Genomic DNA, 72089 nt, shown 5'->3' with positions numbered 1-72089 from the left:
AAAAGTAACATTTATACAGAAACAATAATCGAGGCAATAGAAAATGATTGTACTACAAATCCCAGCTTTACTTATTAACTGTAAAGATTTGCTTTCCAAAATTGATCTCTTTGGTCAAGGGAACTTTTTTTTGGACTTACAAATAGAGCATTACTTATCATTTTCAAAAAAGAAATACGTTATTTTCTTATTGGTAGCAAGATGTCAAAAATTATGTTTAAGAAATCATGGTCTAAGATAAAAAATGAGATTTCATATTAAAGACACATGGGCTATATAAAGGCAGTATCTATGAACAGAATCAAATATGGAGATGCAGTATACTATGCATTCTCTTCCTATTTGCGGAAGGTAGATAATAAATTGAAAGGGAACTTTTAATTTATATATTCTTGATAAACCTTTAATATTCATGACATGTTATTTTCTGATCACTGAGTACAAAAATTCTGACTTCTTATTGTTTCTCAAACTATAACAATGGCAAGAGTTAATGGCAAGATTTAATCTCACGCTGACACTAGAATTTGGTAAATCATAATACAACATAGCAACATACCTTCCAGATTTAAAATGGTGTCATTTAAATTGTTTTCCCGCGTCTTCAAATACTTAATATTGTCCTCATGCTTTTGAGTTTTAGATGTTTCTTTTTCAAAGGAACCTGCGATTTCTGCAATATTGAACATGACAGAGCATTTAATTACAACAGATAAAACCACAAACACATGTTAGATGAATCTGATAATTGTCATAACCTTGGAAGCATTACCTTCTAGGCTCAAGATCGTGCTCCTGTTCCCAGGTTCTCCCTGCTCGGACTTCAATCGAGAAATGGCTGCTTGAAGATACTTCTGCTCTTGTTCCTCAGATTTTTCTCGCTCTGGTTTCTGCTCCTGTTCCTCGGGTTCTTCCTACCTAGACTCCTGACCCTTATACTCAGGTTTTGGTCACATGCAGGCAGACACACACAATCCCTACAAATATTATGCAGGCAGAGACACACACAATCCCTACAAATATTATGCATGTCAGACGACCACCTAAAAAAACCACAACGAATTAGAAACAGGACACACTTCATTACTGAGCATAATGCGTTGAAAAGGTAAAATGGCAGTGAAAAGAAAAAAAAAGGTAGTTGTGCTTTAAAGTTAAAGGCCGGAAAAAAGGAAATATTACACAAAAACATGTCGCTAGTGAAATTTCAATCAAATGTGATATCACCTAAAACTTGTCAATACGACATGGCACATCACATTGTAGCCTATAATGTAGAAAATAATTTTTTGATTTACACACTAGCATACAAGACACGTTACCAACCTAATACATGAGCATAACCATGATGATGTGTCCTAATACCAATTTACGTGCCTCATAATTCAACACGCGTGACAACCCTAAATTTCCATTTACATACGCAAAGGTCAATTCAACTGTTTTTATTAAAAAGTAGAGCAAGACCTCTCTAACTGTGTGCATATAATTAATGAAATGTTCATTAACTCAAATCTTCCAAAAAATGAGGTTCAAAAAGTTCATAAGTACCCGCTAAAATTACCATATCTTACTTTTTACCTTCCCTTGGAATATAAGGATTCATTCTAGTATAAGCCCTCTCCCGATTTCAAAACGCATACATAACCATAGGATATTATTACCAATCAAATCTACCCAAGTTTCTGAATATAAAAACCAAAAAACAAAATTGTATAAACCCACACTCACTGTTCAACTCAAGAAAATACCGAAATCAAGGAATCAACAGCTAAAATGATATGGGTTGATATGTATACTCATAAAATCAAGAAAAGATCGAAATTACAAAGAAAGATTAAAGCTTCATAGCAAAAACACATAAAGAATCAAATCTACCGAGTTTCTGAATTTGACAAACAAGAAATCAGCAAAATTATAAAAACAAATCACAATTTTACCAAGAAAGATCAAAACTTTATAGCCTAAAACAATTTTTATATACAAGAAAATTTGTAATTCATGAACAAAAAACACATAAACAATCGAAATAAAAAGGGTTTATACCTGCTGGTCAATAGAGTATTCCGGTTCCGACAAGTCAATTTCGGACAACAGAACACGAGTGAGAAACCCAGGACTAGGAGAGTGTGTCCAGATACAAATTGTTGCAAATGAATGATATTTAAATGAACGGGTTTCTAACTCGGGAGTCTGGTGCATTTTTAAGGTGCTCTAATCATAAATATTAATGGACACCGTATTTATAATAACTCCACCAATAAATAAAATTTAAGTATTAATATTTTAATATTAATACTTCTTTTTTAGACTCCCATTTGCCCATTATTTAAGCCCATTTGGGACTAGGTAAATTGTTTTATATTTTAGACTTCTTTTTTTCTATTTTGTACGTTCAGTATTAATATTTTTTTTACAAATATAAATTTTTAAAAAACTTTTGCACAATTTTGCAACCAAATATCAGGTTTTTATTTGGATTTTTTAATCCGAATTTTTTTGGGGTTTTATCCGAAATTTTGAATTTCGTGTCGCACTACATTTTAAGAAAAAAAGATATCCTTTTAAGGCCATTTGGGTCGTGGTAAATTATTTTATATTTTAGACTTCTTTTTATCTATTTTGTACATTAATTATAATTTATTTTACAAATATAATTTTCTTAAAAAAAATGCACAATTTTGCAACCAAATATCAGGATTTTATTTGGGGGGTTTTATCTGGATTTTTATCCGGATTTTTTGAGTTTCGCGCATGGTCGAATTTCAAGAAAAAAGTCCTTTTAAGGCCCGCAATTCGGCAATCGGATCAAGTTTTTTTCAGATCGGACCATATCAAATTTCAGGCTTTGAATTTTTTTGAACATATCTGCATTCATAAAGATTTTTTTGCAAATTGAAGTGAAATTTAAAGTTATGTAGTTTTTTATTATTATCTTAAAAACCGTGCGATGCATGAATTATTTTTAATATTATATAAAAAAATTGAATTTAATTTTTTTTATTTTAATTTTTTCCTTATCATGAATCATAGGGTGAGCGTGGTGCGGGCGGTGCGATTTTTTTCTCAAACCGCAAATCAAAGTTTGATCAAATTTTCAAACCGCACCCGCACCGCGTACCCTCAAAAACCGCATAAACCATACCACAAAAATGCGGTGCGGTGTTGTGCGATTCACTGCGGTTTATACTTTACAAGTTCGAAAAATTTAAATAAATACAAAACTTAAATTTAATTAAATTTCTGAATAATATAACAAATTCACCAATATTCTTTAATAATACAAATTAGAAATTATACACTGTAAAGTTTAACACATAAGTTTGGCTCGGCAATTAAATGAGTTCACTATTAAATAGTCGGCTTTGTACCTCGTGTCTCATTGTTTATGAAGAAACGCAAAGAGGATGATTACTACGCAACAATTGGTCTTGTAGGAACAAGATGATCACTAATGAAGCACTATTAGTATGTTAAATGAAATCAGACTTGATAAAGGGAATCATGAAATATAAGTATATATATATAACATATTAAATATTGCGGTGCGGTGCGGTTTGAACCTGGTATTCCCAAACAATCTAAACAAGAATTATAGAAGGGGGATTGAATGAAATTCTGGCTCCTTTTCAGATTTCAAGAACTGTTCTTCTACAAATAAATAACTGTGTTTAATTTTATAATAATGCGGAATGAAAGTAAAATAGAAATCAAATCACAAAGCAATTAAATACAGGTATCTAAAAATTTTCTGGTGAATTGAACTTTTCCACCAGATATATATATTAAGTAGAGAACTCTGTGTTTCAAAATGAACACAACTGCTTACAAGTTGAAGAACAAGAACTGAGAAATTCTTTACAGATTTTGCCTTATCTATTTCTCAGGTAATTGCTTACTTTCTTGGATACAATTCAACTTGTTACACTTGGTTTATATATCACCAAGTTACATGATAAAAAGACAAGATAATAGGACAAATCATATCTAGTCTAAATTTATGCTACTACACTTCTCTTTTCAGGATCCTTAAATATCATCTGTTTAGCATGGAAATAGAATTACTACTTTTTTTCTCTAAATCCTTCAAACAGGCTGCCACATTCCATTTGCATACAACCAACGCATGTGACTGTCAAGTCACTATCAACTGCTCTTTTAATTTGAACATCCGTTGAAGCTTCATTGAATCATCCGTTGAAACCGAGGTTGATCATCCGTTGATACTTTGGCTGATCATCCGTTGAAACTATGTAGATCATTCGTTGAAGTTTTATCTGAGCATCCGTTAAAGCTTTGTGAATTATCCGTTGAGACTATCTTCTTGACAGTTAACTCTATTTCATTTATACAAGATTACAAGGCATCAACTATTTACAATTAACCAACCTATCTTGTATATCAATCTAGTAGTCAAAATGACTTAAATGTTCCTCAAGGATCTAGTTCACTAAGCTATTTAAGTATGCAGAAATGTGCTGCTAATCTTATTGTACATAAGCTACTCTTTCAACGGATGTCGAAATGATCATTCGTTGAGAGCTACAAAATCACTTAATTAAAATCTACTTAGTGTTTTGTTTGAGTTAACATCAAGTACACAACATATTCCTAAAAATCTCCCCCAATTTATGTCTACTGGAATTGTAGCCATAAATTAAGAGAAATTTGATGATAACAAAATACTCTATGAATACATGATGAAATAAAGTAGATAAAATTTACAAGTGCTGCAATTTATTGAAAATCTTCACAAAGAGAAATTTGTAGAAAGTCTTACAGATCATTTTCAAGGTGCTCCTCTAGACTGAGCAAATTAAGATCATTTCCTTGATTGCCTTGATTTATTTCCCAGCTTCACATTATTTTCCTCAATTTGATTTTAGAGTTATCTGTAAACTTCATATTTATCCTCATTTGTCTGATCCAGCTTTTCTTGCATCTCCATAACAGTTTCATTGCTTGCAATCTTTAGCTGATCTTCCAATCTGAAGAATCTTCAAATGTTCTTTTCATCCTTGAACTCCATAATCCAGTATGGCCTCAAATGCACCCTATATCCAGTGAAGGGAATAGTCAATACTCTTGGGATTGCATTTGGTCCTCTCCAGCTATTTCTTATCTCCTCAATCTTGTTTAGTACCATTTTTTTTGGCAACTATGTTGAATCCAAAATTTTCTTGATTGAGGAGAAAATGGTCACCAAAGATGAATAGCCTTCATTGAGAATTCTGTGAAGTGGCCAAGTTATTTCTATACCACCCTTAAACTTGAAGACTGATCTCTCTGGAAGGTACTTGTAGGCATCAATAGATCTGACTTCTTCTAGCTCATCCAGATAGAGATTTATGTCTGAAAATTATTTGATGTCACATATGAAGAGTTGATCTCCCTTGTTGACAGTAGGTTTGGGTCTAGCCAGTTGCTTGGACTGAAGCTTGACAGGCTTGACTGTTTTTACTACTATTTCCTTTGTTTCCTTTGTTTGGAAAAGATGGGGAATATTTAGATCAGGAAGAGGCAAGTTGTCCCAATATAGAGGCTCATCCTTTGGAACAACAGGATCACCATAAAAGGTGATGTTAGGATCAACCTTGAACTCAGCCTCCTTCACAGTTGGTATGACTGATTGGCTTGTGGTTGTAGATTGGGTTGACATGTAATCTTCCTTGTCTTCATCAAAATCTATCTTCCTCTTTGCATGGATCTTGTATCTAAACTTTCTCTCTATCTACTTTGGTTCTTCTTTCTTTCCTTCATCCAAATTTCCAGTTGTCACAGCAGGCAATGTAACTTCTGTGGTTGCAGGCTTTTTGGCTAGGTTCTTGGCTTCTAAAGCAGCTTGCTTTTGTTGTTGTTTAAGCCTCACATTGTCTTCTTTCTTAGCTTCTACAAACTGTGGATGTCCAACTACCACACAGATTAGTTTACCATTCCTGTAGATCTTAGCAATTCAATTCTTTGACACTGTATCTCTGGGATCTTTGGATAAGGTAATAGACCTTGCAAGCATCTTCTTTTCATCTGGCCTAGGGGTTTCATAAGATAGGTCTAGTGAATTTTTGTCTGAATTCTTTTAAATAATTTCTTTTTGGTTGAAATATCACATTGGCCTTTGGAGACTTGATTGATGTGGGTTGACCCATTTCCATGTTCCCTAGGCTCATTTCATTAGCTGAAATATGTCTCAATTGAGAGAAGTGAGAAAATACCTTGTCTTTCTTCTCAATTGGACCAAACTTCTTTATAATTTCTTCATCAATTTTCTTCCATTTTGCATCCAGCCATTGCTCTACTGCTACAACATCAAGCTTTTTAGATTTCTCATTTGATTCCAACTTAGCAGCTGCTATCTTGATTAGATCAATGTTGTCCAAGACTGGTGGCTTAGGGAAAGCAATTGCTGGCACAATTACTTTACTGACTTGAATGTTTAGCACTTTCTCCCCCTCACTTGTTGACTCTCCTTGGCTAACTGGAACAATTGAGTCTTTCTCCCCCTTTTTGTTAGCATCAAGCTGAGTAGAGGAAAAGGTCTGTGCAACCACTAGCTTCTGAAGTAACCGAGTTTGTTGGGCTTGATGTAGATGGATTTGAGTAATTGAGGTTTCCAGAGTTTTGAGTCTTTTGTCCAAGGAATCCACCTTGTTGGCTAGATCAGAATTTTTCCTTAGTTGTCTGTTGATGTCTAACATGGTGGTGCTAGGAAACTTAGCATCCAATCTCTCAGTAACATCCTTCTTGACTTGATCACTTTCAGTCTTCAGTTCAGTGACATCCTGATTTTGTTTGAGAGATTGAATTTGATGGAGTTGAAGAGAGTGCAGATGTGCTTGTAGAAGGCTCTTGGTGTTGGCATCTGTAGTAGTTTGGAGGGATGTCTGAGTTTTATGAATAATTTGAGAAAGAGTGGATTTAAAATGATGCTCATCACATGTTTTGAAAAACACCCAAGATGGCATGCTTGATCTTGAGCTAGGGCCTGCTTATCCCCCTATGTCCATGAACACTCCTTCATCATCATCTTCACCCCCAAATAGATCCTCAGAACCACCAGTTTGATAATCAACATCATCACCAATTGTGGGTGGCATGGCTGTGATGGCATCTTTGGCCCTTTGCATGAAAGCAGTAGTGTGTACCAAATTGAGCATTCTTTCAGCAGCCACATTGTCCTGTTCAGCCAAAACTTGATAAGCTGAAACAGAGTGAGTAAATGCCTCGGCTTCATAAGAAACAGAATCTAAGACAACTTGATATTCTTGCTGAAATAGCTGTTTCTTTTCAGCCTCATTGACATCCATTAACTCACTTATAATGGGCTATTCCCATTCTTCTGTACCTACTTTTCTCTCATGATCTCTCTGTTCTTGCATCAAGGGCTCCCCTTGGCTTCCCACCCTCACAACCTCACCTTCACCTACTAAGGCGGGACTCCACTCACTCACTTTTTCCAAGCTGGAAGAAATAGCTTGCATATAGTTTTACTCATTTCCTCTCCTTTTTCTTGAGAGCAACTCAGTCTCTCACTCTGTTCACTCCCTTCCCTCAATCCTAAGAGTGACTGTACAACCACTAGATCATCTGCACTTGTAACATTTGTTGAGATTTGAAGTTGTGCATTGATGTTTAATGGATGAGAAACATCCGTCGAAGTAGTAGTTGAAAGTGTCAACGGATGACTACTATTAAGCACATCCGTCGAGATACAATCACTTGTCAACTAGAGAACAATATCCATTGAGATAGTAAAAATAAAAGAGTTTGGAGTAGAGACTACTGTAGAATCTGTGGTGATTGATTTGAGATTTTGCACAAATATTTCAGTAGACTCAGAAAGAAATGGCAAGTGAGCCAACAAATCATCTAAAAGATGATGCTCACTTGCTTGGATTTTTGGCTCCTCCATGAGAGTTAGAGATGGAGAATCAGGAATTGATGTATGAATCATATCAACATCCAGAGAATGTGTGGGTGAGTTTGGTGTGATAGGTGCTTCTATTATTAAAGATTTTGGTTGTGACTACACATTTATTGAAGCCACATCAACCTGACTTTGAGAAGGTGCATGTACAGAGTGTTAGATTTTAATCGCAGCGGAGGCATGGTAAAACACTTTTACACATATAAAATCCAAATAAAAGCATATAAATCGTGATTAAAACATATGAATCGATTACTAACCTTTAATAGCGATCCAAAAGCAATGATCGGAGATCCTTAGCAGCTGCTCCTCAAACGTGAAGCACTCCACCGGTATCCACCAAGAAAACGACGTTAAGGAGGAGGAGGAGGTGGAGAGAATTAGGTTTTCTAAAAACTTTTGGGTGGTCTAAAAATAGGGTTTATAATAGTATATTTATAGGCAAAATTTTCAGCTGAAATTTTCCCATAAAATATTATTATTATTAACCCTTTATTATTCACATTAATAATTAAAACCCCTTTTAATTATTAATCCTTTTTCTAAACACTTTAGAAATAATTCTCTCTCTTAATTTAATTTCCAAAAATTAAATTCTTAATTAATAATATTAAGAACTTTTCTTAATTGATTTATAATCAATTAAATCTCATTTAATCAATTATTAAATTGCCAATTAATTATTTATTTCATAAATAAATAATTATTAGCCATTATTAATTAATTCCTCCACCATTAAATCATTCTCTTTTTATGGTGTGACCCTGTAGGTTCAATATTAAGCCGGTAGTAGAAATAAATAATAATAAAACTATTTTATCATTATTTATATAAATTCTCTAATTTATTAAATATGATTAATTAATTAATCATATTTATTCTACATCGTGAGGGATACTTCTCAGCATATCGCGACTATCCGGATAATATGAATTCACTGCTTAGAATATCAAGAACCTATTCAGTGAATAGTTACCGTACAATAAACTCCTTTTATCCTATAATGTCCTGATTAAATACAAGGCATGGATCTCGTGTCAAGCCTATCTAATTTAATCACTTGCTTTCCATTTACTATGCTTAGTTCTATGTAAATTAGAAACTCCTTTCTAATTTCATTCACTATGGCCAGAGATTCCTGAACTAGCATAAGTGGATCAGCCTTGAACATTCTCTTCCTTCACTGGAAGGGGTATATCCTTTATTGATCATACACTATCTTCGTGTACAAATTCCTATACCCAGTAGAGCCCTAATAATTGTCCCTGGAGACTAAGAACTAAACCAAAGTATAGTTCAGTGTACACAAGATGACTATGATGACCTCAAGTCTAAGGATACTTGTACAACTATCACTATGTGAACAACTGCTGACACGTGAGTGAACTTCATCAGTTGTTCAGCTGTGCGAGTCATGTTCAGTGAACTTATTCTATAATAAGCACCTACATACTAGCTATAGTGTCACCACATAAATGTCTATGAGAACAGACATCCTTCATAATGAAGCAAGCATAGTATGTACCGATCTTTGCGGATTATTAATTACCAGTTAGTAATCCTATGATCAGGAACTATTTAAGTTTAGAGTTATCATCTTTTAGGTCTCACTATTATGATCTCATCATAATCCATAAAAAGCTTAACTCTAAACTATGGTATATCTTATTTAAACACTTAAATAGATAGAGCCCGTAATAAAAACAAAACAAGTCTTTTATTAATATCAATGAAATCAAAACAGATAAAAGTTATTCCTAAATCCTAATACATGATTGGACTTAGGACATATTTCTTTCAATCTCCCACTTGTACTAAAGCCAATCACTCTGGTATCTAATACCCATCTAGTCTTTATGACGATCAAAGTGACTTTCATAAAGTAGCTTTGTGAGTGGGTCTGCTATGTTGTTATGTGTGTCAACTCTATTTCAATACAACACAAGAAATGTTATCGTGCTCCCACTAACCCTTTTATAGACACATGGTTCATCTACGTTTTTCATAAAACCAAACTCTTTGATTGTCTCATCAAAATGGATGTTCCATCTACGAGAAGCTTGCTTTAAACCACATATGGTTCGCAGCAGCTTACACACTAGGTTTTCATTTCTCTTGGAAAGAAAACCATCTGGCTATTTGCCAGATCTCATAGTCGTAGTAAGCAGCATTCGCAAGCAAAATCCGAACTGATTATAACAGGGCTACAGGTAAAAGGTTTCATCAAAGTCAATTCATTGCCTTTGTTTGAATTCTTTTGCCACAAGCCTGGCCTTAAAGGTCTCCACCTGGCCATCTGCTCTAATCATTCTTTTGTATCCCGTATACATAGATTTCTTTCCGGATTTCATGACACCATGCCATTTCTCTGAGTCAACACTACTCATAGCCTCATTATAGGTCACAGGGTCGTCATCATCAATGATCGACAACTCATTGTCATTCTCAATGACAAGGTCATATTACCTCTCAGGTTGGCGAGACACTCTCCCTGACCTACGAATGGGTTGTTCCACAGAAGGTTGTTCAGTCAGAACAGGTGTTTCCACTTGATCCGTAGTAGTTTATGCTTCTTGAACTTCATCAAGTTCAATTTTGCTCCCACTGTTTCCTTCAAGGATAAACTCCTTTTCCAAGAAGGTAGCATGTCTGGAGACAAACACCCGATGATCGGTGTAAAAGTAATACCCTAAAGTCTCTTTAGGATATCCCACAAAACTACATTTTACGGATCGATATTCCAGCTTATCTGGGTCAACTTACTTGACATAAGCTGGACATCCCCAAATCATAACGTGTTTAAGACTCGGTTTCCTTTCTTTCCATATCTCATACGGAGTTTGAGGAACAGATTTGGATGGCACCTTTTTTAGTAAATATGCTGAGGTTTCCAATGCATAACCCCGTAGGAATACTGGAAGATTTGCATAGCTCATCATGGACCGAACTATGTCTAACAAAGTTCGATTTCTCCTTTCAGATACCAATCTGGAGGCGTCCACTGGGAGACTATACCATTTACTTTGAGATAATCCAGAAACTCTCCATTCAAGTATTCACCACCTCGATCTAATCGAAGAATTATAATATTATGTTTGGTTTATTTCTCCACTTCATACTTATACTCTTTGAACTTTTCAAAGGCTTCAGACTTGTGTTTCATCAAACACATATCCGAGTCTAGATCTATTATCCATGAAAGTCATGAAGTATGAAAATCCACCCATGGCTTGCGTAGACATTGGTCCACATACATCTGTGTGTACCATTCCTAGCAAATTTGCAGCCCTTTCTCCATGTCTACTAAATGGAGACTACAGTGCCACAATAAAGTGAGATTTTCATCATCCCTTTTCTTTTATTAGTTTGTTCAATCTGAAGTAAATTATGTCACATTCATACAGACCATTATTTAAAGTACCACGTCCATAAAGAATATTATCTCTAAGAATAGAACATTCATTATTCTCAATAATAAATGAAAATCCAGCCAAGTCTAACATGGGAATAGAAATAATATTCCTCACAATCGAGGGAACAAAATAACAATTATTTAAAACAATAGTCTTGCCCGTAGGCATATGTAAATGAAATGATTCTACATCTTTAGCAGCAACTCTTGCTCCATTTCCCATCAGTAGAATCACCTCCTCTTCCTCAAGAGTCCTACTTCTCCTTAGTCCCTGCAACAAATTGCAGATATGAGAACCACAGGCGGTATCTAATACCCAAGTAAAAATTTGATTTAATGACATATTCACTTTTATCATGAACATACCTGAATCAGAAGCGGTAGTCTCACTACCCTTCTTCTTCTTCAATTCTGCAAGGTAAACCTTGCAGTTCCTCTTCCAGTGCCCCACCTTGTTACAGTGAAAGCAAACAACTTTGCTCTTGGGGTCTTCAGCTTTTGGTGGAACCGGCATTTTCTCACCTACTTTCTTCTTCTTGGAAGGGTTCCTCTTCCTTTTCTTAGGATTGGAACCTTCACCAATTAGAAGAACAGAACTCTTCTTAGGGGGAAAATTCGATTCTGCAGTCTTCAACATGTTGTGGAGTTCAGGCAGGCTGACATCCAACTTATTCATGTGAAAGTTCACAACAAACTGCGAGAACGAACTCAGAAGCGATTGCAAGACCAGGTCTTGACACAGCTCCCCATCCATGGCAAAACCAAGTTGTCCAAGACGTTCAATCAAATTGATCATCTTAAGTACATGGTCATTCACAGATGATCCATCAGACATCCTACAACTGAACAGCTCCTTCGATATCTCATATCGAACTGTCCTCCCTGCCACATCATACAACTCTTGTAGATGCATGAGGATAGTGTGAGCATCCATATGCTCATGTTACTTCTGTAGCTCAATGTTCATGGAAGCTAGCATGATGCATTGAGCAACATTCGCATCATCTACCCACTTACGATACACAATATTTTCATCATTATGTGCATCGCTAGCAGGTTCAGTAGGCTTAGGTGAGTCAATCACGTATTCCAGCTTCTCAATCCTGAGAACAATTCTCAAGTTTCGAAGCCAGTCAGCATAATTAGGACCAGTCAACTTGTGAGCATCCAGTATGCTCCTGAGTGATAGTGCAGAAGACATAATGTATATTGTAAATCTGTAAATGATAAACACATAACAACACTTAGCAAATATTCGATTTCATTTTAAAAACACTATATAAATCGGGTTTTTATTCATAAGTGGCTCCCACTAGTTTATCTAATTTATTCAACCCCCTACGTGAAAAATTAAGCATTCATAATGCTAGTGGGAATAGGGATCCTATATTCCATCACACAACCTCGGCTGTGGCACGAACCGCCATGTAATGTTCAATAGGCAGACAACTCTTGTCAATTACATCTTATGTTATTCCCTAATCAAACTTTAGCCTCTTGAATAATTGAGTCACGGCTGTGGCACGACAAACTCAATATTCTAAGTCAAGTCTAACCCAACATTCCGTACATTTGAATCAGTCTCCAACGGCCCACGGCTGTGGCACATACCGACCTTTAGATTCTTATTCAATGTACACATCTCTATGTAATAGACAAGTATTTCTTATTTCGAAATCAAAGCCCTCGGCTGTAGCACGAACCGACAATGATTCAAAAATAAGAACTACTTTTCTATCATGTTGGAAGGCTATGACCGACACAAACCCGTTGTATCATTGGCCAATTTCTACTTGATATTATTTAATTTTAGAGGGATTATATTACGTTACAATCATAATCATATTATAAAGAGATTCTTCCTTTTAAATTAAATATTTCAAATCAATAATCAATAATCAGATGATTCCCAGATCGGGTGGAGCATTGTCAAGAGGCGTCACTTAATAACCCTTTCTTACAGATAGAAATCTGTTGTTGACAGAATCATCATTTCTCTCATATCGAAAATTCATATTCAATTACGTGTTTCATAAACACAAGAATCTCATGATTGTATTCATAATATTATTATTAAGGTTATGAAATAATTTTACTATACTAGGTTGTCTAACAAACGCCTTATGTTCATTTAAGTTCACCTAAATCTATCATCGCATGATAAACTAAGCATATATCACATATATCAACATGAATAAACATCAAGGTAGGCATGTTACATCATCTAGCATATTGGTCTAAGCATTATACATCTCTATGTATCACATGAAGCATTTAAAAGTAGTTAAAACAGTCAAAAACAGTTTTAAAACACTTTCGGAATATAATCAGTTCAAAACTCAGAAAGAAATGGCAAGTGAGCCAACAAATCATCTAAAAGATGATGCTCACTTGCTTGGATTTTTGGCTCCTCCATGAGAGTTAGAGATGGAGAATCAGGAATTGATGTATGAATCATATCAACATCCAGAGAATGTGTGGGTGAGTTTGGTGTGATAGGTGCTTCTATTATTAAAGATTTTGGTTGTGACTACACATTTATTGAAGCCACATCAACCTGACTTTGAGAAGGTGCATGTACAGAGTGTTGGATTTTAATCGCAGCGGAGGCATGGTAAAACACTTTTACACATATAAAATCCAAATAAAAGCATATAAATCGTGATTAAAACATATGAATCGATTACTAACTTTTAATAGCGATCCAAAAGCAACGATCGGGGATCCTTAGCAGCTGCTCCTCAAACGTGAAGCACTCCACCGGTATCCACCAAGAAAACGACGTTAAGGAGGAGGAGGAGGTGGAGAGAATTAGGTTTTCTAAAAACTTTTGGGTGGTCTAAAAATAGGATTTATAATAGTATATTTATAGGCAAAATTTTCAGCTGAAATTTTCCCATAAAATATATTTATTATTAACCCTTTATTATTCACATTAATAATTAAAATACCTTTTAATTATTAATCATTTTTCTAAACACTTTAGAAATAATTTTCTCTCTTAATTTAATTTTCAAAAATTAAATTCTTAATTAATAATATTAAGAACTTTTCTTAATTGATTTATAATCAATTAAATCTCATTTAATCAATTATTAAATTGCCAATTAATTATTTATTTCATAAATAAATAATTATTAGCCATTATTAATTAATTCCTCCACCATTAAATCATTCTCTTTTTATGGTGTGACCCTGTAGGTTCAATATTAAGCCGGTAGTAGAAATAAATAATAATAAAACTATTTTATCATTATTTATATAAATTCTCTAATTTATTAAATATGATTAATTAATTAATCATATTTATTCTACATCGTGAGGGATACTTCTCAGCATATCGCGACTATCCGGATAATATGAATTCACTGCTTAGAATATCAAGAACCTATTCAGTGAATAGTTACCGTACAATAAACTCTTTTTACCCTATAATGTCCTGATTAAATACAAGGCATGGATCTCGTGTCAAGCCTATCTAATTTAATCACTTGCTTTCCATTTACTATGCTTAGTTCTATGCAAATTAGAAACTCCTTTCTAATTTCATTCACTCTGGCCAGAGATTCCCGAACTAGCATAAGTGGATCAGCCTTGAACATTCTCTTCCTTCACTGGAAGGGGTATATCCTTTATTGATCATACACTATCTTCGTGTACAAATTCCTATACCCAGTAGAGCCCTAATAATTGTCCCTGGAGACTAAGAACTAAACCAAAGCATAGTTCAGTGTACACAAGATGACTATGATGACCTCAAGTCTAAGGATACTTGTACAACTATCACTATGTGAACAACTGCTGACACGTGAGTGAACTCCATCAGTTGTTCAGCCGTGCGAGTCATGTTCAGTGAACTTATTCTATAATAAGCACCTACATACTAGCTATAGTGTCACCACACAAATGTCTATGAGAACAGACATCCTTCATAATGAAGCAAGCATAGTATGTACCGATCTTTGTGGATTATTAATTACCAGTTAGTAATCCTATGATCAGGAACTATTTAAGTTTAGAGTTATCATCTTTTAGGTCTCACTATTATGATCTCATCATAATCCATAAAAAGCTTTACTCTAAACTATGGTATATCTTATTTAAACACTTAAATAGATAGAGCCCGTAATAAAAACAAAACAAGTCTTTTATTAATATCAATGAAATCAAAACAGATAAAAGTTATTCCTAAATCCTAATACATGATTGTACTTAGGACATATTCCTTTCACAGAGTCTTTGACTGTAGTAGGCACAGTGTGTGCATCCTGTGTATCCCTAATGGTTTTGGATTTCTTCTTTTTAGCATAAGTTTGGGGTGAGCTTGTGTCCCTTACCCTTTTGGCATGTGCTCTTGGCTGAGAGCTTTGTTCAATAGTTACATCCTTTCGGGAGGATGCAACTTGCAATTAGCTAATATCCTTATTAAGCACTGCAGTTCATTGGGAAACTGCAGTGTGACTAGGCTGGGATTCACTCACTTCTCCAACCTTATTTTTAGGGCTTCTTTGATGTTCACCTGTCCCTCACCAGCCTCACTTCCCTTCACACTCCCCTCTTGGATTTGTGTGGATTTTACAACTAGCTTCTATTTAGAGAAACTAGAGGGGGCTTTCTTTGATTTGGGTTTGGAAACCTTTGGTTTTGTGGCTTGGGTAGGCATCTATTTGGTCACATTCACAGATGCCATTTCCACAGTTGATGGCAAAGAAGTAGGTGGTTGAGAAGTAGTAGTAGAGATAGAGACATTTACCTCACTTACCTGAGGCAATTCCATGATTGGCACGTAAACCAGGGGAACCTCACTGTGATGGTTTGCCCTATTCAAGTCAGCAATAACCCTTCTTTCTTGAACCCAACAATCAAGCTTGTTGGTTGGGTTCTCAATAATGAGATCTTCAGAAACAAAGTTAGCCAGTAATATAAAGAATCTAACATAATATATGTTTTTAGATCTTAGGCAATTGAAACATGCATGAATTATAAAACTGTTTATGTAATAGTTTGTACCTTTGAGAGAAAAGGTAATGGTTTTGTCACTTGTTGTAAACATGAGTGGTCCATATCTCTTCAACCACTTCACAATAGATAATAGGAGACTCTAGCATAGCATACTTTAGTTTGCAACTTCGAATGGAATCCATCACTTTACGATAATCATCAGAAGCAACAATCTCCTTGTTTACTAATGCAAAGAAGTTGTTCTTTTCATACACAAACCCAGATTGGGACATGATCCTGACTATTGGTGCCATTGCTAAGAATGAGAATAGTTTGCAGAGAGAGAAAAAGAATTTTCTTTGGAGAAGAAATAGTTAGGGAAATTGCTTGAGAAAGATAAAAGTAAAGAATAGAAATGTACTTAGCTTATATACTTTCTCATAAATAAACTGTCACAAATTAAAAAGTGAAATAAAGTAACCAATCAAATTAGCCCAAAATAGCCGTTTAAAAATAAAGAAAACTGTCAAAATTCTAAGATTATCTGTTGAAATATACATACAGGATGTAAGTAAATTCGATGAATAATGCTCAAAATCAACGGCTAAGATTGAGTGCAATTCGACAGATAATGTTAAAGGTACCTAGAGTAAGAGTTGACACTTCGACGGATGTTATAATCCAACTGATATTCATTTTCAACGGATAATGAACATTCGTCGAGATACAAATTCTGACTTAGTCAAAATTTTATCTTAAAAAAGAAATGTTAACTTTTACTCTGGCTGCATTACAAATTGCTTAGACATCAAAATAGATTAAGAGTAATTAAGCATACCTAACTCACTTACCAACCTAGTGAAGGTGGATTCATCAAGTGGCTTGGTAAAGATGTGTGCAAGTTGTTTTTCACTTGGAACAAAATGAAGTTCCACAGTACCATTCATAACATGCTCTCTAATGAAGTGGTACTTGATATCAATGTGCTTGGTCCTTGAATCTTGTACTGGATTCTCAGTGATGGCAATAAAACTTATGTCATCACAGAAAATAGGAATCTTATTCACCTGTAGACCAGAATCCAACAGTTGATTTTTTATCCATAAAATCTGTGCACAGCAACTACCAGCAGCAATGTATTCAGCTTCAGCTGTAGAAGTAGAAACTGAATTTTGCTTTTCACTGAACCAAGATACTAGCTTGTTTCCTAGAAATTGACAGGTTCATGTTGTATTTTTTCTATCAATTTTACAATATGTATAATCTGCTTCTGAATAACCAGTTAGATCAAAAATAGAATCTCTAGGATACCAAATGCCAAGTTTTTGTGTTCCTTTGAGATATCTGAAAATTCTCTTAATAGCTATTAAATGAGATTCTCTAGGAACAGCCTGAAATCTAGCACAAAGATAAGTATCAAATATTATATCTAGCCTACTAGCTGTTAAATACAAAAGTGAACCAACCATGCCTCTATAGTCTGAAATATCCACAGACCTTTCAGTAGTGTTTAATTCAAGTTTAGTTGCAGTGGCCATGCGAGTTTTTGCAGATGTGCAATCCATTAGATCAAACTTCTTTAAAAGATCATAAATGTATTTGGTTTGACTAATGAATATTTCATCACTAACTTGCTTAACTTGTAAACCAAGAAAGTAAGTTAGTTCTCCCATCATGCTCATTTCATATTTACTTTACATCAATTTGGCAAACTTTTTGTAAAAAATTTCATCTGTGGAGCCAAATATAATGTCATCTACATAAATTTAAACAAATATACTAGAGCCATTAATATTTCTAAAGAATAAGGTTTTGTCAACAGTACCTCTAGTGAAGTGATTTTCTAAGAGAAACTTTGACAAAGTATCATACCAGGCTCTAGGTGCTTGCTTCAATCCATAAAGTACTTTCAAAATATAGTAGACATATTATGGAAAATTTGGATCTTCAAAACCAGGAGGCTGACTGACATACACTTCCTCCTCCAAATCTCCATTCAGAAAGGCACTTGTGACATCCATTTGAGACACCTTAAAATTGGCATGAGCTGCATAGGCTAAGAAAATTCTGATGGCTTCAAGTCTTACAACTGGGGAAAAAGTTTCATCAAAATCTATTCCTTCTTGTTGACAGTAGCCCTTAGCAACCAATCTAGCTTTGTTCCTGACAACTATGTCATTTTCATCCATCTTGTTTCTGAATACCCACTTGGTGTCAATAGGATTCTTTCCTTTAGGCTTGGGTACCAGCTTCCATACTTTATTCCTTTCAAATTGGTTTAGCTCCTCCTGCATAGCTAAAATCCATCCAGTGGATGATGCACTTGGTCTTTCGACGAATGTTGAATTATGTGCTTCATTAGTTGTATATTTTTCTGTATTTTCCTTAGACATTGGTTCTTGATCACTTTCATCATCACTGTCTTCATAAACCATCTCAACATTGTCAAATTTGAGGCTTTCATGGAAATCTCCATCTCGCAGTCCTTCAATCTTTTATCATCAAACACAACATGTACAGATTCCATAACAATGTTGGTTCTGAGATTGTAGACTCTATATTCTTTTCCTACTGCATATCCAATAAAAATGCCTTCATCTGCTTTGGCATCAAACATCTCATGCTGATCAGTTTGATTCCTTAAGATGTAGCATTTATAGCCAAAGACATGAAGAAAGTTTAGTGTTGGTTTCCTATTCTTGAATAATTGGTAGGGTGTCATGCATTTTTCTTGATTAATCAAAGAAATATTCTGAGTATAGCATGCAGTATTTACAACCTCTGCCCAAAAATATGTTGGTAACTTGACTCTTCGAGCATTGTTTTAGCAGCTTCAATAAGAGATCTATTTTTTCTTTCCACTACTCCATTTTATTGTGGGGTCCTTGCTGCAGAAAACTCATGCATGATCCCATTCTTTTCACAAAATAGTCTCATCACAGAATTCTTGAACTCAGTTTCATTGTCACTCCTGATTCTTCTTACTTTGAAATCGTGATGATTAATGATTTATCTTATGTGATTGATGATGATTTCACTAGCTTCATCTTTGGACTTGAGAAAATATGTCCAAGAGAACTTTGAGAAATCATCCACAATTACTGGACAATACCTTTTATTTGAGATTGACAATATGTTAACTTGTCCAAATACATGCATGTGCAGTAATTGTAGGGGTTCTTCAATTGTTGAATCAAGTTTCTTTCTGAATGATGCCTTGATCTGCTTTCCTTTCGGACAGGCATCACACAGTCCATCTTTTGATAATTCCACTTGAGGAATACCTCTCACCAAGTCTTTCCTGACCAGCTCAATGAGGTCTTGATGTTAAGGTGGGACAGTTTCTTGTGCCATAGCCAACTTTCATCTTGACTTGCCTTGCTAAATAGGCAAGTGACAGTTTTTGCATTTGATGAGTTGAAATCGGCTAAGTACACATTCCCTTTTCTCACTCCAGTGAGAACCACTTTGTTGCTTCTTTTGTTGGTCACAACATAGGCTTCAGAATTGAAAGTTACTGAGTTGCCCTTATCACAGAGCTGGCTGATACTCAACAAATTGTGCTTGAGTCCATCCACTAGGGCAACTTCCTCAATGATGACATTGTCCTTTGAAATCAAGCCATATCCCACAGTATAACCCTTGCTGTCATCTCCAAAAGCAATACTTGGGTCACCTCTCTCCTTGAACTCAGTGAGCAGGGCAGAATCTCCAGTCATATGCCTTGAGCACTCACTATCCAAATACCAAAGATTCTTTATGTTTCCCTGCACACAACAAAATCAAATCAAGTTGATTTTGGTACCCAAGTTTCCTTGGGTCCTATTTTGTTAGCCTTTTTCTTAGGTTTTATAGGCTTGTCCTCATTTGACTTAGGCATTTGTAGTTCATCCTTAGTCAGTTGAGTAGAGTCCTTAAAACCATTCATCATTGCAGAATTATCATGCACAGGCTGATTACCATGGAAAGGCATATTCTGTGCAAACATGTTATTTCAGTATGGCATGCTAAATGGTATTTGTGGCATACTAAATGCAGCATAGTAAGGATTTTGAGCAAATGGCATATTAGCAAACTGTGCATTCAAATTATGTGCAGACATAACATTTACAGGCATTATAGGCATGCTGGGAAATGAAGGTGGTGTAGACATAGGAGTAGGCATAGCAAGTTTGCAATTAGCAGATAAGTGATTAACACTACCACACTTAACACATATTTTCTTGGTACATATTTATCAGGTGTATAGTTGTTATGTTTGTTAATTCCTACTTTCCCATTTCTATTGTTTTTCCTTTTGGATTCTACTTTTACTTCAATTTTCTCCAATCGATCATTCAATTGCTTGATAGACAGATGTCCTACATTGACTCTTTTGTTCTTGTTCACTTGACTTATTTATCCTGGAACAAAATTCTTAGAAACTGATCCATATTTCTTATTTAACTTAGCTAGCTTGGCTTTGCTATCTGAATTTCTTTCAGTCAACGGATGTGATTCCTAGTCTTTCGACGGATAGTCCTTTTGGTCTTTCGACGAATAACATTCATCATCCGTCGAATCCACATCCGTTGAAAGTCTTTCTACCAAATTAGAATCTAATTTCTCCCTGCTCTTTTTCCAGGCTTCATCACAGAAAGATTCTATACCTTGAACTTTAGTTATTTGAGCATGGACATCTCTAGATGATTTCCATGCCTTAATTACTTCATGTTCTCGTTCAAGCTACTTTCTTAAAATCTCCTCTTTCTTTAATGGTTCAGTTAGTTCATCTTTAGCAATCCTGCATTCTATCTTTAATTTCTTAAATTCAACAAATTGAGTCTCTAGCACATTATTTCTTTCACATAAAAATAAATTATTCTCTTTAAGTTTGGTGTTTTCTTTAGTGGGAGACTTAAGTGTAACACACAGATGGTATAATTCAGTAGACATGTCATTTATAGCATCATCACACTCAGCTTTAGATAAATGTGCTAGATTAGTGGTGATTGCCTGATTACTAGATGAACTGACTTCTGTTTCATCTGGTTTGGCCATAAGTGCTAGATTGACATAACTTGTATCTTCATCCTCTTCTAATCCATCTGCAGCCCAGTCATTTTCTTGTATAATGAAAGCTCTTTCCTTTTGTTTGAGCAACTCAAAATATTTCTGTTTATAATTAACGGGATCAAACTTCTTTTTACTAGAATAAGACTTTCTGCATTCATATGCAAAATGACCTGCCAAGCCACACTTGAAACATTTGAACTTGGACATATCAACCATGTTTCTGTTTAACTTAGCTGCTCCAAAATTCTTCTTGAATTTGAGCTTGAAAAATCTCCTGGATAGAATAGCAAGATGCTCATCTATGTCATCCATGTCATCTTGACTAAGATTTTCCTCATGTTCAGCTACTAGCCCTTTTCCTTTGCCTTCATAAACTCTAAGGTTTGATGCAGATTCAACAGCTTCAACCTTTGTCTCCTTCTCCTTTTCTTGCTCAGCAACTAATGCAATGGATCCTCCATTTTTTCTTCCTTTCTCCAACTTCTCATCTTACTCTATTTCAAGCTCATAAGTCTTTAGAATCCCATACAGTCTATCCAAGGTGAATTCCTTGTAATCTTGAGAATTTCTCAATGAGACTGTCATAGGTTTCCATTCCTTTGGCAGAGATCTAAGGAATTTGAGGTTTGAATCTTTTGTTTGATAGATTCTTCCATACAGTGTTAGAGCATTCAGTAAATTTTGAAATCTACTGAAAATGTCAGTGAGTGATTCACATTCTTCACTGTGAAAATGCTCATATTGTTAAATCAAGAGTTACATTTTGTTTTCCCTTACCTGCTCAGTTCCATCACATATAACTTGAATTGTGTCCTAGACATCCTTAGCAGTTTTGCAGTTTATGATGTTGTCAAACATGTCACCTTCAACACCATTAAACAAAATGTTCATGACCTTTTTATCCTTATGAACTTGTTCAATATCAGGATCAGACCATTCTGCTTTAGGCTTTGGGACAGATGGTTCATTTCCTATAGCAGCTCTCATAGGGACATGTGGACCTTTCTCAATGCAGTCCACATATGCTTCATCTTGAGATAGGAGATGCATGTGCATCTTCACCTTCCAATATTGATAATTGTCTTTGTCCAGAAATGGAATTTTCACTCCAACATCTTTTCTGCTCACCTTGTTAGTTGTTGTGATCTTTAAACTCTTTGTTCTTCAAGAGCTTTCTCTGATACCAATTGTTATTCCCAAACAATCTAAATAAGAATTACAGAAGAGGGGATTGAATGGAATTTTGGCTCCTTTTCAGATTTTAAGAACTGTTCTTCTATAAATAAATAACTGTGTTTGATTTTGCAATAGTGCGGAATGAAAGTAAAATAGAAATCAAATCACAAATCAATTAAATACAAGTATTTAAAAACTTTTTGGTGGATTGAACTTTTCTACCAGAGATATATATTAAGTAGAGAACTCTGTGTTTCAAAATGAACATAGCTGCTTACAAGTTGAAGAACTAGAACTGAGAAATTCTTTACAGATTTTGCCTTATCTATTTCTCAGGTAATTGCTTACTTTCTTGGATACAATTTAACTTGCTACACTTGGTTTATATATCACCAAGTTACATGATAAAAAGATAAGATAATAAGACAAATCATATCTAGTCTAACTTTATGCTACTACACTTCTCTTTTCAGGTGCCTTGAATATCATCTATTTAGCATGGAAATAGAATTACTTCTTTTTTTCTCTAAATCCTTCAAACAGACTGCCACATTCCATTTGCATACAACCACCGCATGTGACTGTCAAGTCACTATCAACTGCTATTTTAATTTGAACATCCGTTGAAACTTCATTGAATCATCCGTTGAAACTGAGGTTGATCATCCGTTGATACTTTGGCTGATCATCCGTTAAAACTATGTAGATCATTCGTTGAAGTTTTATCTGAGCATCCGTTAAAGCTTTCTGAATTATCCGTTGAGACTATCTTCTTGACAGTTAACTCTATTTCATTTATACAAGATTACAAGGCATCAACTATTTACAATTAACCAACCTATCTTGCATATCAATCTAGTAGTCAAAATGACTTAAATATTTCACAAGGATCTAGTTCACTAAGCTATTTAAGTATGCAGAAATGTGCTACTAATCTTATTGTACATAAGCTACTCTTTCAACGGATGTCGAAATGATCATCCGTTGAGAGCTACAAAATCAGTTAATTAAAATCTACTTAGTGTTTTGTTTGAGTTAACATCAAGTACACAACATATTCCTAACAGAACCGCATTTCAGAAATTAAAAAGTACAACCCGCACCGCACTGTGCGGTTTATTAAAAATTCAAACCGCAACACGAAAATTAAAAACCGCGTTTTGCGGTGCGGATTGGTGTGGTGCGGGCGGTTTTTGCAGTTTATGCGGTTTTCTGCTCACCCCTTATGAATCAGTTACATATTTTTTTTATCCCAGATGAAAATATGTATAGATTTGTTTTAGTTCAACGTTGTTATATTGACTAATCAATTATTTTTTAATTTTGTTTTAATAAAATAAATAGACTTGCCCATGATTTTTGGAGGATTTGTTTTAGTTGAGAAAAATAAAAAAGGTAACTCGTATTATAATTGAATTTTTTTTAGATTTTTTTCTATTATAAGTTTATTACTAAAGCTAATAAAACTTTTAAATAAAGTAAAGGTAATTATGTAAAATAATTAAGAGTAATTATGTAAATTTTTTTTTTAAAAGTAATTTGGTAAAATGACCATGTACCAAAAATATGTATCGACAACTAAACTTTTAATTTTTCGTCTATTATAATATGGTATATATAGTATATATAGACATATAGATAGATTAGTTTGTTATTAGTAATTTTAATATATAATTAAAGTGAATTGCCGTGATATTTTTGGGAAAAGAGGTATTTTAGTTTGGGGAAGAAAAAGTTTATGTGTTTTACTTAAATAAATAACTTTACATATTAATTAAGTAAGGTTAATTAAGTTAAAATAATTAAATTATTAAGTAAGGATATTTAATTATAGACATATTTGTAATTATAAGTAAAGACTTCTTCCGTTAAATAAATGGTAAACAGTATCTATATTATATTATAATAACTGAAATAAGGTAGATTTTGGTATATGCTCTTTTTTTGGTTGATTTGCTTATACCCATTTATGACCGTCGAATCTTTTAATTAAGTGATCGGGATCATTTGATACAAATACTAAAATAATATACACTACTCAAGTTTTCAGGTTCGAATCCCGCCAACAACAAATATTTATATTATTATTTTATACTACTCAAATTCTTAGGTTCGAATCCTGTAAATAACAAATATTTATATTATTATCTATATACTATCCAAATTTCAGGTTAGAATCCCGCCAATAACAAATATAAATATTAATATTATTTAAAATATATTATAAGGTTCATGATTCAAATCTCATCAATTATATACTATTTTATATTAATGAAAAGAATTTATTAATATTTTTAAATAATATAAAAATATTAATAAAGAGGGTTGTAAAGGTGATATATCTAAAAGTTTGCCAAGGAAGCAAATCAAATCAGGTATCTTTAAAAGAAAACAGAATCTCGTCCTTTGGAAAACATTGGGGTTGGGGTATATAATTGTCATGTATGATGCCATATTTTTTTTGACGACCAGTATATTTTATCGATCAACACCCACTTCACAAAATATTCAAAACATTAGTTGGAACATCTCACCTATCGAAAACACTATCGATTCAAGAGGTGACAATATACAAACTGTGCTTCTGATTGCTTGTATTATCACCAAGCTATCCGACTCCGGCTGAACTGGAGACCGGTTTTTTGCTTTAATCCAACTTAACGCTTCCTTGATTGCCATAACCTCCGCAAAAACAACAGCTGCATCGGTTGTCATGTATGATGCCATATTTAAGTAGTTGTTTGATAAACGAATTATTACTTTTAAGGATAATTGGGTAAATATAAATTAAGAAGGGTAATTACGTAATTTCACCAAGTAACTAGTACTGATCGGCCGACTACAAAACTTTCATAGTATACATGTATTTACTACTCATATAAATTATTTGAACTTTTATTTTGTAATAACTAATGAATCATATAAAATTATAAAATTATTTTAAAACTTAAAAAAAACCAAAGATGTCAAACGTAATTTATTGTTTATATATCTCGTAGACTTGTATAAAATCTATTTGATTCTTTAACAAATGGAAAGGTATGAATATTAGTTTAACAAAAAAAGTTAGCTATTTAATATTTTATTTTTCATTTTAGCGAAGTCAAAAGATCAAAAGAAGAATTTATTTTAGAGTAAAATTCAAGACGTTTACATGAAAACTTTAAATTTTGCAACTTGTGTACATGTAGTTTGGTATCCGAAATTAACAAAAGATGTCCATTTTATGTACAACCGTCAATTCCATTTAACACCGTTACCGGATGCTATTTTTTAAATGTAAGATGTGCACCTAAAAATTCAAAATCGTACAATTTGTGTACCTTAGTTTAAAGCAAAAATAAAAAATTTGTATGCACTCTTTTTAAAATTATTTATTAATTTGAAATTGTATATAAAAAAGAATCAATTTAAAGTGAAAACACAAAATAAATATAAATTTTACGGGTTTAGTTATTTTATTTTGGCTCTATCTTCAACAATGTTTAATTTAGAGATGGATTAAAAGTATTATCCAATAAAAAATTTCTAACGAACCTATGTAATTTGTTTCATCAATTTATTTTAATATCTAACGAACATTATTACATTGGTCGTCACATATCATGACTCCCAATATATAAAGATATAATATATTAAATCCGACAATTTATTACACGACGTGGAATATAGGACATGGTAATACACGAAAATTTTAGTATTTATGTCTATATTTTGGGTACACGACACGAAAGTATATGAACGAAACTACACAATCGAAATTTATTTAGTGTCAATTTTGTATTTACCCTACGAGTACACGACTTATAGCGTATATATTTCTTTTAATTAAATATTAATATTTGTATTAATAGATTTAGGGGCGAGTTATTTAGTCCAAAAAACCTACGAATACTTTAGCGGTGACCCGCAAATCATGAAATTACGGTTATGTTTACCAGACTCACTTTTAAGTCATACATTTTTTCAAAAACATCATTTTCTCCGGGAAATCGTAGAATTTGTTATAGTGTACTGATTTTATTGTATACGGTAATTCGTAGGATAAATAATATTTTATTGAGTTTTGTTTACTTAATTTGTACCTTTATTTTTTTTTAATTTTTTTTTCGGTTTTAAAACTGAAATTGAATTGATTAAAATGAACTAAGGTCTTTGAAAGCGAAACCGAACTGAATTCGATCGTGCTGCATTTTAGATTTTAAAATCGAAAATTTAGGATTTTACTCAAAAATAAGCAAATGCCCAAGATATCCCTTAAAAATATGTATGTTTTTTTATTTTTAAATAATAATTGATATTTTTAAAATAAGACTTCATATTATAATATTGTATACTTCATGTTATATATATATATATATATATAGGGCTACTCCAATATAAATCAATTTAGAATAGAAACTAGGAACCAAATAATTTTTTATTAAAAATTACTTCGAAATATAACACATATGGTATGCAAATCGATCGTTGTGAGTTGTAGAAAAATACTGTGAAATCTGATTTAAAAAAACTTACGGTTTGACAGAAAAAATCAAATTAAAAACGGAGGGGAAAAGCTGAAATTAGGTGTGGGAGGGTGCAGGGTAGTTGAGTGGGGTGATTTAGGGAACCATTAGATTAAGTAGATGTAATGGCTTAGATTAACTATAAATTTCTATTTTAATTTTATTTTGTATTTTATCATTACCCTATATATATATATACTATTTATCTAAAACTGTTATATCGTAATTAGTTTATTTGGATTAGCTAGAAGGTAATGCTGAAAAATGTCAAACTTGTTGAAGCTAATTTCTCAAACAATATAAAAATCAGTATAAGAAATGTCCAAGTAATAAACCGAAGTCACTATTTCAATTAATTTCAGATTGCTGAAAAAATGTGTTCCACCCATAAGTCCATAATTAAAATACTAAAACAATTGCACTTAATCGTTTAATTCCTTGCACCGATTAAAAAAACTGTAATTAACTAGCAAAAAGAAAAAAACACATTAATTAAAAACCCACAGAGATTGATAGTACTGAGTCTCAACTTAGGAGAATCCAGATGATCCAAAACAAGCAATGAAAAGTAAAAAGCACCATAACACAACTTGAAATTAAAAGGAAAGAAAGCTTTAGCCCATTATCACCCAACCACTTGGCATCCATCCATGTAGAGCTACTAGGACCTAAATTTACCCATCGGATGATCAGTAAAATGGGTCGAAAGAAATCTGACCATCATGGAAGGGAGTAAACATTTCGAGCATGTCATCACGATCCTCATGTCCTGATGTGGTACTAGGAGCAGGAGAAAAAGGGGCAGGAGCCGGAAGAAACTGGGAGTGAGAGTAAGGGGCAGGAGCCCAAGCAGGAGGAACCTGAGTAACAGGGGCAGGAGCCGGAGCAGTAGGAATCTGAGTAACAGTGGCAGAAAGCCGAGTGGGGAAAACTTGAGGAACCGGAGCAGAAACCATAGAGGGAAAAACCAGGGGAACATATGTGGAAGTATTTTCAAGCAGTCCGATCGGACTCTGAGCAGGAGCTGGAGCAGGGAAAACCAGAGAAACAGGAAGAGGCGCCAAAGCAGAGAGATCCTGAGGAACAGTGGCAAGAGCCGGACTAGGAAAAGCCTGATGATCAGGAGCCGGAGCAGAAAGAAGCTGAGGAAAAGGTGCTGAAGAATCTTCAAGCATCCAATTCTCAATCGATGTCAGGCGAGAGATTCCAGTGTCATTGTAAACGCTCTTCTCCTCAGTATTTTGTGGACTAGTAGTCATCAAGTTCCCTCCTGTTGCATTCTTAAACCTCTTTTCATAGTAGGCCTTTAGGTAGTCCAATCCAATAGTAACAGAATCTCCATTTTTAGAGCCTTCATGGTTCTTTTCTCTCTCATCACCAAAGCTATTAACTGTACCCAGCTTCTTCTTCAGATGGGTATGCCAGTAGTACTTGATGTCACTATCTGTCCTAGTAGGCAGGTGTTTAGCTATGGAAGCCCATCTACACGTATATGCGACCAAAAAAATTTAGCATTGTTATTTCCATTAACATTAAAATATACATTTAAAGAAAGAATAATACATTCCAATCGGGTCAATATTGTTTATAGAAATCTTTTTTTTGTACAAATGCACATTTTGTCTCATACTTGTAATTGTATAGACTTAAATCTGAATCTGAATTTATATTTTCGATATCATAAATAAGATTTTTTAAATACTTGTTTAAAATAATTAGGGGCCTTTTCAGAATTTTTTTTATAAAAGAGATAGGCCAATAAATTCATCTTTTAATTGTCCCGGAGCCCGTACCGGTTTCCAAGGATAGCTTGATGACGGATAATCATCATGTCTTCCGCAGGAGTGAAGTTTCCGCGTTTTATACCAGGCCGTAGATAATTCTTCCACCTCAATCTGCAGCTTTTACCACACCTCTGCAACCCTGTCAAATCACATAAAATGTACATAACTGATCAGGATATATAAGTAGACAAAAACTCACAAAGTGAACCATAAAAATTAAGAGTGATACAATAGAAAAAAAAGAAAGTAATGTAAACATCAAAACATCATCTTTATGTTTCAAAGAAAAGAATTTCTACTTCTACAAGGACTATCGGATGATCTTGTTTTTCATTTATTTCGTACAATTTTTACATATATTTCAACAAATTATTGTATTAAAATAATTAAAGACTATATACATATATATACCAGCATTTTTAGGAACAAGTCTCCAATTGCCTGGACCGTGATCTTGAATGTAAGACACCAATGTGATGTCTTCTTCAGGACTCCACAGTCCTCTCTTTGGCTCTCCCATTCTTTCAGCAACAGGTGGCCTCTCCATCTATCTCTTTTCCTTCTCTCTTAATATATAGAATATGTGTATATATATGTAAGAGACGTGAGAAGCTCTTTTGTACAGAATGAGTGGCAGAGTGGGTATTTATACCAATGGAAGATACTCGGGTAATAACTTCTCGCTGATTACCTACTAACCATACAAAATCTACTTTAATATTTTTAACAAAAAGTCAGCAACTAAATTTCTTTTTAGATAATTTTATCCCCCTCTATAAATCACCATTAATATCACGTTGAAAAGTGCTACCTCCGTTTCATTTTAATTTAACTAATATTTGACTTTTTGACACGGTTTTGAGGTGTAAAATTGTTATAGTTAAACTTGGTAATATTCTCTAGTTCTTAAATCAAATATAATTTAGAGTCTAAATTTCTATTTGATAGAAAGATTTGAAATAAAATTTACTGTATGTAAAAGCGTGACTTTCTACACCTCAATATACGTGTCAAAAACTTCAATTAAATGGTACGGTGAAAGTGATAAACAGTTGCATATTCAATTTGAATATCTTTATACCAAATTATATTAGATGAATATTCAACGGGGTACCATTGTACTATTGACTTTTAAAGTTGGTGCGATTACTTTTTTCAATCCTACATGTGAAGTTGGGGTACGTTTAAACTTTTAATTCTACTAACAGTACCTTTCTTTTAGTAAAACGCCCGAGAAACGTATGAGGATACCATGACATATAAGAGTAAAAAACAACATTTGTCAGACTAGCCACGGAAGTCACGAGTACAGTGATAACATAGGGAGCAAAAATGTCCAAACAAGATACTCATCAGTTTTAACATATTTTCAAAATACAAAGAATAATATTTTAAGTTTCCATCTATCATAAATATTTCTCAACTTAATCATCTGAAGATTACTTGCCTATTCAAAATTTCCGAATACTTAAACCTGTAATTGTCCATAAGTTTCGGATAGTCAATCAACCTAAACTAAAACACCTTCTCCTTTTATTTTACATGTCTCAGCTTGACATCGAGCTCTCAACCTATTCACTAAAATACGATTAATACAATTTACATCTCACGAATACATACATCTCACGAATACATAATAAACTTAAATCACCACTCATATAAATTACTCAATTCAAGTTATAATACATTTCACTTTTCTTCGAAATGCATTACAAACTTAATAAACCCTCTTTATTAATTAATTTGAATTAACAATTCAATTCATTAAAATCACAATAACAATAAGTTTCCCATCATTATGAATTATCTTTCGTACTTACTCATAATTGTTTGTAAAAGTGAATTTTTATTACCTATTTTGTGAAAGTACATAGTTGATTGAGGAAAGAAGGCAAAAAATGTTGGATGGAATATTATATGAGGGTCATATAGGTACTTTCTAAGATCTTATAATGTTTGACCGGAAGGTATTGTAAATTTAGAAAAGTAAAAATATAGAGAAATGATAGGTACCCAAAATCGGTTCCCAAAACTGTTCCAAAATGCCACGTGACATTTTGATTGGTCACCTCACAATCAATAAGATTGACACCATGCATTCATATCAATATCTCCAAATAAAATAGTCCAAATGACACATCACCAATGCCACATCATTTTGGAACTATTTTTTGAACCCAATTTTGGGTCTCTGGCACTACTCAAAGATATATGTCAAAAACGTAGTGGTGCCAACTACAAAAGTCAATAATACATTGATACTATAGATAATATGTATCATAAAAAAAAAGTATAAACCATTTTTGGTTAAGTATGTACTCCTCGACTAACTCAATCAATATTCGTTAATAGAAATTAGGGCCGAACTAAACTGTTAGTTAAAATCGTCCGGTTCGATAAACTCGTCCGATAAGTTTATCAAACTCGAGTTCGAACAACGTTTCTTGTCCGATAATCTTTACAAACCGATACGAACTTTTAAGGTGTTTGACTCAAGTTCGGTTCGTGTTACGTTTGAGTTGGGTTCGTTCGTCAAGCTCGAGAATAGGTATCAATAAAACAAAGTATAAACCATTTTTGGTTAAGTATTTACTCCTTGACTGACTCAACCAATACTCATATTGAGTAAAGTTCTATAAAGACCGCCTTTTTGTTGGAGATCTTGGAGACCACTTATGTTCTTCAAGTAAAATCTTGCATAAAAACATTGCAAAACTTATTATTTTGAGAATCATGTTACGCAAAGATCATTATTTAATTTAAAATGTTGAATATCATATATGTACTGCATGAATAACATTACAAAATATTTATTTTTACGAAACATGTTTAGCTTGCAAAACATTTTTTCAGTTTGTTGAACATACACATTCTACTTATTAAACTTAAAAGATCTTCAACAATTTTAATGAATTAGTGATATTCGTAGAACATACTTCACAAAATAATATATTTTATAGTGTTTAGATTGCAGAAAATAAGTGATCTCCGAGGTCTATAATGAAATAGGGGTCTCCATGGAACTTTACTCATATATATATATATTTATTGAAAAATAATTTTAAATTTTATTTAATGTAAAAAATTGTAGCCAACTTTTAATTAAATAAAATTTCATTAATAAAATATGTATTTGAAATAATTAAAAATATTATTAATAGACATTATTAATAATACATATATTATTTATACATATAATATTATAGTTATACTATTTTTTCGAACCGAACTCGAGCTTGACGAACGGACCGAAATCAAGCCTAACTCGAACCGAACTCGAGTCGAACACCTTAAAAATTCAATTATGTTTTTTAAGATTATCGGATAAGGATAAGAAACGGTGTTCGAACTCGAGTTCGATAAGCTTATCGGACGAACTTGACGAACGAACCCAACTCAAACGTAACACGAACCGAACTTGAGTCAAACACCTTAAAAGTTCGTATCGGTTTGTAAAGATTATGGGACAAGAAACGTTGTTCGAACTCGAGTTTGATAAACTAATCGGACGAGTTTATCGAACCGGACGATTTTAACTAACAGTTCAGTTCGGCCCTAATTTCTATTAACGAATATTGGTTGAGTTAATCGAGGAGTACATACTTAACCAAAAATGGTTTATACTTTTTTTTATGATACATATTATCTATAGTATCAATGTATTATCGACTTTTGTAGTTGGCACCAATACGTTTTTGACATATATTTTTGAGTAGTGCTAGAGACCCAAAATTGGGTCCAAAAAATAGTTCCAAAATGATGTGACATTGGTGATGTGTCATTTGGACTATTTTATTTGGAGATATTGATGTGAATGCATGGTGTCAATCTTATTGATTGTGAGGTGACCAATCAAAATGTCACGTGGTATTTTGGAACGGTTTTGGGAACCGATTTTGGGTACCTATCATTTCTCTATATCTTTACTTTTCTAGATTTATAATACCTTCCAGTAAAACATTATAAGGTCTTAGAAAGTACCTATATGACCATCATATCATATTCCATCCAACATTTTTTGCCTTCTTTCCTCAATCAACTATGTACTTTCACAAAATAGGTAAAAAAATCACGTTTAAAAACAATTATGAGCAAGTACGAAAGATAATTCATAATGATGGGAAACTTATTGTTATTGTGATTTTAATGAATTGAATTGTTAATTCAAATTAATTAATAAAGAGGGTTTATTAAGTTTGTAATGCATTTCGAAGAAAAGTGAAATGTATTATAACTAGAATTGAGTAATTTATATGAGTGGTGATTTAAGTTTATCATGTATTCATGAGATGTAAATTGTATTAATCATATTTTAGTGAATAGGTTGAGAGCTCGATGTAAAGTTGAGACATGTAAAATAAAAGTAGAAGGTGTTTTAGTTTAGGTTGATTGACTATCCGAAACTTATGGACAATTACAGGTTTAAGTATTCGGAAATTTTGAATAGGCAGGTAATCTTCAGATGATTAAGTTGAGAAATATTTATGATAGATGGAAACTTAAAATATTATTCTTTGTATTTTGAAAATTTGTTAAAACTGATGTGTATCTTGTTTGGACATTTTTGCTCTCTATGTTATCACTGTACTCCGTGACTTTTGTGGCTAGTCTGACAATTGTTGTTTTTTACTCTTATATGTCATGGTATCCTTATACGTTTAACGTTTCTCGGACGTTTTACTAAGAGAAAGGTACTGTTAGTAGAATTAAAAGTTTAAACGTACCCCAACTTCACATGTAGGATTGGAAAAAGTAATCGCACCAAATTTAAAAGTCAATAGTACAATGGTATCCCGTTGAATATTCATCTAATATATTTTGGTATAAAGATATTCAAATTGAATATGCAACTGTTTATCACTTTCACCGTACCATTTAATTGAAGTTTTTTGACACGTATATTGAGGTGTAGAAAGTCACGCTTTTACATACAGTAAATTTTATTTCAAATCTTTCTATCAAATAGAAATTTAGACTCTAAATTATATTTGATTTAAGAACTAGAGAATATTACCAAGTTTAACTATAACAATTTTACACCTCAAAACCGTATCAAAAAGTCAAATATCAGTTAAATTAAAATGAAACGGAGGTAGCACTTTTCAATGTGATATTAATGGTGATTTATAGAGGGGGATAAAATTATCTAAAAAGAAATTTAGTTGTTGACTTTTTGTTAAAAATATTAAAGTAGATTTTGTATGGTTAGTAGGTAATCAGCGAGAAGTTATTACCCGAGTATCTTCCACTGGTATAAATACCGACTCGGCAACTCATTCCTTACAAAAAAGCTAGGATGCTCGGACTCGTTTGGAAGGATCCGACACGGACACGGATCGGGGTGTCTGACTCTTTGAAATTCAAAATTAATGACTCGGGGACACGTTTAAAAAGGATCGAACACGGGGATTTGGACACGGGGTTCGTGGATCAATTTGAGGATCCCTTTTTAATTATAAATATTTATTAAAAATACATATATATTCTAGCCACTATATAGATTAATAATTCATCCAAACTCTAAATTTGATCATGATTTTTTTGCTTTTACCTATAACTATAACCATATTTTATTAAAACATAAATATTTAAATAAATTTATGAAATTAAAATATGAAAATGACGAAATAATAAGACAAGTACATGCTTTGTTTGATATTAATATAGGTGATGGAAGATTGTATAGAAGTAGGACCCGCAACAATAATATAGAAGATGTGTTTAGTATTTTCTATTGCTTTGTACAGCTTTTGTACAGCTGTAAGTTTCAATCGGTCTAATCTCTCTTACAATTATTGGTACCACAACAACCCAGCCCAACAACCCTCCTCCTCCTTTGACTTTTCTGCATAAGAACATATACATACAGAATATGTATACATACGCGAATATGTACATCATGTGTATACCATCAACTACATAAATGAAACATCATCATTCTTCTTTTCACTATTACGGCCGCCGGAATAAAACATATAGGTTCGCCGGAAACCACGAACCGAGTCATCGTTTTTCTTCTCTCTTCTAGTCGTCTTCTTCCCCAGCCCTATTTTCTTCTTCCCTTCCCTTCTTGGCAAGCCATCTTTCTCCTTCCTTTCCTTGACTCGCCGGAATTTTATCGCCGGCGGCCGTGTTCAGATTTCAACGGCAGGATCGGACCCGGATTCCGTGTCCGTACCCGGGTCGTGTCGTGTCGACACGGGTACGACAGGGTAAACAGGCGAGTCCGAGCATCACAGCAAAAAAGCTTCTCACGTCTCTTACATATATATACACATACTCTATATATTAAGAGAGAAGGAAAAGAGATAGATGGGGAGGCCACCTGTTGCTGAAAGAATGGGAGAGCCAAAGAGAGGACCGTGGAGTCCTGAAGAAGACATCACATTGGTGTCTTACATTCAAGATCACGGTCCAGGCAATTGGAGACTTGTTCCTAAAAATGCTGGTATATATATGTATATAGTCTTTAATTATTTTAATACAATAATTTGTTGAAATATATGTAAAAATTGTACGAGATAAATGAAAAACAAGATTTTCCGATAGTCCTTGCAGAAGTAGAAATTCTTTTCTTTGAAACATAAAGATGATGCTTTGATGTTTACATTACTTTCTTTTTTTCTATTGTATAACTCTTCATTTTTATGGTTCACTTTGTGAGTTTTTGTCCTCTTATATATCCTGATCAGTTATGTACATTTTATGTGATTTGACAGGGTTGCAGAGGTGTGGTAAAAGTTGCAGATTGAGGTGGAAGAATTATCTACGGCCCGGTATAAAAGGCGGAAACTTCACTCCTGCGGAAGACATCATGATTATCCGTTATCAAGCTATCCTTGGAAACCGAAATCAAGCCTAATACGAACCGAACTCGAGTCGAACACCTTAAAAGTTCGTTTCTATTTTTTAAGATTATCGGATAAGGATAAGAAACGGTGCTCGAACTCTAGTTCGATAAGTTTATCGGACGAGCTTAACGAACAATTCAGTTTGTTTACAACCCTAATTTATATTAACAAATATGAGTAAAGTTCACAAACAGTTCGTGTTAGTTCGTGTTCGGTTTGGTTTGATATGTTCGCGAACAGTTCGTGTTCGATTCGAATATTACTGAACTCGAGTTCGAACAAGAAATTTTGTCCCGTAAGATTACCGAAAAAGGTTCGGTCCATTAAGATTTTGTTTGAGTTCGTTAAAAGTTCATCTGAGTTCGGTTGGTTTACAATTCTAATAATAATTGGTCAACATGTGGGACCTAAATTTTCAAATAATGGAAATTGCATTTATACTTTTTCATGTCAGACTTCTAAGAACAAATTAAATACTTATACAAATAACAAAACAACGGGGGAGAGATAAAAAAGATGCAGGGTGGTTTGTCTGCTTGGTTAGTCCAGCATGGACTAATTCATACATCTTTGGGTTTTGATTATCAAGGAATAAAAACTTTACAAATAAAACCGGGGGATTGGCATTCCATTGCTGTCAATATATATATATATACACATACATACATATATATGGTTACAATTATCTACGCTCCCAATGTGCCATGATGTAGCACCAGGTGGACTGTTAGCTAGTGTGTATCATCTTACGAGAATATAGTATGGCGTGGATCAACCAGAACAAGTATGCATACAAGTATTTCCCCCTAGGAAGAATCCCTCGAATTCCGTCTATTTTTTACATTTAGAAAAGTGTAGATTTTTAAGAACGGGATTATTTTGATATGTTTGGAAAATCTTACGATAATCATCCACGTTTGAAACGCATCTTAATGCCAGAAAGTTGGATAGGATGGCCTTTATGTTAGGATTATATTGCCCCCAATTTTTATGAAATACAAGATGCCCATTGAAAAATAAGAAACTCTTAGTCACTTATTAAAAATATACATATAACTATATAGATTACATATATTAATATTTATATTAAAGTTGAAAGACAATATGACTATGTCCGTCTTTACTCAAAATAAAATAAATAACATGTTGGTCCTTGGTGGGTAAAGGGGAGTTATGAACTTTAAGTATTTTATTACAACTAGTTAATTTACGAACTTATTGTTCATCGGTTAATACATGTCGACTAGACTTGGTGACGTTTTAAATAATACATTTATGCTATTTCATATAACATATTTAATATAAAATAAATTATAAACATTATATTAAATTCAACTTTAATGTATAAAAATTGATACATGTATAGGGTAATATGCATATATACAATTTGTTCATAAAACAAGACATGATAAAATATATATGGATCTCTATAATTTGAAAATACAGGTGCCACATGTTGACCAATTTCTATTAATCGTATTTGCTTGGGTTAGTCAAAGAGTAGTTACTTAACCAAAAGATGGTTTGTACTTTAATACCAATATTATAATTTTATTTTTACTACGATCTAAAGAGTTAAAAGTTTAAAAATTAAACGATGAGCCAAACATTGATTAATATGTTTCCACAAAAATCGAAGGTCCATCCGAAAAAAGATAATTTTGCCAAAACTAATAAAACATATAGTTTACATATAAACGGTAAAGATTTACTTTTCAAAATCGGTCTCTTTTGGCAAGGGAATTTTTTCATGAACTTAAAAAAGTATTGCTTTTCACTTTCAAGAAAGAAATAATTTGGTTTTCTATTGGTGTTGAGATGTCAAAATTTTTGCCTAAGGAATCATGGTGAGTATCACTATGATAAGAAATGAGATTTTATATTAAAGACACATGGGCAATATAAAGGTAGTATCTATGAATAGAGTTCCAGATATAGAAATGCGGTATGCTATGCATTCTCTTCCTATTGGCCGAAGGTAAATAGTAAACAAAAGGGATTTTTCAATTTATTTTCTTGATAAACCTTTCAGATTAATGACATCTTATTTTATTGTTTCTCACACTACAATAATGAAGAGAGTTAACCTCCTGCTGACACTAGAACTTGGTAATGGTAATACAACATACCTTGCAAATCTTAAATGGTGTCATTCAAAGTTGTATTCATGTGTCTTCAAATACTTAATATTGTCCTCATGTTTCTCGAGACTAGATATTTCTTTTTCAAAGCATCCTGCAATATTGAATATAACAAAGTATTCAATTATAGCAGAGAATTCAATTATAATAGACAAAAGCACAAACACATATAATATGAACTTGGAGATAACATATTGAACTCTCATTTTTGTATCACCAAGTGCTTCCCCGACAAGATTGTCCCATTTTCCAGTTCACACTTATCAGTAGTATCATACCCACCCATCACGATCCACAAGTACGAAAGCTAATGAATTTCGGGCGGTTGGGACATTTTTCTGCTTCAAAAATTATATGATCAAGTATCCAGTTAATATTTAATAAGATGATGAAATACAATCAGTGCAGGCTCAAATTAACACAATTCGGCATTTTGGCCATTGTTTCAATAGAAAAGCCTCGCAGAGGCATTCCGGTAGTCCGGAACTCCTACCATTAAAATTAATTGTTGAGCGACAAGGTAAACAAGCTTTTCCATACAAGCAGGAAGACACACAAAATTCATACAAATTCAATGCATGCCACACGCACAACTAAAACAAACCTTTAGTACCTATAATATTTAGGTGAAAGGGTTTGAACTCCCAACTTTTGTTGTCCCAATAAGTTATCGTCCAAACATTTATAGCCTTTAGCAAGGCTAGTAACTTAACCGAACAAAGTTCTAATTATAATTTTAAATACGATTTTTATGTAGCCACATATTAACCAATATTTGGTGTGTAGTTTAAATATTAGATTCTAATTTTTAGATCATAACGAAAAAAATAAAAATACTAATACATTATAATACAAACCATTTTTTTCATTTTTTTCAGTTAAATTTCTAATCTTTTACTAACCCAACCTATATTAAGAATTGGTTGTGGGACCTCAATTTTCAAATTAAGGAATTTTCATTTATCATGTTTGACTTGTATTGAATAAATTACATACCAGCATATAATTATATAAGTTACATATGTCGACATTTTAATACTATAATCAACTTAATACAATATGTTTGTCGTTGCATGGTACAATGGTTGTTATGAGCTTTAAATATTCTATTTAAACTAGTAATTTTACAAATTTAACTATTTATCTATTTACATCTATGTATGAGAGTTGCCAAACCTATAAATGGTTTACATGTGCTGTGTCATATAATCTATGTATATTATTGTTATACAAATAAAACTCTCATTAGAGTAACAAATAAATATTGTATTAGATCCTAATATTTTATTTATATTATGATTTCAGATATATACAAATGTAAACAAATTACTATAGTATAATGATATTTTGATTATGATGTTTAATATATTAAAATACATTACTTAATTAATACAAATAAATATATTATGAAAAATAAAAGTCATAGAAAACTAAAGTAAATCGAGCATCAAGTTATAAGGTAGAGATATCAGTCGTCCATTCGTCCATTACCCAATTATGATAAATTAATTGTATGTTAATAATATTAAAGTATTACTTAGAAGGTACTTTGAAGTATTAAAATTAGAATAATATATGATCTTATTTGTAAAAAGTGTTTGGGAAAAAATCAAAAAACATGTACAAAATAGTAAGCTACAAGTGTTACTATTTAAGCTACAATTTGATATCTAAATGACTTAATTACCCATAAGGGTGATAAATCTGCATAAAAGTTATGGATATTAAGTAATACACATATCAAAATGAAGCTTATTGATCAATTCCCAAAAATAATTGTAAAGGAAGTAAGGAAATGGTTGGGGTATAATTTACTAGGACGGAGGGACGGGCTGACTTGTAGTAGTCTTTTAGATCATACATGAAATTCAGACAAAATTTAATACATATAAAGGTTATTTTGCAAATACAGATTGTTACAGATGTGTCAATAAATTTTCAACCAAATTCTTATAAACTTGACCAAGTCCTTGAGTTCAAGCTTGGTGCCATCTCTTCCCCACCGCTTATCTTATCTTCTCTCTCCATACGTGGGTATATAATATATTAAGAATTATATGATATAAATTATATCCAATATATACTGAAATGTTTATTTCAAAACCCTATAATTTAAGTCAAACTTTAGTTAATTTAACAAAAATTTAATTTACGATGATATAGATATAATATACTATCACCAAGAAACTTAAAATTAAATATATAGAACATTAATTTGATATTATACGTATAAAACTAATATTAACAGAAACTTAAATATCATTCTTAAAAGTACATTTATACATAAACAATGATCAAGACAATTGAAAATGATTTACTCTCCAAAATCAATCTATTTGGTCAAAGGGAACCTTAGTTTTTGATCCATAACATTTGGCGCCGTCTGTGGTAAAGCACAACAACAACCATGGCGAGAACACGGAGAGGAAGCAGCGTCCTAGAAGGAGAAACACCAGCGGGGACAACCCAAACGATTTCATCAACCGTGGAGGTACCTCCGCATTCAACCTATGTCGCCACCCAAGGAGGAGCCCAGGTAGAGGCAACTGAACCTCAACCCCAAGGGACGATTCCCCCGGCTCCTCAAGGTACGAATCCCCAACTTCAACAACTACATACACCTGTAAATTCTCGACTCGTTGGGTATGAGTATTCAACTGTTGTGACCACTAACCCCCCTTATGGGATGCCCCTTTACCCCGAGGTTGAAGGAAGTGGACATGCTGAACGGAGTGAAGGACGAGGGCGAACACCCCCCTACATACAAGGTTTGGCTCCTATCCCAGAGGATCAGGAATTTTCTGGTCCTTACACTGAGAGAGACTCTGAATCTTTAGATGATGAAGTGGCCCCAGGAAGGAGACGTGCTGGCAAAGAGCCAATGACTGATGGTAATCAACGTCCTAGGAGCACCCGAGGGGTGAATCCCCAAGAAGTGCAGGAGAGAATCAAGGCCCACGAGGCTGAGATTCAAAGGCTGAAGCGCGACTTGGAGCGCACCAGGCTCCCAGACTCCCATTACCACCTAGGGGGAGAAATCATCCTCCAATTATAGACCTGGATGGTCCGTCACAAAGAAGGACTGTAGTATCAAGAGTTGATCCAAGCAATCTTCTTCCCCTTGGAGATCCTGATGATTCTACTCCACCATTCACTGAAGAGATAATGAATCTCGAGGAAGTTCAAGATGCCCATTATCAAAGCTTATGATGGCATGGGAGATCCCGCTAATCATGTCAGGACATTCTCTAATGCACTGTTGTTGCAGCCCGTGAATGACGCTATTAAGTGTCGTGCCTTTCCTCAAACCCTGTCGGGGATAGCTCAAAGATGGTAAAGTCGTTTGCCCCCAAACTCTATTGGGTCCTTCAGAGAATTAAGTCAGGCTTTTATTAAGCAATTCATCAGCGGAAGAGTGCATGAAAAAAAGTTCAGCATCCCTCACGAGCATTGTGCAGGGAGCGAAGGAATCCTTGAGAGACTGCCTGAATCGTTTCACAAAGGAAGTTTTAAAAGTCCCGGACCTTGATGACAAGGTAGCCATGATAACACTGCAGCAGGGAACTAGGGATGAGTTCTTCAAGATGTCCTTGGTCAAGCGCCCCCTGAAAGCATGTTGCAGCTCCAAGATAGGGCCGGGAAGTACATCAAAATAGAGGACCCACTATTCCTTTTCCTTAACTTCCTTCTCTTTGTCCCCTTTATCACATTCTGTGTTTAGAGGTATAGTATCTTCCTTTTCCCTAAATTCTGGGATTTTTTCCTAATTTTTTGGAATTTTCCCTTAATTCTGGGATTTTTTCCTAATTTTTTGGAATTTTCCCTTAATTCTGGGATTTTTTCCTTTAATTTTCTGGGATTTTTTCCTTAATTTTCCGGAATTTTCCTTTAATTCCGGAATTTTTTCCTTTTTCTTCTTTTCTTTTTCTTTTTCTCTTCCCTTTTTTTTCTTTTTTTTAATACCTGTTTCGACCAGGAATCCTGTTCGACCAGAATCCTTATCGAATTATCCCTCATATTGCCCAGGTCGAAGCCCTTTCGAGCAATGCATTCGAGCAGGAATCCTGGACGAATTTCGGCCAGGATTTTTATCCATTTTTTGTTTTTTTAAAATCCTCCCCTTTTCGACCAGGATTTTAACCCTTTCCGTCAGGATCCATTTTTTTGACTGAATTAAACCCTCTTTTTTAACCCTAATCGAAGCTCTTTCAACCTCAAATATTTCGACCAGAAATCAAATAGAAATTCTGGTCGAATTGGGTCAGATTCTGGTCGATTTATCCCTGGTCGAAGGCATTTTCGACCTGAAATTTAATAAGAATTCTGATCGAATAGGATCAGGATTTTTATATGTTTTTTGGCCCATTTTTTCTCTGGGCTTTTCTTTTGGGCCAACCCCTTACTGGGCTTCTTTTAATGGGCCTTCTTCTAATTTGGACCATGCTCGACTTTTTATATTCCAAGGCCCAATAAGATCTGGTTTTATATTTTCTAACTTGGGCCTTTTTGCTAGGCCTTTCAAACATTTGGGCTTCCTTGGGCCCATTTTTTTTACAGGCTTTTCAATTGGGCCCCTTGTTTTTCCTGGTTTTTGTAGATAATGCTCATATATATTTTCTTCCAGATTTGGGACCCTGGTGCAGGGCTTTGATTTGAATATTTGGGCCCTTATCTGGACTTGATTTATTTCCAGGCCCAACAAGACTTAATTTTATTATTTCTCCTCAAACGGGCCTTTTTATTGGGCTTTTATAATCCCAGGCCTGGCAAAATTTGGGCTGGACCTTCATTCTTAAAAGCCCACATTCCAGAATTTTCTAGAATTTCTGAGTTTTTTCTGGATTCTTCCAGAATTTTCAAAATTACTGTATTAACTTCAGTTTTTTACTTAAATTTTTCCAAGAATTCCCTAGAACATTCCAGAATCTTCTTGTTTTTGGGCCTAAATGGGCTTTATTAAGGCCCAACTTGCCTTCCTTTTGGCTATATAAGGGTGAGTTGAGAGTATGATTTCCTCACACTTCTCATTTCATTTTTCACTCAACTCCAATCTCTTCTATCCTCCCCACTCTCAATATTCCTCTCCTTAGAGTTTTCCGGCCAACTCCCTAGCCTTTTCCAGCCTTCTTCAAGTTTCAAAACTTCCTTCCTCCTCCATTAATGGCAGACAAGGGTGCTGAGAGAGCGGTCAAGATTGCCTCAGCTTCGAAACGAGGTAACGATATTAGAATCCGCTCTTCTTACATGTCTTTACTTGATATGATCAACCCTAGAGGGGATGAATACCCCTCTAATGCAAATCTTGACTCTTTTGATTACTGCAACACTTGGCATAATATAGATTAAGATAAGTTAAACGCACGTTATAATGTTCGTCCCCCCTTTAGACTAGTTCCAGTTGACGGTGGCAATCGCACTTGTCACTGTAAGCCCAACACTCTTTTTTGTTTACACAGATGCCCTTAATGCTGGGCTTAGGTTTCCTTTTCATCCTTTTATCCCCCACTTTTAGCAGACTTGCAGATTAACCCCTGTCAGCTTTCTCCAAATGCCTGGAGGAACATTTTCCTTTATCAGTAGCAGTTTTTAGGAAAATCTTCCAGTGTTATAACAGTTCTTCGAGTATCTGTGGTTGGGTCTACATTAAACAAAGGCCCAAGTGTAAGCATATTTTTAATAGTGCCTTCATTCCCGACAATAACCAACATTGAAGGAGTAGTTTTGTCGGGTTAAGGTGGGAGAATGGGGACTGGGGAACCCTCTTCAGATCTTCCTTCGGGAAGGTTAGCGATGGTAGCCTCAAATTCATTCACCTAACCCCCGAGGAAACTATCATTTATGATGAGCTCACTCGGGATGATGGTGCCACTATCAGCTGGACTCTTTTAGAGAAGTTTTCCCTTATTCATGTGGGGCTATCCTCAGTTTCTCAACAGGGTATTTTTCTTCTCTTCTCGTTTTTATTTTCTTCCATACATTATTGACACCACTTATTTTTTTTTTCTCTTGTTTTTGCAGCTGCTAAGGAAATTAATGAGGATAATGTGCCTGTTGTCGAGGAGACCGCGAGGATGAAGAAGACTCGTCTTGCGGGACTGGATACTCGGGGGAAGGCTACAGAGCCTAGCTTCTTAAGGAAGCATAAGGAGCCCATGGTGGAGGTTCCTGCTGAGGGAGCTGAAGCCCACAGTGCCCCTATTTCTGCTGCTGCTGCTCCTGTCTCTGCTACTACTGGAGCTTTTCAGCCTCTTTCGGGATTCCGCCGAGGGGATATCGTGGTTGGATCCACAAAGCACGCTTGGGATTGGTCTTACCACGGCGTAACCCCCAAGGACTTCACCGATGTGGTAGCTACTCCCGACCTGGAGAGGATAAAGCTCATAGGAGCTCAGTCCTTGGCCTCGGTACTACTCTTTCTTACAATTTCTCTCTTTTTACTTGTAGCATTCACTTTCCTCGTATCTTTGTTTATCGTTTCGTTTCAGTCTAACGCCTACTTCCAAGGCGCTGTGAGGCAAGCTGAATCTTGGAAGAGGGCTTCGAACAAAGCTGATATTGCCCTCAGGAAGCAGCAGATAAAGTACGCTGCTTTGGAGAGAAAGTTGAAACGTAAGGAGGAGGAGCTCGGAGAGTCCAAAGCATGTGCTTCATCTCGTACTTCATCAATTAGATCCAGGGCCAACCTTTGCCCTTCTACATTTTCCTCAGCATTAAAAGCTTGAATTCTGGGAGACGAATGTGATATCTCTACAGGAACAACCGCTTCTGCCCCATATGCTAACATAAAGGGAGTTGCTCCAGTCGTGACTCTACAAGTAGTCCTAGAGGCCCATAGTATTGGGAGTATTTCATTCACCCGGTTATTCCTCGACTTCTCGATCCTCTTCTTTAGTCCATCCAGGATTATTCGATTCGCCACTTCCGCTTGCCCATTGGCTTGCGGGTGAGCCACAGAGGTGAATCGTAATTCAATTTCATTCTCCTCACAATACTTCTTGAATTCCTCATTGTTGAACTGTGTTCCATTGTCAGTGACTAGGATACGGGGAATTCCATACCGGCACATGATATTTTCCCACAAGAATTGTGCAACCTGCTTAGTTGTGATTTTGGCCAAAGACTTGGCTTCAATCCACTTAGTAAAATAATCAATGACTACAATCAGGAACTTTCTTTGTGCCGTGGCCATAGGGAAAGGTCCAAGTATATCCATTCCCCACATGGCAAAGGGGATGGGAGAGTTGATAGAAGTCAACATCTCGGGGGGTTGTCGAACAACAGGTGCATGTTTCTGACAACGATCACATTTCTCACATATTATTTGGCATCGGCCATCATCTCGGGCCAATAGAAGCCTAAACGGGTTATCTTATGAGCTAGTGCTCTGCCCCCAAGTGTTGCCCACAGATACCTTCATGTACTTCCTCAAGAGCCAAGCGTGCCTCATTTGGCCTGAGACATCTTAAGTAAGGAACCAAATAAGATCTTTTATACAAAATTTCATCTATCAAGGAGTATCTCAGTGCTCGAACAGCCAATCTTCGGGCTTCGGTAGCATCATTTGGCAACCAATTGTTTTGAATATGGGCCTTAATGGGGTCTATCCATGACGTCCCCAGACCTATAGGAGCTACAAGCTTAACATCAATGCTCCGTGTCTTCAGAATGCAGAAGTATACACTTCCTGAACTTTCTTCTATCTCAGAGGAAGCAAACTTTGACAATGCATCTGCCTTAGCATTTTCCTCCCTTGGAATGTGCTCAACATGGCATTCATCGAATTGGGTCATCACAACTCTTATTAGGCGGACGTACTTAGCCATCATATCATCCCTTGCCTCAAACTCTCCCTTCACCTGGGATATGACCAACTTCGAGTCTCCACAGACCTTCAAGTTTTTGACTCTCAGTGTCCCTGCTAGACCGAGGCCAGCTATCAGAGCTTCATATTCTGCCTCATTTTTTGTGGTTGGAAAGTCTAACTTCATAGCATATTCAATTAAGAACCCATCGGGGCTTTGTAAAACCAAACCTGCTCCACTTGAATTTGTTTTTGATGCTCCATCAAAATAGAGGACCCAATATTCTTTTTCCTTAACTTCTTTCTCTTTGTCCCCTTTATCACCTTCTGTGTTTGGAGGTATAGTATCTTCCTGCCCCCGACTTCTTGGTTGGGTATGATACATTCCACCACGAAGTCAGCCAATGTCTGGGCTTTTATTGTCGTTCGTGGCTTATATTTGATATCAAATTCTCTCAGCTCTATTGCCCACTTGATCAGCCTCCCACTAGCCTTGGGACTATACTTGAATTTGTTTTTGATGCTCCATCAAAATAAAGGACCCAGTATTCCTTTTCCTTAACTTCTTTCTCTTTGTCCCCTTTATCACCTTCTATGTTTGGAGGTATAGTATCTTCCTGCCCCCCGACTTCTTGGTTGGGTATGATACATTCCACCACGAAGTCAGTCAATGTCTGGGCTTTTATTGCCGTTCGTGGCTTATATTTGATATCGAATTCTCCAGCTCTATTGCCCACTTGATCAGCCTCCCACTAGCCTTAGGACTATGAATAATATTTCTCAGGGGCTGATTTGTTAGCTTCTCAATTTGATGAGCCTGAAAGTAAGGACGCAACTTTCTTGAAGTCATTACCAAGGCTAAAGCAAACTTCTCAATAGAATAATTCAACTCAGCTCCATGCAGAATTTTGCTGACATAGTATACGGGTTTCTGGATTTTCAGTTCCTCCTTAACCAATACAACGCTCAAGGAATTTTCCAGAAACAACCAGGTATAAGTATAAAACTTCATTCAGAGCTGGCTTGGCCAATAACGGGGCCTGAGCCATATATTTCTTTAATTCTTCAAATGTCTTCTGGCTTTCCTCACTCCATACAAAATCCTTAACCTTCTTCAAGGACTTGAAAAACGACAAGCACTTGTTCCCAAACTTGGAGATGAATCGCCCCAATGCAGCAACCCTTCCAGTGAGCTTTTGAACATCTTTGATAGTCTTTGGTGGCTCCATGTCCAGGATTGCCTTTATTTTATCGGGATTGGCCTCGATTCCTCTCTTGGAGACCATCAATCCCAAGAACTTTCCAGATCCCACTCTGAAAGCACACTTTGCAGGATTTAACATCCTGTGATATCTCAGGACCTCGAAAGCTTCCCTCAAATGGGTTATATGGTCAGTCTTTACTAGACTCTTGACTAACATGTCATCAACATAAACTTCCATGGTCTTGCCAATAAGATCCTTAAAAATTTTATTTACCAACCTTTGATAGGTGGCTCCTGCATTCTTGAGACCGAATACCATAATAAGATAATAATAAACACCAAAATCAGTGATGAATGATACATTTGGGATGTCGTCCTTGTGCATCTTGATTTGATTGTATCCACTAAATTCATCCATGAAGCTCAGCATCTCATGTCCAGCAGTGACATCTATTAAGTATCTATCCTTGGCAACGGGAAACAATCCTTCGGGCATGCATCATTTAGGTCAGTGAAGTCCACACACATCCTCCATTTTTCATTGGCCTTTTTTACCATCACAGGGTTTGCTAACCATTCTGGAAATTGTATCTCCTCGATGAAACCAGCCTCTAAGAGCTTCTCTACTTTCTGTTTTATAGCTTCTTGTCTCTCTGGAGCAAAACTTCTTTTCTTTTGCTTCACTGTCTTCCGATTCGGATCCACATACAGCCTGTGAGTAATCAATTTCGGGTCTATGCCTGGCATATCAGCTGCTGACCATTCAAACACATCACTATTTTCTTACAAAAATTTCACCAACTTCCCTCTAAGGGGCTCCTCTAGTGTGGCTCCAACGAAAGTCACCTTCTCAGGATCCTCGGGGGCTAAAGGAACCGAAACAAAGTCTTCTGCAGGCTTCCCTCTTTTCTTATCATTCTCTCGGATATCCAGATCTTCAATAGACGGAACCTGCCCCCCAACTTCATCTGCCCTCAGTGAGGCCACATAACAACTTCTAGCCATTTTTTGATCTCTTTCTTCTCTAATCCCATTCCGGGTGGGGTACTTCATAACTAAATGGTAGGAAGAAAGGACTGCCTTGAAGGCATGTATCATCGTTCTTCCCATGATAGCGTTGTAAGTTGAACTAGCATTCGCCACCACAAAGTCCAACATTTGTGTTGCTTGCCTTGGTTCCTGACCCATGCTGAGGAAAATGAAGAAAGGCAAAGGCTAGCCCTGGATCTAATTGATGAAGTACGAGATGAAGCACATGCGAAGATAGTGGAATATCAGAAGAATGCTTCGTTCTACTACAACCTAAGGGTTAAGGAAAGGTTCTTCAAGTAAGATGACTTAGTCTTGAGGAAGGTGGAAGCTTCTGGTGTTGGGCAGAAAGGGAAACTTGCCCCAAATTGGGAAGGACCATACAAGGTCAAAAGTGTTCAAGGTAGAGGAACCTACAAGCTGTAGACTATGGATGGTTTTGAAGCTCCGAGGACTTGGCATGCACAAAACCTGAAAATTTACTGTGTAAAGTAATTGAGCACGATTCTCACTTGTCAAGGTGACAAGTAGGTTGAAAAGCACCTTGAAACTTTGCTTGCTTAGAATTACATGTTTTAGTTTTATTTTGAGGTTTATTAAAACTTATGTAAGGGATGAATCCCAACAGTTTAAGAGATTTAGAAAGTTCTCGAAATATGTTTAAATTCCTGTGGCAAGGCAAGTAAACTAAGTGCACGAGATGAAAGCATAAAGTTCGATAAATAAAAATGGTTCAAATAAATAGTTCAAAGTCTGATAAATTAAGTCTCAAAGACAAAGTAAAATAAATAAGCCACGCAGGGCTAGAAAAGCTCTGAGGAGCAGAGGTGCACTCAGCATCCATATCATCATCTTCGCCGCTCTCGCTGGAAGTCTCAGTAGTCCCGGAGGAGGAAGAGCTATCATCTGCAGCAGGCCTAGAAGATGACTCGAGAGGAGGAAAAAGCGGGTCCTGAGGGATACGATCCGAGACAACCACTCGGGTGCGAAACCTCTGTAGTAAAGCCTCGTCGTCAGGGCAGACATAGTCCGCTGGGTTAATATCAGGGCAAGCCTCGTTCACGGTCCCAAGGGCCGTGTCCCAGCCAGTCTTAAGAAACCCAGGAACACCGAGTCGTCCCTCACCCTCATAGACCGGGTAAACTCCTCCGAGTCCAAGTAGTTGTCAATCGCCTTACGCTTTAACTTTCTCTCCAAAACAGCGTCCCAGCCAGTGCTAGTCCCAGCCAGTCTTAAAAAACCCAGGAACAACCAGCTCAGCGTTGGACTCTCCGAGCTCCTCCTCCTTACGCTTTAACTTTCTCTCCAAAACAGCGTACTTCCTCTACTGCTTCCTGAGGGTATTATCAGCTTTGTCAGAACTCCGAAGCCCTCTTCCAAGTTTCAGCTTGCCTCACAGCGCCTTGGAAGTAGGCGTTAGACTGAAACGAAATGATAAACAAAGATATAAGGAAAGTGAATGCTACCAGTAAAAAGAGAGTAAAATTGTAAGAAAGAGTCGTACCGAGGCCAAGTACTGAGCTCCCATGAGCTTTATCCTCTCCAGGTCGGGAGTAGCTACCACATCGGTGAAGTCCTTGGGGGTTACGCCGTGGTAAGACCAATCCCAAGCGTGCTTTGTGGATCCAACCACGATATCCCCTCGGCGGAATCCCGAAAGAGGCTGGAAAGCTCCAGTAGCAGCAGAGACAGGAGCAGCAGCAGAAATAGGGGCATTGTGGGCTTCAGCTCCCTCAGCAGGAACCTCCACCATGGGCTCCTTATGCTTTCTTAAGAAGCTAGGCTCTATAGCCTTCCCCCGAGTATCCAGTCCCGCAAAGCGAGCCTTCTTCAACCTCGTGGTCTCCTCGACAACAGGCACATTATCCTCATTAATTTCCTTAGCAGCTGCAAAAACAAGAGAAAAACAAAAATAAGTGGTGTCAATAATGCATGGAAGAAAATAAAAACGAGAAGGGAAGAAAAATACACTGTTGAGAAACTGAGGATAGCCCCACATGAATAAGGGAAAACTCCTCTAAAAGAGTCCAGCTGATAGTGGCACCATCATCCTGAGTGAGCTCATCGTAAATGATAGTTTTCTCGGGGGTTAGGTGAATGGATTTGAGGCTACCATCGCTAACCTTCCCGAAAGAAGATCTAAAGAGGGTGCCCCAGTCCCCATTCTCCTACCTTAACCCGACAAAACTACTCCTCCATTGGTTATTGTCGGGAATGGAGACACTATTAAAAATATGCTTACACTAGGGCCTTTGTTTAATGTAGACCCAACCACAGATACTCGAAGAACTGTTATAACACTGGAAAATTTTCCTAAAAACTGCTACTAATAAAGGAAAACCTCCCCTAAGACAACAAACCATGAAACATAAAATGTTCCTCCAGGCGTTTGGAGGAAGCTGACAATGGTTAATCTGCAAGTCTGCTAAAATGTGGGGGATAAAAGGATGAAAAGGAAACCTAAGCCCAGCATTAAGGGCATCTGTGTAAACAAAAAGAGTGTCAGGTTTCCAGTGGCAAGTGCGATCGCCACCGTCAACTGGAACTAGTCTAAGGGGGGACGAACATTATAACGTGCGTTTAACTTATCGTAATCTATATTATGTCAAGTGTTGCAGTAATCAAAAGAGTCAAGATGTGCATTAGAGGGGTATTCATCCCTTTTAGTGTTAATCATATCAAGTAAAGACATGTAAGAAGAGCGGATCTCAATATCGTTACCTCGTTTCGAAGCTGAGGCAATCTTGGCCGCTCTCTCAGCAGCCTTGTCTGCCATTAATGGAGGAGGAAGGAAGCTTTGAAACTTGAAGAAGGCCGGAAAAAGCTAGGGAGTTGGCCGGAAAACTCTAAGGAGAGGAGTATTGAGAGTGGGGAGGATAGAAGAGATTGGAGTTGAGTGGAAAATGAAATGAGAAGTGTGAGGAAATCACACTCTTAACTCACCCTTATATAGCCAAAAGGAAGGCAAGTTGGGCCTTAAAAAAGCCCATTTGGGCCCAAAAACAAGAAGATTTTGGAATGTTCTAGGGAATTCTTGGAAAAATTTAAGTAAAAAACTTAAGTTAATACCATATTTTTGGAAATTCTGGAAGAATCTAGAAAAAACTCAAAAATTCTACAATATTCTGGAATGTGGGCTTAAGAATGAAGGTCCAGCCCAAATTTTGCCAGGCCTGGGATTATGAAAGCCCAATAAAAAGGCCCGATTCAGGAGAAATAATAAAATTAAGTCTTGTTGGGCCTGGAAATAAATCAAGCCCAGATAAGGGCCCAAGTATTCAAATCAAAGTCCTGCACCAGGGTCCAAAATCTGGAAGAAAATATACATGAGTATTATCATCAAAAACCAGGAAAAACAAGGGGCCCATTTGAAAAGCCTGTAAAAAAAATGGGCCCAAGGAAGCCCAAATGTTTGAAAGGCCCAGCAAAAAGGCCCAAGTTAGAAAATATAAAACCAGATCTTATTGGGCATTGGAATATAAAAAGCCCAGCATGGTCCAAATTAGAAGAAGGCCCATTAAAAGAAAAGCCCAGAGAAAAAATGGACCAAAAAACATATAAAAATCCTGATCCTATTCGATCAGAATTCTTGAATTTCTGGTCGAATGGATGAGGTCGAAAATGCCTTCGACCAGGGCTAAAAAAGGGGGATAAATCAACCAGAATCTGACCCAATTCGACCAGAATTTCTATTTGATTTCTGGTCGTAATGTTTGAGGTCGAAAAAGCTTCGACTAGGGCTAAAAAAGAGGGTTTAGTTCGGTCAAAAAAAATGGATCCTGACCAAAAGGGTTAAAATCCTGGTCGAAAAGGGGAGGATTTAAAAAAAACAAAAAACAAAAAATGGATAAAAATCCTGGCCGAAATTCGACCAGGATTCCTGCTCGAATGCCTCCTGCTCGAAAGGGCTTCGACCTGGGCAATATGAGGGATAATTCGACCAGGATCCTGGTCGAACAGGATTCCTGGTCGAACCCGGTATTAAAAAAAAGGAAGAGAAAAAGAAAAAGAAAAGAAGAAAAAGGAGAAAAATCCTGAAAAATTGCAGAAATTAAGGAAATTCCTTAAGAAATTTTCTGAAAAATATGAATATTTCCAGAAAATTAAGGAAAAAATCCCAGAATTAAGGGAAAATTCCAGAAAATTAAAGGAAAAAATCCCAGAATTAAGGGAAAATTCCAAAAAATTAGGAAAAATCCCAGAATTAAGGGAAAATTCCTGGAAATGAAGGAAAAATCCCAGAATTAAGGAAAAATTCCTGGAAATTAAAGTAACTCCTAAAATAATGGGAATAAAGGCAAATCGTTGTAAATGTGTAGGTCGCTCCACACTTTACGATACCCTGTAAGGGAACGAATGAACTTAACTTCTGCGAAACCTCTTCATAGTTTCCCAGAAGTTGGGGGGCAAATGATAGGGAATAAAATAAGGCATGAGTATGTAATTAATATGACATTAATTATATCAGAATTAGGCCAACAACCAGGCCCATTTGAGAGGGCCCTGAACCCTGAATATTAATTAATTTCGTAATTAATTAATGAAGGGATAAGTCACCTGATAAGATGAGTCCGAGAGGGGAAATAAATCCTTGTAGATTGACCTCCAAGGAACCTCGTGGGATAAGGAATCAGCTTCCTATCTCTTAGGACTCCAAAGTCCATTCTAATTTTGAGACTTGTCCACCAAGTCGCATAACCCAAGTCCAATTCAAGGACTCCCAACATCTATATAAGGGGACTCACCCCACAGATCAGAACTACGTTTTTACTTGATTTTTGGCATACAGCAAGGTACGTAGGTATCTTGTTAAGACAGATCGAGTCACGAAACACAAGAGCAGTCAAATTGAGCCTCGGAGCTCACATTCCCTAGTAATAAATACAGCAATTATTATACATTGGTTTTTGATCCATAACAGCGGTCAGAGCAGGAGGAAAGGAACCTGAGGATGGGAATGGGTAGGAGGGAACAGAAGCATGAAACCGAGCAGAGGAAACCTGCAGAATTGTAGCAAAAACCAAGGTAGAAAAATCCGAGGAACAAAAGCAGAAGTATTTTGAAGCATCCATTTCGCGATCGAATTCGGAGTAGCAGAAACCCAGGGAACCGAAGCAGGAAAACTCTTTTCCGATAAACAGTTGCATATTCAATTCAATTTTTTTAATATAACACTGTAAATGATAATTTGTGGGTACCACTATACTATTGGCATTTGCAGGTGTGCTTTTACTTTTGAATTCTACTTGTGCTAAATTTAAGTTTTAGTTTTCTATTTAATGGACATTTTCATTAGTAAAACTTTGAAAAACATGCAAAAGCCAATAGTATGAAATTCTGACATCTTGTTGTTTCTCAAACTATAATAATGACAAGAGTTAATCTCACGCTGACACTAGAACTCGAAAAATTATAGTACAACATAGAACATACAACATACCTTCCCGATTTAAAATGGTGTCATTTAAACTGTTTTCCCGCGTCTTCAAATATTTATTATTGTCTTCATGAGTTTTAGATGTTTCTTATTCAAAGGAACCTCTGATTTCAGGTTTGGGTAGGAGTCTGATATGGATAAAAATTTTGGGTTTGGATATGGATTATGCCATACACTACCCGATTCAATCTGATCCGATTGCCCCTAGCCTCTTTCAACAAATGATCTCTAGAAATTAATTAGATAATAAAAAGATTAATTATAAAACTATTCAAATATAGTTAATAATTCTGTTTTGTTTAACTAATCGATTTAGTATATTAAATACAAATAATAAGAATAAGAACATGTAAAATTACCACTTCTGTTATTAGATAAATTACGAGGGCTTACTGTGTTGTGTTCTATTATTATATGTTCGGGTGAAAGGGTTTGATTCCAAACTTCTGTTATCGTCCTAACATTTGCTTTAGCAAGGCTAGTAACTTAACTAAACAAAGTTCTATTTTATAATTTAAATATGATTTTTTAAGTAGACATATATTAACCAATATTTGGCGTGTCATTTCAATTTTAGATTCTAAATTTTTAGATCATAGGGAAAAAAAATACTAACATTATTATAATAAAAACCATTGAAAAAGCTCTCTCTCTTCTCTGTCTTCGAGGTTCCTTTAATATATTTTTTTCGTTTCTTGATATACCTCCCCACCAATAGATATGGACAAATGGGAATAACCGAACCATGTCTACAAAATGCCAATACCATGCGGTTGCTTCAAATCTAATCATTTACTAACTCAACCTATATTAATCAACATAAATTGGTTATGTGTGACCTGAATTTACTTATTAAGGAATTTTCATTTATTTTGTTTGTCTTGTATTGAACAAATTACATATCAGCACATAATTATATAAGTTTCATATGTCAACATTTTTATACTACAATTACTTTGATACAATATGTTTGTCGTTGCTCGGTACAATGGACATAAAAAATTACCTAAACACCTACAATTGAGAAAATATGGCCCGATATACCTAGCCTGAAAAAAACGGCCCTTGATACCCATTAAAAGCGCACCTCTAAAATGCGTATACCAAAGAACAACCTGATAACATTCATAACTCAACAAAAAGACACATCAGAGTTATCGGACTCTTGTAAGTTATTTCGGATTTCAACTCCTTGTAAATATTGTGGTGAAAATGAGAATAGATTCTCTGCGATAAACTTTACGAATAGTTTATGAGTTTTTTTTAAATCTGATGAAGATTATTGATTTGGAAGAGAACAATATTACAATTAAGTTCAAAAATTGATGGGAGAAACAACGGAGGTGTAGATGGGAAGGTGTGGGTTTGGTTTAGAGAGGTTTAGAAAGATAAAGTTGTATGTGATTTTGAGAGATGCATCTATATGGGAAAGTATGAGAGAGGGTGTGTTTGGATCTCCACTGTCGTGTAGAAGAATGGGCAAAGAGGATAACGCAGGACACACATAACCTGTGATGCTCGGACTCGCCTGTTTACCCTTCCGTACCCGTGTCGACACGACACGACCCGGGTACGGACACGGAATCCGGGCCCGATCCTGCCGGTGAAATCTGGACACGGCCGCCGGCGATAAAATTCCGGCGAGTCAAGGAAAGGAAGGAGAAAGATGGCTTGCCAAGAAGGGAAGGGAAGAAGAAAATCGGGCTGGGGAAGAAGACGACTAGAAGAGAGAAGAAAAACGATGACTCGGTTCGTGGTTTCCGGCGAACCCATATGTTTTATTCCGACGGCCGTAATAGTGAAAAGAAGAATGATGATGTTTCATTTATGTAGTTGATGGTATACACATGATGTACATATTCACGTATGTATACATATTCTGTATGTATATGTTCTTATGCAGAAAAGTCAAAGGAGGAGGAGGGTTGTTGGGCTGGGTTGTTGTGGTACCAATAATTGTAAGAGAGATAAGACCAATTGAAACTTACAGCTGTACAAAAAGCTGTACAAAAGCTGTACAAAGCAATAGAAAATACTATACACATCTTCTATATTATTGTTGCGGGTCCTACTTCTATACAATCTTCCATCACCTATATTAATATCAAACAAAGCATGTACTTGTCTTATTATTTCGTCATTTTCATATTTTAATTTCATAAATTTATTTAAATATTTATGTTTTAATAAAATATTGTTATAGTTATAGGTAAAAGCAAAAAAATCATGATCAAATTTAGAGTTTGGACGAATTATTAATCTATATAGTGGCTAGAATATATATGTATTTTTAATAAATATTTATAAATAAAAAGGGATCCTCAAATTGATCCACGAACCCCGTGTCCAAATCCCCGTGTCCGATCCTTTTTAAACGTGTCCCCGAGTCATTAATTTTGAAATTCAAAGTCAGACACCCCGATCCGTGTCCGTGTCGGATCCTTCCAAACGAGTCCGAGCATCCTAGCACATAACTCATGTGCGCGTTGGGGTATACGCAACACTTATCTGGGCAGACTAGTGAGATAAAATAATAGAAATACGTATAAACCAACAATACGCAAAGCTGTGAATATTTTGATATTCTCTATCCTGTTCTCTATTTAGAGAAAGGTGTCCTCTTTCTGTCACACGTCCATTCGAAGAATGACGCGTGCCAAGAGTAACTAAAAAAGTAACATTTATATAGAAATAATCGAGGCAATAGAAAATGACTGTACTACAAATCCAAGCTTTACATATTAACTGTAAAGATTTACTTTCCAAAATCGATCTCTTTGGTCAAGGGAACTTTTTTTTTGGACTTACAAATAGAGCATTACTTATGATTTTCAAGAAAGAAATACTTTATTTTCTTATTGGTAGCAAGATGTCAAGAATTATGTTTAAGAAATCATGGTGAATAGAACTAAGATAAAAAATGAGATTTTATATTAAAGACACATGGGCTATATAAAGGCAGTATCTATGAATAGAATCAGATATGGAGATGCAGTCTACTATGCATTCACTTCCTATTTGCGGAAGGTAGATAATAAATTGAAAGGGAACTTTTAATCTATTTATTCTTGATAAACCTTTAATATTCATGACGTTATTTTCTGAGCGTTACGTACAAAAATTTTGACTTCTTATTGTTTATCAAACTATAACAATGGCAAGAGTTAATGGCAAGATTTAATCTCACGCTAACACTAGAATTTGGTAAATCATAATACAACATAGCAACATACCTTCCAGATTTAGAATGGTGTCATTTAAATCGTTTTCCCGCGTCTTCAAATACTTAATATTGTCTTCATGCTTCTTGAGTTTTAGATGTTTCTTATTCAAAGAAACCTGTGATTTCTGCAATATTGAACATAACAGAGCATTTAATTACAAGTCAACAGACAAAACCACAAACACATGTTAGATGAATCTGATATTTGTCAAAACCTTGGAAGCATTACCTTCTAGGCTCAAGCTCGTGCTTTTGTTCCCAGGTTCTCCCTGCTCGAACTTCGATCGAGAAATGACTGCTAAAAAATACTTCTGCTCTTGTTCTTCAGGCTTTTCTCGCACTGGTTTCTGCTCCTGTTCCTCGGGTTCTTCCTACCCGGACTCCTGACCCTTCTACTCAGGTTCTGGTCACATGCAGGCAGACACACACACAATCCATACAAATATTATGCATGCCAGACGACCACCTAAAAAAACCACACCCGAATTAGAAACAGGACACACTTCATCTCTAAGCATAATGCGTTGAAAAGGTAAAATGGCAGTGAAAAGAAAAAAAGGTAGTTGTGCTTTAAAGTTAAAGGCCGGAAAAAAGGAAATAGTACATGGAAAAATGTCGCTAGTGAAATTTCAATCAAATGTGATATCACCTAAAACTTGTCTATACGGCATGGCACATCACATTGTAGCCAAGAAGGTAAAAATAATTTTTTGATTTACACAATAGCGTACAAGAAACATTACCAACCTAATACATGAGCATAACCATGATGATGTGTCCTGATACCGATTTACGTGCCTCATAATTCAACACGCGTGACAACAAACCTAAATTTCCATTTACATACGCAACGGTCAATTCAACTGTTTTTCATTAGAAAATAAAGCAAGACCTGTGTGCATATAATTAATGAAATGTTCATTAAACTCAAATCTTACAAAAAATGAGGTTCAAAAAGTTCATACGTACCCGCTAAAATTACCCTATCTAAGGTCTTCACCGCGATAGCCAGTGTAGGATTACCTTGCATACTTTTACCCTCCCTTGGAATATAAGAATCCGTTCTAGTATAAGCCCTCTCCCGATTTCAAAACGCATACATAAACCAAAGGATATCACTACCAATCAAATCTACCCAAGCTTCTGAATATGAAACCAAAAAAGAAATATGTATAAACCCACTGTTCAATTCAAGAAAATATCGAAATCAAGAAATCAACAGCTAAAATATTATGGGTTGATATGTATACTCATTATTAGCTTATCAGTGTCAGCAGGAGTATGTTTACTGGGTTTAACTTTGACATTTTGTATATAGGATATAAGGAAGAATTTAATGCTGAAGAAATCAGAAGGTAAATGAATCCATATATTCGTGTTAAGTTGTCCAATTTTTTAACCGTCTTCTAATATATCGTCTGTTCCTAGGAAGTTTTAAAAGCAGTAATAAAATGAGCCAAAAAGAAGATTCGGGTCTACCATACTTTACTTATCCGCACTAGTTGATTTGGTTGATCGGATTGATTTAGCTGTATTCTATACGAAGTATTACTTCTATTTGCATTCTTCAAGTTCAAGTATGATGCTTTCAAGACATTATGTATATTGTAACTTTAACGGACTATTGGAAGACGGACAAGAAGTAGCTGTTAAGTGCCTCTCAGAAACTTCTAAACAAGTAAATTTAGTGACAAACTTCAACATCGAAATCTTATTAGGCTTATTGGATATTCCACTGATGGGGATACATAAAAATCAAGAAAAGATCGAAATTACACAAGAAGATTAAAGCTTTATATCAAAAACACATAAAGAATCAAATCTACCAAGTAGAATTCTGAATTTGACAAACAAGAATTCAGCAAACTTATAAACACAAATCACAATTCTACCAAGAAAGATCAAAACTTTATAGCATTAAACAATTATTTTATTAAAGAAAAGATTTAATTCATGAACAAAAAACACATAAACAATCAAATTAAAAGTGTTTATACCTGCTCGTCAACAGAGTATTCCGGTTCCGACAAGTCAATTTCGGACAACAGAACACGAGTGAGAAACCTAGGACTAGGAGAGTCACTGTTACAAGAGTGTGTCCAGATACAAATTGTTGCACAGGAATTCAAGCCAATTTAAATGAATTAGATTTGAGGGCGTAGAATCAGAAACAAGCCCATTTTGAAAGCCCATTATTCAAGCCCATTTGAGCCGTGGTTTTACTTTTTTTGACTTTTTTTATCTATTTTGTACGTTAAGTATTAATTTTTTTTACAAATATATAATTTTTTAAAAACTTTTGCACGATTTTGCAACCAATTATCAGGTTTTTATTTTGGTTTTTTAATCCAAATTTTTATTCGGGGTTTTATCCGAATTTTTGAATTTCGGGTCGGACCGGATTTCAAAAAAAAATGTCCTTTTAAGGTCCGGGATTTGGGCTGAGTCTGGTCAAGTTTTTTCCGGATCGGATCATATCAGATTCCGTACTTTGAATTTTTTGAACATCTTCATGTCCATATAGATATTTTGCATATTGAAGTGAAATCTAAGATTTTATAATTTACTATTTCATATTTACGACTCATATAATTTTTTTTTTATTTTTTTTACTAATAAATTATATAAGAAATATAAATTTATTTTGATATTTTTATTTATCTACTTGGAAACTTAATAAAGTCATAAATTTAAACCAAATGTGTCAAAAGCAACTTGTGTTATAAACTCACTTTATACTCTCTGTGATTCTTTAACAAATGGAAAAGTGTGATTATTATTTCAACAAAAGAACTATACAAGTGTAAGCGAGTATAACTTAGCAATGTTCAAAATTACATTACACCTAAAATTATGTGGTGAGAAAATAACTGATAAAGATATGTTGGAGAAAACTTACTCCACATTCCACGCCAATAATATGCTCCTACAGCAGCAGTATCGTGATAGAGGGTTTGAGAAATATTATGAGCTTATATCAGTCTTGTTTCTTGCTAAGCAAAATAATAAACTATTAATAAAAATCATCAAGTCTGTCCAACTGTTGGGGTTAAACCCAGTAGATAGTATGGACTTAATGATAGAAAACATAATTGGATTGGGTAATAATTGTATGGGTAGACAATTATTATCATAATTGAGTTGGGTAATAATTGTTGTTCCACCAGTGTCTGCACATGTATTTCCACCTCTTCCACCACCACCACCACTACCCCAGGAGCCAGCACCACCAGTACCAGAGCAGATCCCTGATTTGGTAGAGATGTTTGATCCACTAGAGTTCTTTGAACTAATGCTTCCACCTCCACTCCCGGTAGAGTATCAGTTCATTCCAGAGATTGAGCCGGAGTTTCCACCAGTGGTATTACCTCCTTTACAGGTGCATGCCCCAGAGCCTGAGGTGTTTAAATGGCCCCGGTTGAGGGTATGGACGAGCATGATGTAGGTTTATAGTTGGGATTACCACATCAGGGGGCTGCAGGGATACCGAGAATTCCGTCGCAGGAGTCTGTAGGACATGTTGCAAAGCCACATATGGTTCCACGTCATGAGTATAGTGTTGTGAGAGAGGATGTTGAGTATTGGAGATCTCAGTGCAGGGAGATTATGGGTTTGTTTGATCAGAGAGATAGAGGACCGTTAGCTGCACTTCAGCCAAACTATATGATGAGGCAGAGGCTTCAGTCGACAGTGATGAGTGCTACTTTTGAGTTAGATGCTTTGATGCATGATAGGCCGCATTCCTATGAAGAGTTTCATAGAGCTACCTGTTTGGCACAGTCGGTTATTCAGATACTCCAGGATGAGTTGAGGCGCATCCCACAAGGGTTCAGAGATTCGACAACAGGAGACTAGTTGTGTATTATATGTGACATATGTAGATAGAAACAGCCTAGTATAGTTTGGTTAGCTATGTATGTATGTAGCATCTACTTTGACTTATAGCAGTAGTAGCCATGACAGATCTGACCGAGACTTTTTGTATCAAGCACTTACACCCGAGGTTGGTGTCATATATATAAAATGAACTTTTTAACTTTTTTTTAAATTTCAGTTTTTACAGCATTTACATTTACTTTATTGTTTTACAGTTTTTCCATATTTTAAAATTTTGTTTAGATTCAAAAACAGTGTAACATCATTTTCATTACCAGTTACAAATCATTTCAATTGATTGTTTAAATTTCCTGTTTTAAATATTAAGCAAATTATTTTCCTTCTATAACTCATTGTTTAATTTTTTTTTTAATGCCAGATAACTTATTTCTTTATTTATTATCAACTGTTTAATAAATCGTTAAAAAGAATCACTTGTTTTATTATCAGGAAAAGGGCACCAAAAAGAAAGACCAGAACTGAAACCTCCAACAGTAACTCTGAGGGACAGACTAATGACACAATGAACTAAATGTTCCATCTGATGCAACAACAGATGGTAATGATGCAGCAGTAAATGCAGCAACAGCAGCAGTAGATGCAGCAACAGCAACAACAGATTCAGCAACAGATGTTACAACAGCCACCTCGTCATGAACCTCAGTTACCACCAGTTGTGCATGTTGTTACTTTTAAGCAGTTTCAGTCAGTTAAGCCTCCAGAGTTCGAGGGTGCAGTAAATCCTACTAAAGCTAGGGCTTGGTTGAAAAGGATGGAGAAAGCATTTTCGCTTGTGAAAGTTGAAGAGGATCAGAAGACTGATTTTGCTAGCTACTTCCTGAAAGGGGAAGCGAATTATTGGTGGGAATCTAGGAAAGCTTTAAAAGGTGAAGACATTGCGACCTGGGATAGGTTTAAAGAGTTATTTCTGGAGAAACATTTTCCTCGCTATATGAAGAACCAGATGGAAATCAAGTTCTTGGAACTGAAGCAATGGAATATATCCGTGACAGAATACGAAGCTAAGTTTACTGAGTTGGCTAGGTTCATTCCGGAGCAGGTTGATACTGAAGAGAAATGGGCTCAAAGATTCCAACAGGGATTACAACCATGAATTCGCAGCCGAGTTACAGTTTTTGAATTGACGACTTACACCGCCGTGGTCCAGAAAGTCATGATCATTGAAGGGGAAAGTGAAAGGTCCCAAAAGGAAAAGGGATAAAGAAATTTTCAGAATCGTTCCAGCAGGAAGCCGGGATTTCAAGCCCGGACAAATATGAATTTTAAAAGGACAGGACAAGGCAATGAGAGAGCAGATAATCGTTTCCAAGCTCCCAACCAGCAGGGAATTATCAGACTCCCAGTACTATACTACAAGACATGTGGTCAGAGACATACGGGCGTTTGTATCAAGGCAAATATGACATACTTCAGATGCAAACAGAAAGGGCACTACTACAACGAATGTCCAGTGGGAAGAACAGAAGTTACTTATTTTTAGTGTGGAAAGAAAGGACATATTGCTAAGGATTGCAGAGGGCCAGCGATGGCAGCTAGTGTTTCTAAAATGTTGGCATTACCTCCTCCACCACAGCATAATCAGCCCCGAGCAATAACTTTTAACATGACAATGAAGTAAGTTGTGCAGAGTCCTAGTGTGATTGCAGGTACGCTTTCGGTGAACTCAGTAAATGCAAAAGAATTGATTGATTCTGGAGCCACACGATCTTTTATTTCTGAAGAATTCATTGATAAGATATGTTGTGAAATTGAATGGTTGGACGAGACGTTAATTATAAAATTAGCGAATGACGACCAAGTTCTTGTAGATCGAGTATGTCCTGAGTGTGATATCAGTATAGTCGGACATCATTTCTCTGTGAACTTGATTCTTTTCAAGTTAGGAGAGTTCGATGTTATTTTGGGAATGAATTGGTTAGCTTGTTATAATGCTCATATCGATTGCGCGAATAATAAAGTGAAATTACGAACTGCGAAAAATGCAACGGTAATGTTCAGAAACGAGAAATAGTAGATGAAATTTCTAACAATAATGCAGACCAAACGATTGTTACGACAGGGATGTGTTGGATACAGAAAAGGAAAGTCCCAAGCTAGAAGACATTTCAGTTGTATGTGAATTTCCTGACGTCTTTCCAGATGAACTTCCAGTATTACCGCCGGATCGAGAAATCGAGTTTACGATCGATTTAGCATCAGGTATAGAACTAGTTTTGAAAGCTCCATATAGGATGACACCGGTTGAAATGAAAGAATTATCGATGCAATTGCAAGATCTTCTAGACAGGGGAATCATAAGACCCAGTTTATTCCCATGGGGTGCACCGGTATTGTTTGTGAAGAAGAAAGACGGCAACATGCAACTATGCATCGACTATCATTGTTAGGTCACACAACACTATAGAAGGGGGTTGAATATAGTGTTTATACAATCAAATCGATTTAGAATACAACTATGTAACAGTAATCAAGTTTATTCAATATAATAAGCTCTGTTACAAAGTAGGTTAAACTATCCTCTCAGTGATGAACAATATCACTAAGAGCTTCTAGGGTTACAATGAATAATCTTTCTCGTGAATGATATCACATATAATGTAAACCTTAAGCTGTGTTTATATAGTACACAGTTACATGATATCTTCTAATTGATATGGAATATAATTATGTCTCCTAAAATATATCAATCAGATATTATCTTCTACAAGTCTTCTAGTCATCCAACTCTAAAGCATATCTTCCAGTGTTTTAGTCCAGATCTTCTCCTGTAAATCAGCTGCATTCCTTATCTGAAGTATTCGCACTTAAGTCCTGATATATATCATGACGGCCTTAAGTTCTGATTTAAGTTCTGACTTCAGTAAGTTCTGATTTCTAGTAAGTCCTGATAAGTCCAGATATTAAGTTCTGAAACTAAACACATCAGATTAGACATAACATCACAAATATATTTAACAATCTCCCCCAACTTGTAAATTATGAAAAATATACAAGTTAATAGATTTAATGATGTCAAAAATATTTAAGTACAAATGCAATGAGAGTTTATTTAGACAACTAACTACAACTTATAGTCCTTGCAGCTTTTACCAATCCTACTGAATTAATCTGAATCCAAAGTGATTCTTGACAAAGTTTGATATCAGCTTCTCTTCTGCATTTCTCAGGACTAGAGCTAAAGTAGCCTTGACTTGCTTCATTTCTTTCCAAAGTGCTGAAATATGATTTCTTTCCAAACCATCACCAAGTCTGATTACCCTTGGATGAGTTGAGTCTTCATTACAGCACAGACATTTCTCTTTCAGAATAAATTCAAGTTTAGCAGAATTTTTCTTCATTGGAATTTCACTTCCATCATCTTCAACTATCTTTGGAATAAATTCGGCAACCCTTGATCCAGAGATTCTGGCTTTATCCTTTATGGTCTTTATTATGAAATTTGTCCATCTTCTGGTAATCTCAGACTTTATCTCCAAAAGATAATGAAAGAATTGAAGTTCTTTCAGAGATTTGTTCAGCATATCCGATTCTGACATTCTGTATGTTCTTCCATCTTCAAGAAACAGAATCAGCTTTTCCTTGACATTACTCTTATCATGAGCATCCAGTACCACTTGAACAGATATAACCTTGTCAAGGTGTTTATATGTAACTTCCTCAAGTGGTTTGTCAGTTAATAAAAATGGATCTTTGATAGTTACTTCAACTCCTGTTTTCAGCTTGGCTTCGCTTGATCCTAACCCTGATCTGTCTCTTGCTTCTCTGGCATTCAATCCAACAGTCAAGAAATCAGATAACACTTGACTTTTCTTAGGATCTGATGGATTAACATTTTTCCATAGGAGTTTCTTCTTATCAGTAACTGTCATCTTGTTCAAATCAACTTGAGCTCTGTCAGAGGTTGATGTCTTGATGACTTGATCAGGATTTGCTATTTCATTATCTTCTTGAGCAGATAGCCTCTCAGAATTTGATAAACTCTGAGCTTCCAGAGTTTGAGTAGCTTGAGCATTATCAGTAGTTAACTTTGTTTCTTTCAGTTTCTTCCTTCTTTTCAAAGATTCAACTTCCTCTTCTATCAGAGTATCAACATAATGCATTGTAGCTTGATAGGCAGGATCTATCAGAACTGAAGGAATTTTCTTCTTCTGAATCTGTGTTGGTTCATCAACCTTTTCTTTTCCTTTTACTTTGGGATCAATCTCAACTTGTGATCTTGTCTTGGGCTTTGAAGCCTCAGAAGTTGACCTTTCCTTGATCATAATGCCTTTTTCCTTAGGCCTGGGAGGTTTCTTTGCATTACAAGCTTTAGACTTAGGATTTGTCTTCTCAGCTGCAAATCTAGCTTCTTCCTCCTTTAGAGTCTCTAAATCCATTCCAGGATTATGCTTGAGAAATAATCTTCTAGCAATCTCTTCATCTTAAGCTTGGGATCCTTATAGTGACAGTAGTCTCCCTTCCCTTAAGCTTCAGAGTTTATTAAAACTTCTGAGAGTCTTGACTTTCAGCTTGAATCAGAATATCAGAACTTGATATCAAACTTTGATTATCAGAACTTACTTTCAGAACTTGAGCATTCACATCTTCAGAACTTGTATTCTTCTGTGTAGAAGATTTGCTAGAATCAGCAATTAGTTTCTGTGAAGAAACTTTGTTGCTTTGCCCTTGACCTTGACCTTTGCCCTTGCTAGGGTTCCCTGGTCATCTTCTTTATCATCCTTCTTCTTCAGTACTTGAATAGTTGAGCATTTGGACTTAACTACCTTCTCCCCCTTTTTGGAATCATCTGATAGGAGTAGAGAGAGAAGAAGTTCCACTGAAGATTGGATCTCATTCAATTGAGTCTGTTGTGCAGCTTGATTTTGTAGGACCTCAGCCAGTTGGGCCTGCTGCTCTTCTTGAACTTTCTCAATAGCTTCAACTTTCTCTCGAATAGGTCTGATAAAGCTCTTTTTGTCTAGTTTGATCTCCATGTATAGCTTATCAGCTGTTTCTTGAAGTTTATCAACCTTTGCTTGAGTTATGGAGTGTAGACCTTGAAGAGATTTAGTACTGAGAGCAGTGACTTTAAGTTGTGTCTTAAAATCAGAATTTGTCAGCAACTCATCAGCTTTTGAAATATGATCTTTCAAAATATTTGAGCTTGGAATGAAGTCAGGTTCATTCCACTTCTTGGTCCATTCAACTCCTCCGTGAGTTTCTTCCCAAGGAATATGAGCTTCTTCTTCAATATATTTCAACAGTTCCTCCTTTCCAAGAATTGGAGCTGGAGTGTTTACTGGAGCTGACTCTCCAGAACTTGCTAGAAGCTCATCATCTTCTGAAAACACAAGAGTGTGTATGGCTGTAGGAGATTCTGGTACAACTTCATCTGTTTCCACATCCAGAATTGGAGTAGTTGGTATTTCAGCGGAGAAACGGGTGGAATTGTCACTTGTCCTTGTGGTGCTTCCAGAAACAAGACAGTTGGTATATGTATCCTGTGAATATCAATTTCAGGACTTAATCCTGAATCTTCAACTGTAGCTTGGATTGGAGAGTGAGGTGGAGAAATCACAGGTTCTGATCTGTGAGCTTCAGGAATTTCAGATTCCTGAATCAGAATTTCTCCAAGTGCTGGAAGGGCTTCAATTACTGTAGGTTCTTGTGAGATCAGAGGTTCCTGATCCCCTTCCTCAGCTTCTTCAGCATCTTCAAATTGAATTTGTGCCATATGCACACCTGCTCTAGTCTTCCTTTTTCTACTAGATGGAGGACAAACATGATCTGCATCAGAATTTGCAGATCTTTTCCTTTTCCGAATTCCAAAACTGTCAGCTTCATTTTCTTTCTGAAGAGTTGACTCTTCAGCTTCTACTGTCACAGGTTCTGTTGCATGAACCTGGACCTATTCATCCTCATCAGATTCATCCCTCAGAATAATCATTCTTCTTCTCCTTGGTGGAGATTTAGGCACAGAGTTAGTCCTTTTAGGCCTAGAGGATTTGTCAGATTTTACAAGTGGCACCTTTTGAGAAGTACCAGAGGTTGGTTGAGAGGATTGTGCTGGTTGATAGTAGGTTCTGATAGTAGGTTGTGGTTGAGTATTGGTAGGTCGTGTTGGTGGAGGTTGAGAAGTGGTAGGTTGTGTAGGTGCAACATCAGGATATATAGATGTATATATGTAAAGATCAGCATTTACTAAGAATTGTTTAACAGATTGAGGAATTTGGAGGGGTCTTAGTAAATCCTTCTTATTATCAGTAGATAATAAATCTGTGAAAGCCCTTTTGTGAAGTTTAAAGGGTTCAATTATCTCACTAAAGTTTTGAGGTGCATCAGAACAACAGAAACTGTATATAAGTAGACAGAATCTAGAAAAATATACTATGTTGCTATCTTCTTTCATCCTATCACCTATAAAACCTAGCACACCACTAGCATAATCAAAATGGGTTTGATGAAGAAGAGCATACCCAATTTGCTGACTCATGATTGGTATAACATCAAAGTTGGAGCACTTGTTGGAAAAGGCTTTGGTAATGCAATCGAAAAAGAAGTTCCACTCCCTCTTGATGTAGAGCCTCTTCAGTTGTCCCAGCTTGGACAAAGATTTCTCATAGCCTAGATTTGCCATCATGTTTTGAAGTACTAACTCTCCAACTTGTGAACTGTAAGAACAGTTTTCTAGTAGATGCAATGCTTGTCGAATAGTAGACAAGGTAACCAGATGCTCATCTTCCCCAGTTGTGAAAATGATACTTGGGACCCATTTTCACCACCATCATCATATACCCCAGACCTCCAAAACTCCATAATTTGCTTGCCTGAGAGAATCTGTGGTTGGGTCAGAGCATACCCAATTTCACTTCGAGATAGAAAGTCTTGAATGAAGTGAAGTTCTGAAGGAGCCTCGTCCTTGTTGAGAATAGCCATGTAGTTGTTGGGAACAAACTTGGCTCCATCAAAGATAACGTCCTTAGGTGCCATATCTGTAAGAAATTAAGTAAAAAGTTGTGTGTTTGCAAGGTGTTTGATAAAATGCCTGTAAGAAATAGCTTCAGAGAATATTAGAGAGTGAGAGAGAATAAGAGAGATTAGAAAATAAGAAAAGTAGGTAAAAGATTATAAAATCTTTTAACTCTTTTATTTATACACTCCATGTGACAACGACTATTTTTGTGAAGCAGAACAGACTTTTTACACCTGGCAGCATAGAAACAGTCAAAACAGTAATGAGTGGGCACGATAAACGTGTAGTAATTATTGCTCACATGTTGTTACCAAAACAAACACGCAACCCATTAACCAAATGATTATCACTGTTTTTATCTCACTTAATTATTTTCCGACAAAATATAACCGTTACAGTAAATACTAAAATAAGTCAAGTAAATAAATAATGACACGTAAGCATCAGAGTTTCCATCAGGATTTGCATCAGAACTTGACTATTATCAAAATTTAACGGTCATCAGAATATGGCTTCTGTACTCAAAAAGTGAATGTCAGTTTCTATGTTTCTTCACACAAATTGGCTTCTTCAGAGTTTAATTATCAAAACATAATTAGAACTTGTCCTCAGAATTTATGCAAATAATGCTTAACTGTTTATCTGAAACAACTTAATCAGCACAGTAATTTTCATCATTCATATGGAGTGAGAGTGTGTGTATAAGTAAATGATCAGATAAAGATTAAAGTCTGATAAACTTTAGTATATCTTAGAAATAAGGCATAGCTAAGAAAAATGCTTAAAATCTGTCTCTAATTGTAAAGTCTACTGTATAATAAAGTTATGCAAGAGTCCACATCAACCGTTTGTGCTCATTTTATGCATCTTTTGAAATTCCTTAGACAGTGGCTTCTCAGTATAAGTGAGTTACAATTGTGTTAGGTCACACTTTCACTGTAGAGGGGGTGAATACAGTGTTTATTACAATCAAATCAAACTTCAAGAACTTATGTAACAGAAAACAAACTTTATTGAAACAATAAACTCTGTTACAATCTGGAACTGTTATCTCTCAGTGATGAACAAAATATCACGAGAGCTGCTAGGGTTACAGTAAATAATATTCTCGATAATGATAACACTTATAGTGTAAACCCTATGTCTGTGTTTATATACTACACAGTTACAAGATAATCGCTAATTGATATGGAATATAATTCTGCTTCCTAATATATATCAATCAGATATCTTCTATTCCAAGTATTCCATTCTTCACGGAATTCCTTCTTCATGCATATCTCTTCTTATGTTTATCTTGATCTTCTTAACTTCAATCAGCTACTGTCCTTATCTGATCGTCCTTCAGCACTTAAGTTCTGATATCTATCTCCTGATAACATAAGTACTGATATCCCTTAAGTTCTGACGTCCAGTATAAGTACTGATCAGTTAAGTACTGATTTGTTCTGTTCAAATAAGATCTGAAATCTAAACATAAAACATATTAGCCATGACATTATCAAATATATCTAACAATCTCCCCCAACTTGTAAATTAGCAAAATATACAAGTTTAACAGATATTTGATGATGTCAAAAACATTAAGTACAAATGCATGAGAAATAGACAAGATAACTACAACTTACAGTCCTTAAAGCTTTTACCAATTCAACTTCTGATAACAACTTTGGTCTGTATACACATCAGAATTTAAGTAGTTGTAGATCTTTGACTTGGCTTCATCATTTTCTGATCTCTCTGATGTCAGGAGTTGTTCTGAGATAATTCTTCAACAAACATTTCTCAGCATATCTGAGTTCATCAACCATTCTCCGTTTGACATCTTTAAGCTCTGCAGTATCTTCACCAGTTTGAAATATTGCAGCTCTGAGATCATTAATCTTTGCTTTTCTCAACTCCCGATCTAGTCTTATGACATAAGCTTTGTTAGACTCTAGATTGAATTCAAGCCCCTTAATACCAAGATATGTTCTGATCTGTGCAGTATTAGGCTTCATATCAACAATATCACCATTGTGATTTCTGTACTTTAGAACATATCTGCTGTCAGACTTAACAGAATAAAGTCTTTTCTGTCTCTGAATCTGTTCTTTTAAGTAGTTTGCAGCAGTCTCGGTTATTCTGTCATCCACTTGAAGTAAGAAAAGTACATGCTCCAATTCTTCAAAATACTTCAAAGGAATGGCATTTTGTCTTATATGATAAACCCTACCATCTGTCATGAAATACAACATGATGTATTCTTTCAAGTAGGTATGGTAAACCATCTGTACAGATTCTAGTTGATTCAATCTCTCAGGAGTTGCTCCAATACCTGGTTCACTCAAGGAAGTTGGATCATCGGTAGTGTTGTGTACTCTTCTTTCATCAGCACTTCCCGATCCAGTTTTATCTCTAGCTTCCTTTCCAGTAACTACTCTTGCTTCAAAACCACTTGGAGTAGTCTTCAAAGATTGAGTCTGTTTTGCTTTAGTGAATCCTGGTAGGAGTGTTTTAGATTTATTTTCTGATATCAAGTTAACTTGAGCACTGTCAGAGGTTACTTGCTTCTTCTGAATATCAGAACTCACAATTTCTTGACTCTGAACAACTTGAGCCATGTCAGAGGTTGTTTTAAGAACTTTTCTTGAAGTCAGAGCAAGATCATCTTTTCCATCAGTAATTTCTTCTTCCTCAGGAGGTACATAAGGCTTGATAGGTTCACCAACCTTTTCTTTACCCTTGGATCTTGGATCTATCTGTGGTTGTGATCTAGCCAAAGTTTCTTCAGTATGTATCCTTTCTTTGATCACAATGCCTTTAGGTTTTGGAAGTAACTTTTTACCAGAAGCTTCAGATTTAGATGTGACTTTCTCTGATTTAAGTCTGGCTTTTTCTTCCTTTAAACTTTCCAAGTCCATCCCTGGATTTTCTTGAAGAAATAACTGTCTTGACATTTCCTCATCAAGATCTAGAAGTTCATCAGAACTTATCCTTTTACCAGCAGCAGAACTTATTCTTTTCCCAGTATCAGAACTTGTTCTGTGACTAGCTTGTCTTGATGTAAACCTTCTACCTTGACTATGACCACTACCCATTCCAGAGTTTCCTTGGTCATCTTTTCCATCATCCTTTCCTTGCAGTGTCTTGTTGGTTTTGCATTTCGACTTAATTACCTTCTCCCCCTTTTTGGCATCAGCAGGTAATAAAAGAGAGATAAGTAGTTCCACTGAGGTCTGGATTTCAGTAAGTTGCGATTGCTGAGAAGCTTGATTTATCAGAATTTGATCAATCTGAGCTTGTTGCTTCTCTTGAGTTTTCTCAATATAAGCAACCCTGTCAATGGTAGGTTGGAAGAACTTTTTCTTATCAATTTTCCAAACTTGTTCCTGTTTGATAAAGTTCTCCTGAATCTTGTGTAGCTCTGCATGAGTGTTGGAATGAAGACCTTGTAGATGTTTAATACTCAATGCAGTGACTCTAAGCTGGGTTTTAAAATCATCAGAATGTAACATTTCATCAGCTTTAGTCAAGTGCTCAGCAAGATGTAAAGCATTTGGAACACATGAAACTGAGTTCCATTCCTTAGTCCACTCCTGACCTGCAGGAGTTTCACTCCAAGGTACTGGTGCAATCCTGATAACAAACTCCTTTACCAGTTCAGACTTAGGAAGAGTCAGTGGAGGAGTATGTCCTGAAAGACCTGCTTCATCAGCATCTACAGTTGTAGCAGCCTCACCAGTATCTCCAACATTTGCAGCATCAGAACTTAGAGAATCAGTATCTTCTGATAAGACAACTGTGTGAGTAGCAATGGAGGCTTCAACATCCTCTAATTGCTGATCTGATACTAAGTTCTGATCAACAGCCATATCCTGATGCTCACCTAAAATCTGATCATCAGCATCTTGATGCAGAGAAGGTGTTAGTGATAACTCAGGAGTTTGAACAGCATCAGTAACAGGTGTTGTGGAAGGATTATTTGCTGTTGGAGCTTCTAAGAAAAGTATTTCAGGCACAACCAGGTTCTGAATATCAATTTCAGCACTTGTGCCTGGATCAACATGAGACATAGAAGGTGAATTAGCCTTGTCAGATACAGGTTCCTGAGATGGAGTTGATGGAGAAGAAGTGACTGGAGCAAATTCCTTGTCTTGTGAGATCAGAGATTCCTGATCCCCTTCCTTAGCTGCTTCCTCCTCATCATCTGAAACTGGCCTTTGTGCCCTCTGTTTCTTGTACTTCCTTGTTGATTTGGATTCCTTGGGAGTTTCAGGAACCGTCATACGTCTAAGCCTCTTGAGAAGCCTAGAACCCCCAATTGCAGAATCCTTCTGAGAAGTTGCCTTCTCAGCTTCATTTACCACAGGTTCTGAAGAGGGAATCTGATCCTCAGAATCTGATTCATCTCTCAAAGTAATGCTTCTCCTCTTTTGAGGTGTTTGAGGAACAATCTTTGTTCTCTTTGGCTTAGAGGATGTAGGCTTCACAGTAGGTGCTGAAGAAGAAGGTTGAGCAGTCTGTGAAGTGGAGAGATAGGATTTGAGATAAGTTCTGAGGGTAGGTTGAGTAGAATGAGAAAGAGAGTAAAAGTAAGAAGAGAGATAAAGTATAAAGAAAATAAAAGATTAAAGAAATCTTCTCTCTGTTGTTCTTATACTCTGAAAAAAAATGTTACCGTTGGACACCTGTCAGACATGCAGTAATAACGGATAGTTACTGGGCTCGAGAAAACAGGAATGATTACTTACCCAGTTGCCTTGTTTCAAGGA

The 72089-nt window shown here is 35.6% G+C and overlaps 1 protein-coding gene and 1 long non-coding RNA gene across 16 annotated transcripts in view; both read right to left on the bottom strand.

The window, feature by feature from the left end:
* The window catches only part of LOC141711530 (uncharacterized), a 15747-nt gene extending 13562 nt beyond the window's left edge, over positions 1–2185 (bottom strand). For 2 of the 3 annotated variants that reach the window (XR_012571382.1, XR_012571383.1), the window contains exons 1-3: positions 2047–2185; positions 773–1043; positions 560–673 (exon numbers count right to left, since the gene is read on the bottom strand). This is a non-coding gene — a long non-coding RNA (uncharacterized LOC141711530). Of the gene's footprint in view, positions 1–205; positions 674–772; positions 1044–2046 lie in introns of those variants that run through there. The other variant, XR_012571381.1, reaches the window with a different exon arrangement.
* Positions 2186–27343: 25158 nt separating this feature from the next.
* Positions 27344–58615, bottom strand: LOC141711529 (transcription factor MYB15-like). Of its 13 annotated transcripts, none has more exons than XM_074514033.1 (10): positions 58484–58615; positions 57456–57629; positions 57234–57313; positions 56716–56952; positions 56497–56611; positions 52726–52826; positions 37781–38133; positions 29212–29491; positions 28810–28939; positions 27344–28498 (listed from the first exon to the last, which is right to left on the bottom strand). In XM_074514033.1, exons 8-10 carry the CDS (start codon positions 29345–29347, stop codon positions 27706–27708), a joined length of 1059 nt encoding a protein of 352 aa, XP_074370134.1. In that variant the 5' UTR covers positions 29348–29491; positions 37781–38133; positions 52726–52826; positions 56497–56611; positions 56716–56952; positions 57234–57313; positions 57456–57629; positions 58484–58615; the 3' UTR covers positions 27344–27705. The 13 variants fall into 13 exon arrangements, 11 of the variants coding, with proteins under 11 accessions (XP_074370134.1, XP_074370133.1, XP_074370141.1 ...); XM_074514032.1 differs by having other exon boundaries at positions 37781–38130; XM_074514040.1 differs by having other exon boundaries at positions 37781–37886.
* Positions 58616–72089: the final 13474 nt, after the last annotated feature.

This window comes from Apium graveolens, chromosome 3, assembly GCF_009905375.1.
Source record: "Apium graveolens cultivar Ventura chromosome 3, ASM990537v1, whole genome shotgun sequence".
In the NCBI taxonomy this organism is placed as follows: domain Eukaryota; kingdom Viridiplantae; phylum Streptophyta; class Magnoliopsida; order Apiales; family Apiaceae; genus Apium; species Apium graveolens.
The sequence above is the reverse complement of the archived record's forward strand: the minus strand, read 5'-3'. Positions and strand labels throughout refer to the sequence as shown.

Coding starts and splice junctions, on each gene's coding strand:
- LOC141711529 (XM_074514033.1), bottom strand. CDS start 29,347: ATGGAGAGGCCACCTGTTGCTGAAAGAATGGGAGAGCCAAAGAGAGGA. Junction 28,940..29,211: donor ACTTGTTCCTAAAAATGCTG/GTATATATATGT, acceptor GTGATTTGACAG/GGTTGCAGAGGTGTGGTAAA. Junction 28,499..28,809: donor CAAGCTATCCTTGGAAACCG/GTACGGGCTCCG, acceptor ATATACGTGTAG/ATGGGCTTCCATAGCTAAAC.